We start from the raw sequence: 67069 nt of genomic DNA, 5'->3' as shown, positions 1-67069 counted from the left end.
CATGGCATTTTAAAAGCACATGAAAATCATTCAATGCTGCTTGTGCAATAATCACCTTAAAAAGTCTAGTCACTACAGTTATAATACAGCTTAACGTAAAAAATAAATAAAAAAAATTTCAACTTTTGTCCTGAGGTTAAGGGCAATTTCATATTTAGCTCTGATTCACTTCCCGACAAAGACAGGAATCCGTTTAGCTCTAGTACAACAAAATGAAAAACGGTGTACTAGCCAATTACAAACAAACTTTGTACATTCACAGAAATCATAGGGATACACCGAAAATTCTGGGCCGAAACCAACAATTCTGGACACAGCAAAAAAAAAAAAACATATAATAACAATAATTATTAAAACAAGTAACTGATTCTTTATTACATTTTTTACCTCAATTTTACATGATACTGAACCGGTCAATAAAATAGCACATTAAATAACACTAGCATATATTTTCGGCCGTTTTTCTCTTTGGGACAAAAACGAAAATGTAATAAATTTTCGGTGGCCAAAATTTCCGTGCATCCCTACTAACTTGAATTGAAAATTGGCCAATCTGTAGAATGTATTTAAACGCGTTAATGTAAAAAAATACTCCAACCTAATATAAAAATTAATTTCAATCATTAAGATGTTTTGACAAATATTGGCAACCAAACAACACTGGAGCTCACTTACTACTACACTGGCGTTAAATAAGATCTACACGTCTTCCCTGGCCAAATTATGCTGTGCGATGCACTCAAGACTGAAAAAACACTGGAGAAAATGTTTCATTCTGATGTCTGACTAAACACGATTTACAGCAAAACGGAACAAATCTGAAACCAATCTTCGTTTCATTTACAAGTTATGACCTTTCATAAACAACGACCAGTCAAATTTGAAAACACCCCAAAATAGTCTAGCTGAGCCGTTTAGTTCTCAGGTATGTGAGGGAGGCTGGAGAAGACAGCCAGGGAGCCATTACCAAACATGACAAGCGACGAACACAATGACGGATCCAGCCGTTCCCACAAGCCTCCAAGGTTAGAGAATAGATTAGCAGCAGAAAACACATGTTGGGAGCAAAGTTTCCCACCCTTTGAATCCACTCTCAAGGGAAGACAAAAGCACTCTGGATGAAACATTTCTGACCGGAGCTCTGCATCGAAGTCCCAGTTGGCAAAGAAAAGTCATCATTTTAATATTAAATTTCAACTGGAGGGAGGTCATTTTAACCTGTATTTATGGTAGGCCATACGGTCCAAGAGGTTTTGCTAAGTGAACCTGATCAAGCATTCAATTGCACAATTTTCACAATAACCATTGCACAATTTTTCTAACAGTGGAGGGAGATGCACATTCGGGCCAGGGTTTGTTAAATTACAAACTTCTAATGATTCTGTGGATCTCAGATGGTAAATTGATCCAACAAGAACTCAGTGGAAATAAATCTCTGTAGGAAAAGGGATAAAGCCTGTTTTCCAATACAACAAGCTTGCATAGCATTATCCATTTCAACATCACCTTCCCACTAAATTAACCCAGGAAATGTGCTTATGCCCTTTTCAAGACCGTTTAGAAACTCGCATCAAAATAAAGCTGCATATTAAATGAGAACGTACTAGACTTCTACAATACTGCTAGATGATCTAAACATTAAAAATAGCTGTGGTGTATATTTTTCTGCATTGACATTTCAAATTTTAAGTGCATTTAATGTCTGTACAGGCCAAAATATGGATGCTCTAAGGGACTTTACGAAAAAAAAAGTTAAAGTTAATATGTTTAATGAATTTAACAATGAGCAATTTATTTGTTAGTATATTTATTATTTAAAAAAAAATACAGTCATTCATTGTTGTGTATGTACATCACATTAAAAGATGCAGCTTTTTATAGATTTTGTTAAAATCTAAATTAACAAATGAAACATGATTTTTCATTGTTAGCACGTTAACAAATGTAGTCAACTAATGTTAATAAATGGGACTTTATTATAAGGGTTACTAAAAATCTATTTTGAAATTCAGGCTCAATATATAATCAAGCTCAATCATTATTACAATAAAAAAAGGTACTTTTTTTAAGCTCCTACTGTACATCTGTACATCAATACTTCTGTAAATGCTTTAAAGCAATTCCATTGCAAATAAATGTATTTCTCTCAAATATCACCAAACGGCTGACAAACAGATTGAATGTATTAGACATATCAGCCAGCCCTTGTGTATCTGTACTATACTGGTTTCAATCTATTGATATGTTGTGGCTCGGGCACACGAGCCATCATCCATCATCCTCTCCTCTTAGCATCTCCCTAAAATAGCAGCGCTGATACTCCACCATTTGTCATGAGAAATGGAATAAAAGCAGCCTGATGGTTGATATCGCAGACATTCATACAGCATGAGAAGCCTCTGTGAGCTCTGAATGGAGGTGATGTGAAGCTGCACAGAATGACCTTAACTCAAGTCAAGACAGATGGAGCAGAAATCACTTAAAGAAACAAAGGGAAGTAATGCTGATATTTGGCAACGGTAGACGCAACTCAGCGTCATGCCTTCACCTTCACTCACGGAGCAACACACGCAATGATACGGCTAAGGTCACTTCGAAAATCAAATAAAAGCCTTTCGGATTCTATAGAGGACTTGCTTTATAATTAGATTAAGACTTAAATGAACAAAAAGTCCATTAGCTTACAATTCTACACATCTTAAAGGAAGTCAATACTTACTCATCCTCGTGTTTTTCTAAAGTAAAAACACGTTATTAAAAAAAAAAAAAAAATATATATATATATATATATATATATATATATATATATATATATATATATATATATATATATATATATATATATATAATAAAGCAAAAGCACATGTATAATTGTAGAAATTAAATGTATTTACATGACATCTACTAACCAGTGTTAGCGGTAACATTACAATTAATTGCGAGTTACATAATATTACATTTTAAGTAACTAGTAAAGTAACATTCCTTTTACATTTCCAAGTTACTTTTTCAAATAAGTTACTTTGTTTTCCAATTTATTCACTAATACAGAGGCACTTCCTTTGTTTGGTCTGAAGCTTATTAATTTCACTTTGGTTAGAAAGTTGCCAAAAATGTAACATTTGGTTTTTTTTGTTAGTTAAAACAAATAAGCAGGGCATCCCATGAAACAAAAGGTAATGCTAAAGTAACGCAATGCAATACTTTCCATAAAAAGTTACTTTTTAATGGAGTAACGCAATATCAGAATGCATTACCCCAACACTGCAACTAAATTCTATAATTTAATCATAAAAAAAGACAAATTTTCATAGTGTAAATCATACACTTTTTGTAAAATAAAGTGATTTATTTAGATTTAGTTGATTCTGCAATTCTATTATAGTATATTTCACAATGTAACTGTTACTTGAAATATATATATATATTTTTAAAAATATGTTAATTTCAGCAAATATGACATTAACACGTCATAGCAGCAAAGTATTCAGTTTACTTTGCTCTGTGCAAGTATAATTTATTAGTCAGAACTGTTAAACAGAGACCGTAAACGAATTAAGACGGAGAACAAGAGCACCATTCACAGCAATGTCAAAATAAGAGACATATCCTCCAAACAGAAAATAAATATTGGACGATGCAGATAATTAAATGTGAACCTGGAGCACAAAAGTCGCTGGGGAATATTTGTAACAATAGTCAATATTACACTGTTTGGGTCACAATTATCAATTTTTCTTTTATGCCAAAAATCATTAGAATATTAAATAAAGATCATGTTCCATGAAGATATTTTGTACATTTCCTACCCTAAATATATAAACATTTCATTTTTGGTAAAATAATTAGCCAAGAACTAATTTGGACAATTTTATCGCCGATTTTCTCAATATTTCGATTTTTTTTTTGCACCCTCAGTTTCAAGATATTCAAATAGGTGTATCATAGATCAATGGAAAGCTTATTTATTCAGCTTGTTTAAAATGTACACTCAAAACTAGTTTTGTGGTCCAGGGTCACAAATGTCAAATTTGCAGCCTTGGCGACACATCGGTCGACCACTAATTGTTACGCAAACTCTAACAATAAACCGGATTCTCTCTTAGAGCTTATTTCTTGAACAACACAAGGATGAGTAAACAACAATTTTCATTCTTTCCCCAAAGTTTTTGATTTCAATGTGTTAGACTGACAAATGTAAGAGGACGCTGATCTGAAAGCAGGACAGCAGTGATCTTTTGGTGTTGGCGTACCTGGGAATGGTGACACACTTGGTGTTGCAGTTCTGTGTGGTGATGGCTTTCTCCAGCTCGTCCAGCTGGCCCGTCTTCTTCAGCTTCTTCACCAGGCTTTTAACCGCCTTCTCGCACCATTTCTCCTCCTGGCCGTTCTGCTCTCCGCTCGAACCACTGGCCGACTTCTTCCAGCCCAGCAGACGCTTCACCACGGGCGGAGTAAAAGGCAAGATGGAGGACATGTTTTTGGGGAGTCCAATAAGCGGTCAGCCCCCTACTGGGCAGGTGGAGTTAGAGAGACAGATGGAGGCTGGGAAAATGGGGAGGAACAGACCCAACGTTCCTAACTGGTCTTTAGGAAGAGGGTCTCTGGGCGGATTATGAGGGGCAGGGGACAGAGGAGCTTAGCAAACAGAAGAGGAATGGGGGGGCGAGGAGTTACCTGATTGGAGAGAAGCAGAAATCAAGACGAGCCAATGACAGACTTGGTCAAATACAAACTACATCCTGTTTATTGTTGACTCTTTCATTCATCTTTGTAGTATTTTTTAAATCTATTGTACAACTGGGCTGGCAACTTTTTTCTTTATTATTTATTAGTAGTTTTGTTGTTGTTGTTGTTGTTTTTTTTGGGGGGGGGGCTTTTGGGGTTGCATATTTGGATGCTTTATTATCTAATAATTTCTTGAAAATTCTGAACCACTGTTTGATTATTAATATTTTTTTTAGTTTTGATGTGTTTTTATATAAAGTTTGGGATTGGTATAATATGGACTAATATTTTAAAATGTAATTTATTCCTGAATTCTCATCATTACTCCAGTCGTCAGTCAACATGATCTTCAAAAATCATTCTAATATGATGATGTGCTGCTTAAGAAACATTTCTGATTATTAGTAATGTTGAGGAACAAAAAGTTGTTTAAAAAAAGTGTGATTCTTAATATTTTTGTGAAAACAGCAACATTTCAAAAGCTTGAATAAAAAGTTTGGAACATCTCTAACCTTTTTACCGTCGCATTTGATTAATTGAAAGCACATTTTCTGAATAAAAGTATTAATTTCTTTCAATAATAATATCATACTGACCCTAAACTTTTAACCAGTAGTGTAAATACTTATTTTAGTTATATACCAAGACAAAGACTTCATTTCTAGTGACCTGACATAGCAAAATTAGTGTAACCAATGCTGTAAGTTTGAGTCAGGAATGTCTGTTTGTTGACCAATGACAGAGGGGCAAGTCTTTGGGAAACAAGTTTTAAAACATCCTTATTTTTGTAATTTGTTCTGGTAACAATAGTAGAGCAGAAATCAGATTTCAGCTTTAAATAAAGGATAGTAAAGATAGGTATAAATTACTTTTCTTGTTTACCAAGAACTGCTTCTCTGGTATTGGTCTCAGTCACTCAGATATTGGTAGTGACTCAAACCTATTCACCAAACGAGGGATTTCTCTGAAATGATCATTTTATACAGAAGGAAAAGGTAATACCACAGAAGGCCATCTTTCATTTAAAAGGATTTATAATTTCATTTAAAAAGAGGTTTCACAAAACAACAAAACCCATTCAGAGAAACCAGTCGAATATTGCCATGTTGTGAGCATAAGAAAAGTGGAAGTAAAACATCTTGATCACTTTGGTCAGGCTTACAACATACTCGGAGTGCCATTTTTACAAAGAAATCGATGGGCCATGAGAAAAGATTGTTGTAAATACTTAGAAATGCTACTTCAAGTAATTCACTTAAGTTGAGGATAAAATGAAGATGTTTGACAGCATGATCATGACAATTTTCTCTTAAAACAGACCAAAAGATGCGTTGCAGATGGATGACATAAGGAAAGATTTAATGGGCTCAGCGTCCTGAATTTTGAGCTGTGAGAGTTTCTTACCAGCCAGAGCAGAGAGAAAAAAAAAATTAAGAGAAAAAAAAAAGAAAGAGAAAAAAAAGTGTTTTATATGTTGACCTATCAGAGGAAGTTCTGCTTTTGTGTGTAGCCTGTTCATACATATAAAATAAAATAAAAAATAAAATAAAAAGGGGTGACCATTCGATATTGCCATCTCTGATTTTAAGAATGCAGAACTTGAATAAATAAATAAAAAACGGATCCCAGTGACCTCTCAACCTTGACAGCAATTCGGACATCACATGCCAGTTTGAACAATTTACATTGTTTATTGCATATTAGAAGCACATTTGGAACATTCAGATTTAATATTAGCAGATTTCAAGAGCATCGCATTTGGAAGATTCAAAACAAATGATCAAAGCATTTTAGAGTAAATGGAACACTGGAATCATTTCGGTCCTGAACGGTTATTTGAACGGTTGACTTCAAATCATTTCGGGTGGGTGAAAGGCCTGTATTATTGGAACGTTTAAAGTTCCGTGGCATCATAAACCCTTACAGAACGTTTAAATCCAGATGTGGATTCTGGAACACCCCAAGCGTTTCCGGGTATCTTGGAACGTTCACAGAATTTAAACACCACATGCGTTTTTGAAAGGTTTAAAATGAACAATGTTTCGCCCATAATCGCCGTATTGGAATGTTCGACTGTGGCAGCACTTATGAACGCGACTCTGATGCCCGAGAATACGGTCTAGGTAGGCAGCTCTCAAAGTTTTGACACACAGCCAGAGACTGAATTGAGAAACACATAGAAGCCAATGAGGCAGGTGTGAGATATATCCCAATATTCTCTCAGCAAAACAATTTTATATTTAGCAAACTAAATGGGCAAAACAAATAATCACCATATTTAACCGCTGGTATCATTCTAATAATATATATAAATCAACCTTGCTTACCCTAACCATCATCTGATCTGTAACTTAAGCTTACAATGATTGTCAAATGATTAATGAACGCATTGTTACCTTCTCCAGCAGTCTGATGGTGTATCGCGGGCTCGTTATGGCTGCATGGGCCGCTAACCGACTCTCTTTCCCGTTCTGCCTACAATACAACAAACCCTAAGATCAATACATTCACATTCGTCGCTGCATTACAAACTCTTTCATCGGTGCATGAACGAAAAGCCGAGATCTGGCCGCTTGTGCGCGGTGTGTGAGTGTGTGTGAGCATTGATTTTGTGTAAACCGCTACGTTAGCAGCCTGCGCTACTTTCTTTGACAGAAAAATAAACAGCTTTCAAACGTGTTTACGAGCCGTTATCTTCTCGTTTACCCATCAACTCACCCTTTCAGCGAGCCGCTTTCTCTGTAAGGAAGGAGTAGCGTAAAATCCGAGCGAAACGGATTCTTCGCGAGTAGTTAAAAGTCGATTTTAAACAATATTTTCCTTCCCACTCTACCCGAATTACAGCAGCAGTCGACGGCCTCCAGCGCGCGCGCAACCTAACATTAATGCACGTAACGCGATACGGGCTCTGCATAAGCCCCGCCTTCTAGCTTTCTATTGGTCAAATGAGAAGCCAGTCATGAATAATCTTCCCGTCGATTGGCTTATAAAACAACCGATCTCGATCAAAATTGAATATGCAAACTACAATTGATTTTTATTGGCTAATCAGACGGTGTCTTCTAATCAGTGATGTTTAGGTTCTGGTAGGAGGCAGTGGTTTGTCAATACTGCTGTCAATCTATTGACATAATAGACTGGAATCGAGCGGGGAGGGACTCAGCGAGCGAGTTACTGCCTCTACATAGCATTACTATCAGATTGTGGAGTTTGTGTGTGTTCATCCGCCATTCAGCACGTAAAAATAAGACTACCGCATAAACACCTGTGCTTATTTGCAGTAATACAGCAGCTATAAAAAAATATTAAGCTTGCACACAGAAATGTTTTACAATTTAGTGTGTTTATGCCTTCAACAGGCAAAAAGAGTAAGAAGTGTGCATGACAGGTTATGGAAAATTACGTCAAGTGTTTGTGCTACATATATTTTCACGATGGCGAATTAATGTAATATGTATTTGATGGTGAAACAAAGCCCGGTCATATTCCAGGGATAACATGAAGCAGGCGAAGCAGTACCAACTGAAGACACTAGATGGCACTATTGTCCGACAATTAATCACTGTCAATGGACGAGTACAGTATGTTTCAGGCTTTTCTGTTTTGCTATTTATTAAAAAGACATACAAAAGGTGTTATGCACTTTCATGTTATTATGACATATATAGGCTACATAAAAAAGACATTGGAAAAATAGGCCAAACTCTGGTCATATTGTTCACAATTTAAACACGATAAATATTATTTAGTTAATTAAACGAAAATATTGTGTGAAAATTGTATGACATTGTCAGCAATTTTATATTAGGAAAGTTTTTTTATGCAAAAGTTATTAAACGAAACTATTTGTAAAACAATGACAGCAGTTTGTGATGTTGTCCATGAATGACTCATTTTAAGCGGATCATTTCCTTTTTAAATTGCAGTGATGATGTAATGATAGACGATATGCACAGATTCGGTATTTATTTACTTACTGTCCCAAGAAAATAATTTTGTCAAATGGTATGTTAATATTGAAATGGAGGCTTTTATTCAGCAATGAAGCGTTACATTATTTAAAACTGTCAGTAAAACATAATGTTACAAAACACAAATAAATGCTTTTATTTTTAACTTTTTTTGTTCATCAAAGAATCATTAAAATGCATATTTATCACAATTTCCTAAAAAAAAAAAAAAAACATTAAGCAGCAAAAGCTTTTTTCATCAATAATAATAAGACCATTATTAATAGGTCAAATGAGCACCAATAATAATTGATGATAATGGAACATCAAATTAGCATATTAAAATGATTTCTGAAGCTGAAAATTCATCTTTACAATCACATTAATGAAGTACATTTTAAATAGAAAGAAGTTAAATTCACAATATTAGGCCTACTCTTTTTTTACTGTAGCCTATTTTGAGCAAATAAGCGTGTTAAAAAAATTATATATATATATATATATATATATATATATATATATATATATACATATATATATATATATATATATATATATATATATATATATTATTATTATTATTATTATTATTATTATTACAAACGTTTGATCGATGTATATTTACTTACATGTTTACAAACGTTTTCATGACGTCATGACTGAGCAGGTCTCGCGCAGCGGGATCTTATAAAGGATTGTGATTGGTCCGCAGACGCGCGTGGCTCAAACAGGTGTGTGATGGACCTGCGGCGTTTAATCTCCTGCGCGGCGTTGTTTGTCTTACTGTCAGGTAATTTTCTTTTATAAGCTTTTATTGAAGCTGGCGGACGGTGATATTTATGCGCCTTAAAAGGTCCGTCCGATTCTTAAAATAAATGAATAAAATAACCGTAATAGTAGGCTGCTAATAAATAAAGGAGAACATGGGGCTAGTTGTCACAAAGCTACAGCAAAGTTTTGAGCGAAAGGTCCAGTTTCAAAATCGTGTGTGTGTGGTTCTGTTGATTGGTTTCGTATGTCTTACGAAAACTATAATACTTTATGAATTATTCCCTTTAAGCTGAAATTCTAATATGACATTTTCCTTATAGCATATTAATATCAGGTAAACTTTACATCATACAACCATGTAGTCTATCGTTCAGAAGAAACAATGACGCTCCAGAGTTTGATTTTCAATGATCAACCTTTCCACAAGTATATGAAACCAGCACAACTGTTTTCAACATTAACAATAATAATCAGAAATGTTTCTTGAGCATCAAATCAGTATATTATAATGATTTCTGAAGATCACGTGGCTCTGAAGACTGCATGTTTTCTATTTTAACTTTTATTAACTACAATATTTATTGGATAAAGTTGTTTCATAATTGTTTACTGGTTAAATCAAAGACTGGTTGTTCAAAGACAGCATGTGTTACATTTTTATACCTCCTTCGAGACCATGCCTTTCACAGCCTTGGAAATGACTCCAGTTTTCCCTCAATTCAGAAGTCAGCGATGAATCGTTAAATATCATAATTGCAGGAAGAAAACTATTTAATGGGCCACAAATAATTAAAATCTTTATATTGTGTTAGTTCATTTAAATTTTTTCCCGTTTTCAGTTGGCTCCTCCAGATTGTATAAAGAGTGCTCATATAATGCACGTGTGTGAGAAGCCTGTGCAGTGAGTGAACGCTGTGGCTCTTTCAGGTGTTGAAGGAGGCTGCAGCAGAAATCAGTGGCAGTGTGATGATGGAGTGTGTGTGTCGCACAGATGGCGCTGTGACGGTGTCAGTGACTGCCAGGATGGGTCCGATGAGATGGACTGTGGTATGTATCCGACACCACCTGCTCCTGAAAACCTGTCTGTCTTTATGCTCACTTGTTGAATTGATCTGATTGCATCTGGTTGTTTCTATGTAAGTAGAACACAAATAAACGATCATATTTTATGCCGTTAGTATGTCAGCCTGGAGATTTGCAGTGTGCGGATGGCTCCGGGTGTGTGATCGGGTCGGGTGTTTGTGACGGGCATCCACAGTGTCCCGACGCTTCAGATGAGTGGGACTGCAGCAGGCGTTTAGGGTGTCTGGCAGGTGACTGGAAGTGCAAGAACAACATTTGCATCCCACAAGAGCTTCTCTGCAATGACGTCAACGACTGCGGTGACAACTCTGATGAAGAAACCTGTGGTGAGATGCTCTAGCCCTCATTAAACAATGTATGACTGGCACTGGCATAAACCTGTGACTTTTTGTAGGAGCAGTTTTTAAAATAAATGCAAGAGGCATGACCTCTAATTATCTGGGCTCTACCAAAAGGGAAAGCGGGCAAAAATGCAAAAAAGGAAAGATTCAGATAAATGTATAAAAATGTCACATTTTTACACATTGCATTATGATTGTGCATGTAAATGAACAGTTTTATTGTCCTGGTTCCATGTATAGCAAACTCTAGGAAGTCTCCTAGTTGATATTAAAAAACATTTTAAACCTAAACAAAGTTTAAAAAATAAAACACAAAGTTGGGCTAACCTTGTCACACTCCCATTACAGCTTCCATTACAAAACTCGATTCACACAAAATGTTCATCAGCACCTTGTACACACACACCGTATTTCTGTTGATATTTAGAATATCACATAGCCTTTTATTGATGATGTCTGAGAGTCATGTTGTATTTGCCTGATCATGTTTTCTAGCTTCCTGTGGGAAGATGAACCTCCGCTGTCCTGATGGCACGTGTCTAACCCCGAGACAGAGGTGTGACGGAGTTGCTCAGTGTTCAGATAAGAGAGATGAGCCTCTTACATGTGGTACATAAACACCCTAGTTTTTATTTTAATTATTATTTTTTTTTGCTGTAGACAACAGGGGGCTGTTCATAAAACAAGTTTACCCAATAAGCCAGTCTAATTTCAGGTAGTCTAACTTCTTTTAAACCAAATTGACTGAGAATACTTGTCAGACTAACTCAAATAAACCTGGCTTATTTGGTAAAGGTTGTTTTATAAAACCGGCGCGAGGTTAGCTTGATTGATTTATTTTTGTTTCATCCTTGTGTGTCCTAGGTAAAAGTTGTCTTAATGGGAACGGTGGCTGTAGTCATGCTTGCATTGACCAGGTTTGGGGAGCTTTGTGCACTTGTCCCACTGGGATGACCCTTTCTGCAAATGGACTTGATTGTGAAGGTACAGTAGCTGCACTTTTGCCAAGCACTTTTGCCAATTCTCCAAGCAGAATATTTTGTGAATATTGTGAATATTTTTGTTTTGTTTTTTTTGATTTTTTGTTGAAAATGTAAAAACCCCATATTCTGTCCTAATTATGATTGTGCATCGTTGCATTTGGTGTATTGCTACTTAATCATTACTTTTAAAAGTGTATAATTGTAATGTTAAGCAGGGACACTATTAGTTCTAAATATACTCTAATATTAATGTTATTTTCCCAGTTGATATGAATGGTAGTCCAAATATAGTGCAGTGTTTTCAGTTTGACTTAAGTGTTTTTGCTCATTTTATTATTCTAGATGTCAATGAGTGTGCCCAGTCTTTCGGACCTTGCATGCACTTGTGCACAAACACACCCGGCTCTTTTCGGTGTCTGTGCCAGAATGGTTTCAAAGCTCTTGGAAACGGCTCTTGTGAACCTCAAGGTAACTTATGGCATGTTTTTTGAGATTTTACTATTAATATCAAGTATACACACGTCCAGTAACATCAAACTGTTTTTACTAGGAGCCATGACGAAGATCTTGACCTCCAGGAAGGGGCTGATTGGGTTAGTGAATGTGAAGACCAGAGTCTATGAACCGCTCTTTGCAATTGAGAGCGAACCTATAGCCATGACCTACGATATCCAGAGAAACTTCATCTACTGGGCTGATAAAGATGGGAATATCTACCAGGCTTTGAACCGGAAGAGCATGATTCTCTATAAAGGTCAGTTGTGCGCTACATGCATGCATAACTGTCTAAAAATGTTGGCCTACATCTAAACCATATGCATTTTTATTTCTCCCCTTACTAGGGCAGTCTGGTTTGCACAGTCTAGCCGTCGACTGGTTTACTGGACAGCTGTACTGGACGAGTGTTACCCAGAAAGCCATCCTCACCGGTGCAGCTGATGGCAGTGCTGTAGGGACGGTCATGTCCAAAGAAATGGACCCGAGAGAGATGGTTCTCAGCCCAACTGAGAGGTACAAACTGATTTTTACTGTAGAAGCACAGATTTGAGGAGCACAGTTATATGTCTGATTGTTGTTCCCCCTGTAGTTTCATATTTTGGATTAATAAAGGAACGAATGACGAGCTGACCATCGAGAGGGCGGAGATGGACAGTCTGAACCGGACTACACTGGTTTTCATCACTGCACAGCTCCCGAGGAGTCTTACGATGGATGTGGCGGCGCGCCGGCTGTATTGGATCAGTGTTTACAAAGCGGTGTGTTTCGTCAAAAACCTCAGTTTATTGATTGTGTGTTTTATATTTAGTGTTTTTTTTATTATTATTATTATTGGTATTCCAGTCAATTGAGAGCATCGGGACAGATGGCACTGGACGGTTCACCTTCTGGGATTTCTTTCAAGGACGTCCTGCTCAGACCCTGGCTGTGTTTAACGGCTGGTTTTACTTGGCTGATGAGAAAAAACTCTGGCAGGCTCCTCAAAATAGATCTTCTGACACACTAAATGGCTTCATCTTAAAAGCCTCGCTTCCTGTCTTGAACATCTACCATATTCTTCAGCAGCCCAGAGGTGAATTATTTTTTGTGAACTTGGTCGTAGTGGTTACACCCACATCACTGGCTCCAAGCTTTGTGTTTTGTGATGTAGGTTTTGCTCCGTGTAAAGACTCGGGCTGCCAGCTGTGTTTGCCGTCCAAGAAAACTCCCGCTGGTTTCACCTGTCTGTGTCCTGAGGGAGCGCTGCCCATGTCTTGGGGAGCTTGTGAAAGTGTGTCGTTTGTTTAGCATCCAATATTTAGCATTTTAGTTCAAAATGAGCTGCCTCTAGATGATGAGTTCATCTCTTCTCATTGTCAGATTTTAAGGTCGCCTATGCAACAGCCACAGCTGTATACAGTTTGGAGTTTGCAGGAGAGACTCCTGTGAAAACTGAACTCTTTACTTCAGATGAAGACATCCAGTCGTTTGACATGTACTGGAGGAGAGGATGTGTGGTGTGGTCTAATGGGACGGGCCACGTGAAGACTAACATACAGTCTCAGGACTTGTCTGAGTACATCCTGACTTTAAAACCTGGTATGATGTTACGATTTCAACTAAAACCTTGAAACATACTCCATACAAGTACAGTCTTTTTTTTTTTTTTTTTTTTTTTTTGCTGGTAAATTAATTACAAAGAATCAGCTAGTGAATTAATAATGAAATTCTGATTGTTTACGTAAACCATACTTTTACATGTAGCCTATTCTTGTTCTGTAGTCTTTCTTTTAATTAAGCTAAAAATATGCTTTTTTTTTTTTTGTAAAAGTGCATATGTATTTACTAATGGGGAAAATGCCTTATTAAAAGAATTAAATTCTCAAAGTAGTTTGTCGCAATTGTTACGGTTTTCTAAGAGAAGAAAGTGTAACAATGATTTCATTCTCAAGCACTTAAAGAAATTATATATGACATTTTCTTTGACATTGCAAGGTTAGCACCAGATTGTATAATGTAATTTGATCTTTGTAAAAGCATTTATTTACCTTAAAAATATATTAAATGTGTGAAAACTGATTTGTATACTCGGATGTGTAGATGTAAGGAAAAATGTATTACTTTCGCCTGATCATTACACTGCATTTGTATTTTTTGGTATTTTATTTATTTTGTCATGTACTGAGAGAACATGGGCTCATGAGGGATTGGCTAATCTTTGGTGTTTGTGTACTTGTGGGGAAAAAAAATCAGCTTCTGGCTTGGAGTTTGATTTGAGTTTACACTTTGCTTCAGTGCATTGTGGATGGATTTGTTTTGAATACTTCATGGAGATGGCCTAGACTGAGACTATAAACCTTTCTTGGCTTGTGTCCCTTCCTCTAGCCTGCATCGTAAGAGTTGACCAGAGGACTGGGAATCTGTATTGGCTGGCCTGTGATGAACTTAGCATTGGCGTTTCTACCATTGGCCCCCTCGACCAGAGTATCTCCAGACAGCTGTATCAAACCAGAACTGCAATCCTAGACCTCTTTGTGGACTGGCAGAGAGGAAAGCTGTACTGGCTGGAGGGAAAGCAGGTCATGAGGATGAAACTGGGTCTGATTGGTGGAAATGTCGAAACTGCCTTCAGCTTCGAGGAGGATGGAGTCGACCACGTTGTGTTTGATCATAAAGCGAATGGCTTCCTTTGGAGCATGGAGTCTTGTTAGTGGCTTTTCCTTCTGAGTTAACTGCTAGTCTGCACGTTACAGGTTTTCATTGATGCTGTTTGCTTCAGACTTGCAGGTTATGAGTCTACTGAAGATGAGAAGGTACTCTGCTGGTAAAGACTGGGTCGTTCCTGGCTCCATCATGGCTGCTTATGAACCCTACACGGTGACCTTGTTCAATAACGTCCTGACCGTGTGGAATCGCAAAGATCGAGCTCGTGTCTCTGGAGTGTCGGTAGAGAATGGAGTTGTTAGCTTATCTGTAGCCCTTAGGGAAGTCCAACAAGGTTTGTAATGTTCAACTGGGATTTATTTTGTGTCTTTACACTTTATTTATTTTTAGTTTTGTATGCTTTTTAGATACAACAGCGGAAGATGTGCGTCCTACCGAGGTGACTTGCAAAAGTCCCCTAGTCATTTGTCAAGGATCAGCTGTTTGTATCAGCCGATCTCAGCGGTGTGATGGGAACAGAGACTGTCCGGATGGATCTGATGAGGCCTCGTGTGTGCACATGTGTGCAAAGCCAGGTATACTTTGACATGCATGCATGCATGGTTCACTCAAATCCTTTAGTAAAAGTCATTTGTTAACCTTCATGTTGTTTGAATCCTCGATGACTTTCCTTTCAAGTTTTCTAAATGCTTGAGACGTGTTCCTTCAGGTGACTTCCTGTGTGCGGACAGGAGGAAGTGTGTGGCGAGGGATCTGGTGTGTGACGGTCGCTCTCACTGCACTGACGGCTCAGATGAGACGGGATGTCCCACCACTGCTCCTGAAACCGTCTCCACAGCATTAAAGTGTCGTGTGGGCTCTAAACCCTGTGAGGACGGCCGTGAGTGTGTGCTGTACAGTCATGTGTGTGATGGAGAGATGGACTGTAAAGATGGATCAGATGAACACGGCTGTGAATATCGCTGTAAAGCAGGTAAAGCTCATGAAGTGAACACATAACTGTCTGGTGTAACTCAGGCGAGTGTCACTGACGATGTTTCCTCGTAGATCAGTTCCAGTGCGCTCATGGGAGGATGTGTATCGACAGAAAGCAGGTGTGTGACGGCACACCTCAGTGTCAGGATCGCTCTGATGAACTGGACTGTTTCAGTCGCTCACACGAATGCAAACATCAGTGTGATAATAAAACTCGCTGCATCCCAGAGAGCTTCCTCTGTGACGGAGAGAAAGACTGCGTGGACGCCACTGATGAACACAACTGCTGTGAGTTTTTGAAGATATGAGTTTTTTTTTATTTTTAATGAGTTTTGAGGTTTTTGCCTAATCTATGATTATAGATTCTATTTGAATCTATCGTTTTTCCAAACACCTTTTGATGAGTGAGTTTTCCTCTTTCTGTGGGATTTGTCAGTCCTGATTGCACTAAGGTACAGATTGTTACGTGTTACACGACATGCAGGTGTAAGGATCCACCCGCCAGTCTCTTATGATCAAACTCGCCAGTCTGATGCTAGTCAGAGGATGTTGCTAGACTAATACGTTTTGCTTGCTGCCTACTGCTTGCTTATGACAAAAGTGTAGTTTATTTAGTCTTTTCCCATACAGCTTGCTAACATCAGCGACAGACAGAAATCAGAAGGTCTCCGATGACGTGCCTTCTGCTCCTATCATTCTCCAGCCTTCAGTTTGATCTATCCTAGCCATAAATCTGTGGTAACAAAAGGCTCCTCACAGTTTACTAGTCATAATGATTTCAGACAGATAATTTATTATTAGTGAGGTAAAATTGTATCGCATCAATTACATAACGAAACGATTAGAAGCCGATTTAGAAAGGATAGTGCAATTGTGAATCCCTTTGTAACCGCGTGGTAACCTTGCTCCTGCACAGACACTGTAACCATACGGGAACGACCAGGTGATCCACGCAGGAGACAAACAAATCTAACATAGTCACACATGTAACAGTTATTCTGATTTAAGACACATGGTCTAAAACGTATAGCAAAGCACTCAGGTGTTTTAGAGAATAAACTTAACTAGTCGGTGTGCACAGGTAGTAGCACAAACAACTATACAGTGTGCTCTTATGGGCACAATGTGTTCAACGCAATTACGTTTTTAAATAAATACTAATATACCTGACTTCAGAAAGACACAATATGTAGCATATGAGATACACTCCACACTATGGGCTGATCTGACTACAGAATCGCCCCTTACTGTTGTCACTTCCCTTAAATACTCAGACCAGACAACAGAAATCTTCAAAGCAGTTGTAAAAACATAAGTCCTTTTGGTTTCTTTAGGTTCCCGTGATCACATCAGGGTCAAACCGGGCTGGAGTTAAACCTTCTCAAAGACACACCCCCCTCTCAGCAGAACACAATCCTACTAAAGTTCTCAATCTTACTGTGAAATTGAGACCATTTTAACAATCGCACAGAGGCCTTTTAAAATGATACTAAACATGAAGTGGAAAAAAACATTTTCACAAGATATAACATGGCTTATGGATATTCTTGATTTTGGGGGAGAAGAGTGAGAGTGTGAGGCAGTGATGGGAGGGGAGAGGAGAGGGAGGGGGTCAGAAATGAGCATAGAGATGCGTGTTTACGCTCCTTAAAGATCTTTTCCAGATCAGTTTTATTGCATGCCAGCATGGTATCTGTTTTCTGTGAGTTCCTGAGGTTTGGCTTGAGAAGTAAATTTCATAAAGAAATAATTTCACTCCTTTCACAGGTAAACACAATTTCATTATTTTTCATGTAATAAAAGATGCATTTTATTTCATAAATTTTATTTTAATTTTACACCTTTATAAATTATTTTCTGCACATGTTTTTATAAACAACAATTTCCAGGTTTTTCTTACCAAGTGAGTGCTGTTTTATGTTGACTTTAAACTGATGGTTTTGTTGCTCTAGTGATTTATGCCTATTTTTGCTAATGTCTAATGCCAACACTGTATTCACTTGTTACATTAACATTTACTGATCAATGCTCTCTGTCTTTTCTCTGCACAGTGAAGACTAACAGAGGGGGAGTAAATGTGTTTCCAGTGAACAAAGCAAGCTCAGGTTTTGTGGCGTCTCTGCCTCCGGTCTGTACAGCTCCATCTATCATGTGTCCTGGAGCGTCGTTGTGCATTTCCCAGACTCAGCTGTGTGACGGGAGGAGAGACTGTCCTGATGGATCTGATGAAGGCTCATGCATTGACACTTGTGTAAAACCTGGTAAACTACTTTAACTTTGGTGTAAATGGATTTTATTTTTGCTGTTGCAAACACAAGGTAACTAGCTGACATCTTTAGCATCTAAACCTGTGCTTCACTAGGTGACTTCCTGTGTGCGGACAGGAGGAAGTGTGTGGCGAGGGATCTGGTGTGTGACGGTCGCTCTCACTGCACTGACGGCTCAGATGAGACGGGATGTCCCACCACTGCTCCTGAAACCGTCTCCACAGCATTAAAGTGTCGTGTGGGCTCTAAACCCTGTGAGGACGGCCGTGAGTGTGTGCTGTACAGTCATGTGTGTGATGGAGAGATGGACTGTAAAGATGGATCCGATGAACATGGCTGTGAATATCGGTGTAAAGCAGGTAAAGCTCATGAAGTGAACACATAACTGTCTGGTGTAACTCAGGCGAGTGTCACTGACGATGTTTCCTCGTAGATCAGTTCCAGTGCGCTCATGGGAGGATGTGTATCGACAGAAAGCAGGTGTGTGACGGCACACCTCAGTGTCAGGATCGCTCTGATGAACTGGACTGTTTCAGTCGCTCACACGAATGCAGACATCAGTGTGATAATAAAACTCGCTGCATCCCAGAGAGCTTCCTCTGTGACGGAGAGAAAGACTGCGTGGACGCCACTGATGAACACAACTGCTGTGAGTTTTTTTTATTTTTATTATTATTGTGCAGCAGTGTTACTGTGAAAATCATCCTAGAAATAACTTACATTGTTTCCTACGGTATTTTTCTGGAATATGTGAAACGGGGCTTAAAGTTCTCCGGCACAAAAAAAAAATCCTACATCTAAAAACAAAAAACGTATTTTTCCCTTTCGAGTCCATGAGTTCACCTACCAATGATATGAGAGGAGCACAGCTTTCACTCTCAACCAAACTAATATTACTAGCCAATCAGAATGGTTAAATTATTATAATGTTTTCTAATATGAGTGGTTCAGGGAGGATTTCGCGGGAAATTCGAGCATGGCACTGCATCATTGCATCATGTCTATAAACATGAAGTTGCCCCGTCTACAAGGTTATCACATTTGAGGATCCTGCAGGTGGAGCATCGTTTAAGTATAGGCTATCCCCACAGCAGCTGGGATAATTAAATGTAAAAAAAAAAATTTGATGGCGGATTGTAATGGAGAAAGATTACATGAAACGCAGGTAAATTAGATTTATATTCCAGTTTTAAATATGCTTCTGATTACAGATAGACTGGGTTTACACAATTTCGATGGGAGCATTTTTTTCCCAGTTTGCTTTCTGGGTTATAATTTCTTAATGAAATTCAAATGATGGGACAATTAGAGATTAGACTGTACAGAAATGTAAATCTACACGCTAATATACACTATACTCGGTCACTCAATGCTGATGTAGTTAACATTAATAAATTGAGAAAGTAGAACAATGATAATAACTTGCAGGGTTTGATGTGATAGGAGCTAATCGATCATAAGAGTAAATCACTATTGGTATATCATGCATGTAATATAATTCTGCAAAGAACTGTATTTCCAGATTTTCAAACATAGATGGCGACAAAGTGGCAACTTACGGACTGCAGCTTTAAAATTTCAAAATACAACCGCATTGTTTTACTTTTTGTAATTTAAGACAAATATTTTGTCATTAATTTCTTATAGTATTAAATACTGTAACGTTCTAGTAACCCAAGTATCTGTCAACACCTGGTGAAAGTATCATCAAAAAAATTACAGGTGTACCTTTAAAAGTGGCCATGTCCTTTCACCTGAAGTCCAGTAATAATGTTTTAATGAGGTTTATTCTGCTTAAAAAAAAAAAAAAAGCCTTTTTTTTTTTTTTAATAGGTCATTTGAATGCCGGTCTTAAAAATATACTCCGTTATGACTGACCTCTTTACATGCAGGATGAGTAGCACAGTCTTATTTATGGTTCTGTGTTTAACCTTTATTTAATCGTGCCTGATCTATTTGTGTTCACAGCTGAGATTAAAAGAGGGGATATAAATTTGGTGACACTGAAAGGCAAAAAGGAACAAAGTTTGCAACCTCCTCCTCCAGTCTGTAGAAGTCCATCCATGATGTGTCCGGGAACATCACTGTGCATTTCCCACACTCGATTGTGTGATGGAAAGATAGATTGTCCGGATGGTTCTGATGAAGTTTCATGTGTAGACACTTGTTCAAAACCTGGTAAATCTTTGCTTTTATCTTCAGTGTTAATTATATTTTAGTCCAAAGAAAAAGCAAAGCCCTGACATCTGTAATGTTGTGCCAGGTGACTTCCTGTGTAAGGACCGAAGGAAGTGTGTTGATGGGAATCTGGTGTGTGACGGCCGCTCTCACTGCCTTGACGGCTCCGATGAATTAGCATGTTACTTGGTGGCTAGAAGTTCAAAACCGGCACCATTAAAGTGTCGTGTGGGCTCTAAACCCTGTGAGGACGGCCGTGAGTGTGTGCTGTACAGTCATGTGTGTGATGGAGAGATGGACTGTAAAGATGGATCAGATGAACGCGGCTGTGAATATCGGTGTAAAGCAGGTAAAGCTCATGAAGTGAACACATAACTGTCTGGTGTAACTCAGGCGAGTGTCACTGACGATGTTTCCTCGTAGATCAGTTCCAGTGCGCTCATGGGAGGATGTGTATCGACAGAAAGCAGGTGTGTGACGGCACACCTCAGTGTCAGGATCGCTCTGATGAACTGGACTGTTTCAGTCGCTCACACGAATGCAGACATCAGTGTGATAATAAAACTCGCTGCATCCCAGAGAGCTTCCTCTGTGACGGAGAGAAAGACTGTGTGGACGCCACTGATGAACACAACTGCTGTGAGTTAACAAAAAAATCAATTTTTATCATGTTAAGTGCATTTTCATATTTATCCCAGTCAGTGAGTATTTAAAGGAGAAATAATCGCCAACATCACCAGCAGAATTACAAACAGGTCTCCCAATAAGTTTCCCCAAGAATTCCACATTTCATTAGTTTCAAACTCACATCTCTGGTTAGGTCTTTTTTTTTTTTTTTTTTTCTTCTTCAATTTTCAATCCGTTCACTCATGTGAACAATTTACCTACAAATGCTTTACTGTTTCGATATAAAGCTGGGATGGGTAAAATAATTCTCACTTCGATCCTCGCTCTCTCTCTCTCTCTCTCTCTCTCTCTCTCTCTCCCTCGCTCGATCGCCCTCTCGCTCTCTCTCATGCTGCACAGCTGAGCTGTTTATCATGTGTGTGTCAGTGCTGCTGCACAGCAGTGACTTTTTTTTTTTCGTCTCCTATTAAAACTTGATGCGATCACAAAACAATAAGGAAAAAGGGCATTTACATGCAAATGTTTAAGTTGTATGCGCAAATACATAGGCCTAGTTGCAAGTGACAACCTCAGCAAAAACTTCACTCACAATGTAATTTGTTTGCAAATGAGACCATTTTAGTTGCAGTTTGGAGCCCTGATTAAGTTTTATTTGTTTCTTGTAAAATAATTGACCTATCGTTAAGCCCCGCCCCCTTAATTACTGTTGCTGACTCAGATAAACAGAGTTGCCAACTGTTTTACAATGACAGCTGTCACTCTGAAAACCTTGTCCCAGGATGTTTTTGATAAATATAGGTCATGCGACCACCTCTCATCAAAAAGCATTCAAGTGGGACTAAAATATGCCGAGGGGAGAGAGAGACACCAATGATCTTCTCAACTGCTCTAACTATGCGTTGCAGAGTCTTTCGGCAGGACGCGTCGCAGGCGCCATACCACACAATGATGCAGCTCAAAAGGATGCTCTCTGTAGAAGGTGTACATGATAGGGCGTGGGGCTCTGGCTCTCCTCAGTTTGCGGAGGAAGTAGATGCTGATTTGATTTCTTGGCCAGTGCTGCTGTGTTTTTAGTCCAGGAGAGGTCCTCTGTGATGTGCACACCCAGGAACTTGGTGCTGCTCACTCTCTCCACAGTTGCACCATTGATGGTCAGAGGAAAGTGCAGAGTGTGTGCTCTCCTGAAGTCTATAACAATCTCCTTCATCTGCTCCACGTTCAGAGAGAGAGTGATGTCACTGCACCACCCGGCCAGGTGGCTCACCTCGCTCCTGTAGTTTGTCTCCTCTTTGTTGCTAATGAGACCCACCACAGTCATGTCATCTGCAAACTTAATAAAAAGGTTGGAGTTGTGTGAAGGTATGCAGTCATGGGTCAGCAGAGTGAAGAGGAGGGGGCTCAGCACACATCCTTGGGGGTCCCCAGTGTTCAGTGTGATGGTGCTGGATGTGTTGCTGCCGACCCATTCTGCCTGAGGTCTTCCCGTCAGAAAGTCCAACAGCCGGTTGCTCAGCGAAGTGTTGAGCCCCAGTTGGATCAGTTTGTAAATAAAATCCTGAACTAAAGTCAATGAACGGCATTCTGACGTTTGATTCCTTTTGTCCAGATGTGTGAGTGCTGAGTGGAGGGTAGTGGAGATCATCATTGGTCGAGCGGTTGGACCGATACGCAAACTGGAAGGGGTCCAGGGAGGGGGGAGGGCAGACTTGATGTGGTGCATGACTAGCCGTTCAAAGCATTTCATGAGGATTGGGGTAAGTGCAACAGGACGGTAGTCATTGAAGCAGGATGGAGATGGCTTCTTCGGGACTGAGATGATGGTGGTAGTTTTAAAACATGTGGGAACAACAGCCCGACTCAGTGAGATGTTGAAAATGTTTGAAGACATCAGTGAGTTCAGTCTCTCAGTACACGACCAGGGATGTTGTCAGGACCCGGAGCTTTGCGTGCATTGATCCTGCTGAAGGATCTCCTCACGCTGTCTGGGGTCAGCATCATCACCTGGTCGCTGGGAGGAGGTGGAGTCTTCTGTGCAGTGGTGCTGTTTTTTCGTTGCTCAAAGCGAGCGAAGAAGGTGTTCAGCTCATTTAGCAGAGTGATGTTGTTGTCACAGGTCCGTGTTGGGGGCTTGTAGTCCGTAATGGTCTGTATCCCCTGCCACAGGTTCCTAGTGTCTCTGCTGTCGCTGAATTGGTGAGCAATCCTCCTGGAGTGCTGTCTCTTAGCCTCTCTGATGCCGTGGGACAGGTTGGGCCTGGCTGTCCTCAGGGCCACCTCATCTCCAGCTCTGAAGGCAATGTTCCGTGTCTGTATGCAGGCATTCGCATGACAGTGAAGTGGTCTGAGGCTCCGAGGTGGGGGAGGGCTTTGTAAGCTCGTCTGTGTGTGTGGTGTAAACAAAGTCCAAAATGTTATTACCTCATGTTGGAAAGTTAATGTGTTGGTGTATTTTTGGAAACACACTCTAAGACAGCATGGTGGAAATCCCCAGCTATAATGAGAAAAGCATTGGGGTGTGCTGTCTGCTGCTCACTGATGTGCTGGTACAGTTCATTTAGTGCGTCGTTGCTGTTGCTGATGATGTTGAACGGGGGAATGTACACCAAAATGGGCAGTATATTTCCTCGGCAGATAGAACAGGCACTTAATAATCATAAACTCCACCAGGGGTGAGCAGTGTTTTCTGATCACAACAGTATCGCGGCACCACGTGTCATTGATGTAAACATGAAGCCCTCTGGCGAGGGTTTTTCCTCCCGCGACGAGAGCCTGGTCCGCTAGATAGCACGTCAGCTGTCGAGCGGAATAGCGCAGTCTGGAACGCTGTTGCTGAGCCATGTTTCCGTGAACACAAACACAACAGTCTCTTACAGTCCTCTCAGTTGAGCGCAAGTAAACGAATGTAGTCCAGTTTATTGTCCAACGAGCGTACGTTAGCCAGTATGATGGTGGGGATAGATGGCTTGTGTGGGTTAGCCGTTAGCCTAGCCCGGATACCTCCGCGCTTACCCCTCTTCAGCTTCCTCTCGCACTGCTTGTTGCATCTTAGTAGGAAGATGTACAGCAGAGTGAGATTAAATTAATTTACATTGAACCAATTTAATATGGAGGCACTGAAATGTAGACCTTCATTTGTGTTTTTGACGTCCACTGTACTTGACGAGAGAACAGTTAGCTATAGGTTTGTATGTTAGCATGGACTCCCTAACTTTAATGTTAGCCAGAGACACCTTGTTGAAGCACAAGATGACATTAACATTCAGTTGTAGCAGATGAAAATATTAACTATCCAAGTTAAATAATGACATGTCTTTTGAAACAAAAAAGCACTAACTGAAAAATAATGCATTACATTAACAGTACTTGCATTTTAATGCCTTGTATTTACAGGGCTTGCATTTTTAGGTCCTGAAATTTTAACATTTGTTTGTTTAAGCTGTGAATATTTCAATTAAAAATATCTCTCACCTTTTCATAATTAAAAAATAAATTCATATTCATGTTCCAGAATTCACTTCCAAAATATCCAATCGGTTTAAAAATATGATGTATAATATTCGACAGGCAAATTTCGGTCCATTTTATTTCACTTTCCAAATTAGCTTCCACAAATTCAGTGGTTAAAATTCGGCAGATAATTCGCCCTTTCACATCCGGGAGCTCTAGGAATAGCAGTAGAGCACAGAGGCATGATTTCCATCTGCTGTCAGTCGCTCACCAGCAGGTGGTGTAAGTGGCTGCTGATTAAGAACAAAGCAACCATAGATTAAGTAATACAGTCACAAAAACTGATCTGCAGAAATGGAGCAGATGCTAAACAGAAGTTTGATTATCGGGGCATGTGGAAAAGCTGATTGTGTGAATATTTGTTTCAACATCTTTGCCATTACCATAGACTGTATAAAGGCTCCTAAAACAGCCCTGTGCCATTGGCTAATCTGCGTTTAAGGGCATGAGTTTACTGATTGGTCAATTGCAACTTCTGTTTTGCTGCTATACCTTTAGGATCTTTAGGATCTGTTATGATTAGGTTACCAATTGCATGATCTTTACATCTGGAATGAGTAGAACGTTTTTTTTTTTTTTGTGTGTGGTTCTGTGTTTAACCTTTATTTAATCATGCCTGATCTATTTGTGTTCACAGCTGAGATTAAAAGAGGGGATATAAATTTGGTGACACTGAAAGGCAAAAAGGAACAAAGTTTGCAACCTCCTCCTCCAGTCTGTAGAAGTCCATCCATGATGTGTCCGGGAACATCACTGTGCATTTCCCACACTCGATTGTGTGATGGAAAGATAGATTGTCCGGATGGTTCTGATGAAGTTTCATGTGTAGACACTTGTTCAAAACCTGGTAAATCTTTGCTTTTATCTTCAGTGTTAATTATATTTTTATTCCAAAGAAAAAGCAAAGCACTGACATCTGTAATGTTGTGCCAGGTGACTTCCTGTGTAAGGACCGAAGGAAGTGTGTTGATGGGAATCTGGTGTGTGACGGCCGCTCTCACTGCCTTGACGGCTCTGATGAAGTAGCATGTTACTTGGTGGCTAGAAGTTCAAAACCGGCACCATTAAAGTGTCGTGTGGGGTCTAAACCCTGTGAGCACGGCCGTGAGTGTGTGCTGTACAGTCATGTGTGTGATGGAGAGATGGACTGTAAAGATGGATCAGATGAACGCGACTGTGGTCGTCAGTGCCAACCTGGTTAGACAAATCCCAGTACTCTAACCTTCATATCAACATTCTGGCCATTATATCCAAGTCATTGACCTCACTGTGTCCTTGTTCCTCCATCGCAGGGCAGTTCCAGTGCACTTCTGGTGGGAGGTGTATTGAAATCAATCAGGTGTGTGATGGCACTCCTCAGTGTCTGGATAAGTCAGATGAAGCCGGATGCTGGAAACCCTCAAGTAGCTGCAGCATGCGCTGTGACCGGGACACTCACTGTATTCCTGAAGTCCTCATCTGCAATGGGATCAGGGACTGTCTAGATGGCACTGATGAAGCAAACTGTGGTAAGCCAACAGCTCTCCTGATCATGCAGAATGCTTAGTTCATCTAAGAATATGTCATGAATAGGTGTAAATGGTTGAAAAACTGCCAGAGAGGGTCAAAATTGGCAATATAAAGGAACCGAGGGCTTGTGGTCTTTTTCATATTTTGACAAACATCCAACATTGTATGCGTACACCTACTGATTCTTCTCGGCACGTGTCCAGTGACGTTCCTGAAATCTCTGGGCGTTTCAGGTCTTTTAAACATCATGCACCTTGCTCAAGGTGACCCCAGTTTGTGTCTAGATGGAGAGAAACGTAATGCCCTCAATGCCACTTCATTAGTACTGCAGATGTCTCTCTTGCAATACCCAAATTCTGAAGGCTCTGACTAACAAATGGGATGCAAATCCTTTGTCCCACCTCAACTAGGAGACCCTTAGTCCTCAATCCAGCCTGCTAACAATCGCTGGCCTGTCCTGTTTGTTTGGAGAACTTCCTCTCTAAACAATCTTCCCACAGGACTGTCAGCTTCATCAACACAACCTGCTTCGTAGATTCGGACACAGAAGCAATGTTAAATTCCAGGGTAGTGGCTGCAACATCTTGAGGGATCTTCAGCTGCTGTTTGAGATCCACCAACAACTACCTGTTCCCTGCAGAAGTCTGGATAAAGAAAGAAGGTAGTCTTTGGATGTGTGGGCCAGTTCATGCTTTCTCCTGTTACTTTCAACACCCCTGTGGACTCCTCGGCCCAATTTCACCTGCCTCCTGTTTCACAGCCCACCTCTATCCCGTCTTCCCTTGGATCCTTGATTTAGCCACCTTTGGATCTTTGGTCTGAACCAGAATTGACTACAGTGGGATTGGACCAAACTTCAAAAAGTGTGACTTTATTAGTCAATCACTAGTTGCTCGTTACTTTCCAGCATTTGCTCAATATAAGTGTTATACTCCACTTTCCAAATACATAGTCTGGTGGAAGAATGAAATATTACCCAAAGCTGTAAATAACCTTGTACGGTTCCACCTGCTCCATGTTTTGTTGACAGCTGTTTCCAGACCAGCTCAGACCAGCTGTGAGAGTCCCTCGGTCCTGTGTCCGGGGACGTCAGTGTGTGTGTCTCCGGCTCAGATGTGTGACGGCACAAGAGACTGTCTCGATGGATCTGATGAAGCTTCTTGTATAGACGCATGTGCTGCTCCAGGTAAAAGAAGTCAACTTCTCTCAGCTAGAAAAGCAATACTGCTTTTGTGGTTTAAGCCTTGGTTGGTTTAGTCTGGTTTAGTTCATCTCTCACCCTGAATAGCCCAAAACCTTTCTAAAACTATCAAACTAATTTTGCGCAAACCACCTTTCTCCTTCTCCTTTTCTTCCTCTTCCTTTCACCCTAACCTTATACATTTTGGGCTTTTCTTTTTTTTTTCAACCCTTATTATTCTATTCTTCGTTGTTTATCTACTCTTTCTTCTCCTCTTCTTCTTCCTTGATCTTTCCCTCCTCCTTAGGTTTGTTCTTCCCTTTCTCCTGCTCCTACTTTACCTTCTTTGTCCTTCTCGATCCTCTAGTTCTCCTTCAACCATTGTTCTTCTCCTACTTGTTCCTCCTCTTTACCCTCTCCTGTTAGTTCTCCTCCAGCAGGTCATTATACCAAAGAGATATGTCATGACTTGTGCCTAATATACTGTGCTGTGTTCATACAGGTGACTTTCTGTGTGAGGACAGGAGGAAGTGTATTGAGGGATCTCTAGTCTGTGACGGTCGTTCTCACTGCCTTGATGGTTCTGATGAGATGGGATGTTCTACCATAGCAGATAAAACCACCACCACTGCACCCTTCAAGTGTCGTGTGGGGACTAAACCCTGTGCGGACGGCCGTGAGTGTGTGCTGTACAGTCATGTGTGTGATGGAGAGATGGACTGTAAAGATGGATCAGATGAAGAACAATGTGAACTTCAGTGCAATCCAGGTGCAATCATGCTTTCCCAATCTCAACTCTGAACCATTTTCAAACAATTTTGACTAAAAGCTTGAATACACTAACTTTTGCCCAGATTTTTGCACCTATTTACAATCTGGCCAAATAGACGCCAGCTTCCAAACCTTAGACCCAATCTCCAGATTTCATGTAAAGTCACAGTGTATGATAGTCACAGATTCTTTTGCTTTTTAATTAAATGTTTTTTTTTTTTTTTTTTTAAATAAACTTAAGGATAATTCCATCGAGTTGGAAAATATCCAAATACCAACAATTTTAGAATGTCATTCAGAATGTTAGTATTTTATGAATATCACTAAATAATACATATATGATGTTTAAAGAGTCTTGACTTACACTTATCTGTTTCCAGGGATGTTTCAGTGTGTTCAGGGGAAGAAGTGTATTGACTTCCGGCAGGTGTGTGATGGTACTCCTCAGTGTCCTGATCATTCGGATGAAGCGGGCTGCTGGAAGCCCACCAAGAGCTGCAGCATCCGCTGCGATGGGAACAGCCGCTGTATCCCAGAGGTGTTCGTCTGTAACGGGATGAGGGACTGCTGGGATGGCTCAGATGAGGCAGACTGTGGTGAGTTTGCTCTAGAAGCATCAGAAATTACACATTTGCTTTTACATATAGGATAAAAAAAAATGATTAGAAGGTTAATTTGAAGTTAAATTTTTTTTTTTTTTTTTTTTTTTTTTTTTTTTTTAGCTATGCCCACTCCACCATCACCTTGTAAAAGCCCATACGTGGCTTGTCAAGGGACATCTCTGTGCATCCTGCAGCGATATCTCTGCGATGGGAGAAAAGACTGTCCTGATGGCTCTGATGAGAGACCGTGTCTTCGCAACTGCCCATATCGCAGTAATGAACACCGTTTTTTTTTTTACTGGTAACATTCTTTGCTTGGGATGAGGTTCTTGCTGTCTTACAGCTTCGCAATTACGTTTTCTTCCAGGTGATTTCATGTGTAAAGACAGGAGGAAGTGTGTGGCGAGGGATCTGGTGTGTGACGGTCGTTCTCACTGCCTTGACCGTTCGGATGAGATGGGATGTCCCACTACAGCACCTAAAACATCAACCACAGTGCTGTTAAAGTGTCGTGTGGGCTCTAAACCCTGTGCGGACGGCCGTGAGTGTGTGCTGTACAGTCATGTGTGTGATGGAGAGATGGACTGTAAAGATGGATCAGACGAACGCGACTGCGATTTTAATTGTAAAGCAGGTAGTTTAACCAGAGATCATTTTATACAGACAAACAAACCCGTTATAATCAAAAGGATAATTTATGTTTAAGTTAATAATAGTGTTAGTTGTTTGAGCAGTTTTTTTATTTGTACTTATTTCTGTATTTTCATATGTATTTGTCTTTATGTATGTATGTGTATATATGTACGTGTAGATAGTGTATGTTTTTATATATATATATTTGTTTTCGAACTGTTAATGTTTATTATTTATTTATTAATTTACAATAGTTGTATCACAGTGGCAGAGAAGTTATACCTTTCATATGATATTTTTGAAGAGAGACTTGGTAAAAACTGTGTCCTGATTATTACGGATTTCAAATCTCTGGCTTGGTGGTGGTGGTGTTCCTCAGGGGAATTTCAGTGTGCCCATGGGAGGAAATGCATAGACTCAAAACTAGTGTGCGATGGCAAACCGCAGTGTCAGGATTTTTCAGATGAGAGGGACTGCTTCATTCGCAGCAAGAGCTGCAGCCATCGCTGTGACAATAAAACCCGCTGCATCCCAGAAAACTTTCTCTGTGACGGAGAGAAAGACTGTGTGGACGGCACGGATGAATCTGACTGCGGTGGGAATCGTTCCTTCTGTGCTACATGTGATTTTTGATTTTACACATTTAATGAAATTAATCAATTTTACTGGTTTGGTCTTCAGGGTACCCCACAAAGGTGGTGAAGTGTGAGAGTCCTGCGGTGTTGTGTCGTGACGGGTCACTGTGCATCCCTCACACCAGTCTCTGTGATGGGAAGAGAGACTGTCCTGATGGATATGATGAAACCTTTTGCTTTGACCATTGTCCAAATGCAGGTACTCAGTTCAATTCCTTAATTGTTCAAAATATGGCTATATTAAAGCATGTGTAGACACAATTCTATTTTTTTTTTTCTTATAGGTGACTTCCTGTGTGCGGACAGGAGGAAGTGTGTGGCGAGGGATCTGGTGTGTGACGGTCGCTCTCACTGCACTGACGGCTCAGATGAGACGGGATGTCCCACCACTGCTCCTGAAACCGTCTCCACAGCATTAAAGTGTCGTGTGGGCTCTAAACCCTGTGAGGACGGCCGTGAGTGTGTGCTGTACAGTCATGTGTGTGATGGAGAGATGGACTGTAAAGATGGATCAGATGAACGCGGCTGTGAATATCGGTGTAAAGCAGGTAAAGCTCATGAAGTGAACACATAACTGTCTGGTGTAACTCAGGCGAGTGTCACTGACGATGTTTCCTCGTAGATCAGTTCCAGTGCGCTCATGGGAGGATGTGTATCGACAGAAAGCAGGTGTGTGACGGCACACCTCAGTGTCAGGATCGCTCTGATGAACTGGACTGTTTCAGTCGCTCACACGAATGCAGACATCAGTGTGATAATAAAACTCGCTGCATCCCAGAGAGCTTCCTCTGTGACGGAGAGAAAGACTGCGTGGACGCCACTGACGAAGACAACTGTGGTAAGTGTTTTAACTTCTTGGTTATGGAAATTAAATGCAAAGCTTAAGTTTTAAACTTTTCTGTTTAAGAAAATAAAAATAAAATTTACAATATTTTATATATATATATATATATATAATAAAACTTAACTGTACTCACTCAATGATTTGTTTTGTAGCTCCCATCACTGGCCCATCCGTCACTGAGCAGCCAGTCTGCTTGAGCCCTTCTGTATTTTGTCATGAAACCTCAAAATGCATCTCACAGTCCCAGCTGTGTGATGGAAAGACGGACTGTCCCAGTGGAGCCGATGAGCAGTCTTGTATATATTCATGTCCAGATCTAGGTAACATATGGAATCTGTCCTTTTCTTAAATGTTATATTTATAAGTAAAATCTGAATTGATGAAATGATGACACTGTACTCCAATCAGGCCAGTTTCTGTGCAAGGACAGACGGAAGTGTGTCGAGAGCGCTCTGGTGTGTGACGGTCATCCACACTGTGCTGACGGCTCAGATGAGAAACAGTGCCCCACCTGTGCTTTGCTTTGTGACCAGAAGAGTGTTTGCCTGACGAGTCAGCAGATCTGTGACCGAAAACCAGACTGTAGAGACGGTTCAGATGAGAACATCTGCTGTAAGTGCCTGTGCATGCATAAATATCTTTTAGTATTATTATTATTATAACTTTTTTTTAGTGAGTGACATGAGATGAGTTGTATGATTACAATTTTTGGTGAACTATATAGGTTTAATTGCAACTTTCCAATCTTTTTTTTCTTCAGACACAAGTCGTGTGGCTGCGAGTGCTGCATTACCGCTGAAATGTCCCTTGGGATCCAAACCTTGTAGTGATGGGAAAGAGTGTGTCCTGTACAGCCATGTGTGTGATGGAGAGAAAGATTGCAAAGATGGGTCTGATGAGAGGAACTGTGAGCGTAAATGTAAAAAAGGTACAGTAGAAATACAATTTATCCTTATTCGATGAGGAATTAAACTGGACTTTTTTTAGATATATTATTTATTCAACCTTCTAGGCCAGTTCCAATGCGCTCACGGCAAGAAGTGTATAGACATGAAGCTTGTGTGTGACGGCACACCTCAGTGTCAGGACCGATCAGATGAAATCAACTGCATGAAGCTCTCCGAGGAGTGCAGGCACCCGTGTGACAATAAAACCCGCTGCGTTCCTGAGACCTTCCTCTGTGACGGAGAGAGAGACTGTGCGGATGGCACTGATGAAGACAACTGTGGTAGGTCAACGGCAGGAAGTGTTTATAGTAGCACATTAATGGATCCGGATCAGGGTTCAGTCTCAAAGACCCCAGAGTTGATGAGTATTAGATCACAGGGCTGCGGAAAAAACATTTGACTCAGTCTCTCAACCAGACTAACATAACTAGCCATTCAGAATGTTTTGCTCTTATAAACATGAGATGTGCATAATAGTATCCAATTGCAGCCCCGATGAATGATCCTGTTCACACATGAACTTTACCAATGAAGACTGTATGTGTGAAAGGGGCTAAACTCTTCCTCTGTATATGCTGTGAATTTGAATTAACGTTTATCTGGAAAAACGGTGTGCATTAACTCACTAGATTCGTAATGTAAAACATTTATAAACCTTTGCCAACACAAGATAATATATCAACCCATGTCTAAATATGCGATGAATTGTACATCACAATTTCAAAATAAGTTTCTGCATGTGGCCAAATATTGAAACTAGATGGATGTAAATATATTTTGTTTAATCGTGCTGTAAAGTGAAACGTCACCAGGCCGTTGGCGCCCTCTGCAGATGTTTTAATGCATAATGTACTTAAAGGGTACATAACATAGTTTCACCTAATCTTGTGTTAATCTTGAGTACCTATAGAGTAGTACTGCATCCTTCATATATTCAAAAAGTCTTTAGTTTTATCATATTTGTAAAAGAAAAATACAGCTTTTCGTTTCTTTCTGGAAAAAGCCGAGCTCCTGGAGGCATGCGGTGGGCGGAGCTATAACACTGATGTTTGGTGTTGTTCCCATTAACATATATTCACTTATGTGCTGATTTCCAACAAAAGACAAAAATCTGATGCAATTGTACTTACACAGGGACGGCTCCATGTTTTAATAGCAAACGATGTGCAAATCCAGCGTTGACTTTGGCCTTGTTTATAAAACATTTGTCACTCAAATGACCAGAACACACAAACGCACATGATGCGCTCAGTGGATGCAGTTTGTTTTTCCGGGCAGCAGTGGTTCATGTATCAGGTTCTTTGGGAAGCTGAAAACGGTAAACTTTCCCTCACATCCAAAAATGCACTTATTTGGAGGCATTCTCGAACAAATCCCATGCAGCGCTGCTGACGATTTTGAAGCGCGTTGATGTGCGCAGTATCACTCTCCTCTGGTTAACGTGTGGGCAGGCGTGCTTTTCTGGGAGAAATGCTCATATAAGGACTGTTCTCGTCTACGTCATTAGATCCACGATCGAAAAAAAAAACTGCCGAAACTTGTACCAACCCTGAAGTAAGATTCTCAGTACAGAAATTGTCATTCTTCGAAATTATTTTTTTAGCATATAACTGTTTAGCATGAGAATCCATCTCTTTAACACTGTGAACAACTCTGAATACACGAAACACCATTGTACCCTCCCTTTAAGTTGTTTGTTCATATTTTATTTATTTATTATATATATATATGCGCGCAAATAACATAATGTATTTTAAGTGTTCAGTGCAATCATGTAATTTCTTGGTTTTGATATTTTCAGTCAGTCATTGTTAGTTTATATATAAATAGTTATACTGAAGCCTGGTTTCACTTTTTTTTGTTACAGAAAAAGACCTGATTACTCAGTCGTCAAAATAATCAGTAGATTACTGGATTACCAAAATAATCATTGTACAGCCCTAGATATAAATAAATATTTCTAAATACAACTGCATTGTTTTACTTTTTGTAATTAAGAGACAAATATTGTCATTTAAACGGTTATGTCATGTTCTAGTGAACCAAGTATCTGTATTTTGTCTCCTCTCGTGAGCCAAGTGTATTGTCAAACCCTAGTGTCGATTAACGAAGATATATCTCATGATTTTCCAATTGTATGACACCGCTTTCATTCTTCAGATGAACCATATATTCATGAAAAAGAAAAATCAGTTTGAATAAAGAAAGCAATAGCTTTGTCATAGTATCCTTTCAAATGTTATAGTTGTTAGTCATTGCAGTCAGTGGTGTTGGCTCTGATAAAAGGCTTGTTGTTGGTGGTGGTGATGAGCTAGTTAAAGTGTACCTTTTTAAATTGAAATCATCTGGTTCGAATCAATAGATCGGACATTGTCATCTTTTTAATACTTAGTTCAGCTTGGACTGTTGTACTCACACATGGGCTTTGTTCGTCCTGCAGTTGTAGAGCCCTGTTCTGGAGAGCGGTTCCAGTGCAGTAACGGTCAGTGTGTGGCGCTGGCTCTCCGCTGTGATGGGCACGCTGACTGTCGTGATCACTCGGATGAGAAGGGCTGTCCTCAGCCCCCACACTGTCCCATGGAGCAGCGCTGCCCCCACACACACGAGTGTCTGCTGAAAGAATGGCTCTGTGATGGAGACCAGGACTGCAGTGATGGGTTTGATGAGAGGGTGAGGAACCACACTGATCCATCTACGAGAACCTACTGCTTTTGTTGTTGTTGTTTTTTTTGCCATTGTTTCATATGTGAGATTTGTGTTTTAGTGTTTCTTTTTTTGGGTTGTGTTTGTGGTGTTTTTGTATATTGTTTTTGCAGTGTAATGGTTTGTTTGTGGTATTTTTGTTTGGTGTTTGTGGTTCGTTATTGGTGTTTTGCTTGGTGCCTGTGGAGTATTGTTTGGTGGTGTTTGTGTTAATTAGTAGCGTTTTTTTTTTTTTTAATGCAGTTTCTCTAAAACAAGTGTATTTCAAACAAAGTAGTCCTAAGAAGACATGTTTTCCGAAGGTTACACATGATTGCAAGGTATCCGTCTGCCCCATACACCCTCTTCTCTCCCTGTGTAGAACTGCGAGGTGACTGCACTGAAGTGTGGAGAGTTCCAGTGGTCGTGTGCATCTAAAACTCAATGCATTGCGATGACATGGAGGTGTGACGGCGTAAAGGACTGTAAAGATGAGAGTGATGAATCTGGATGTGAGTGGGGCATCTGAAATCCGCTCTAAAACTCCGTATTAGAATCTGTTCAATAATACTAATGTGCTTGTTTTGTAGGTGGTCAAGTGAAATGCCCGACACACTTGTTCCAGTGTGGAAGTGGGGAGTGTGTGGAGCCAGATCTGGTGTGTAATGGGGCGTCTGACTGTGCAGACGGCTCTGATGAGGGTGTGGGGTGTCTGAAGAACAACTGCTCCAGTCCCAGCCGCCCATCATGCCAGCACTACTGCATCAACACTCCACACGGAGCAGTTAAACATTCACTTATTGCTTTATTATAACCTTAATTTGCAAGATTTAGTGGAACGCAAAAAACTGTGTGTTAAAACATCCTCTTGTGTTTCCAGAGATGTGGCTGTAAGACTGGTTTCAGGCTTCAGTCTGACGGTTTAACCTGCGATGACATAGATGAATGTAAAGAGATTCAGCCTGCTGCCTGCAGTCACAAGTGCCTCAACACACTGGGCTCCTACCTGTGCCAGTGCCACCCTGAGTTTATACTGGAGCCGGACGGGCGCAGCTGCAAGACTGCAGGTATCGGTCTAAAGCAGCTAGCTAGCCTAGCATAGCCAAACTTTTGATTATCACTGCAATATCTGATTCACTTTGCTGCTGTGTCCTGTCAAGTATTACCAGGAAGTACAGTAACTTTCTTTTCTTTTTTTGAAAGTGATCAACCACAATTACACTTGCTTGCCTTTTTTAAGGGATGGTCTCACCTGAAATGTTACAATAATATATTTAAAATGAATTAAAATAACTGCACACATGGGTGATGCACACAGGAGATGCTGAAAATGTACATAAACCGTATCTACTTGCAATCCAATAGTATTTATATTCTGACTATTATTCTTCTCTCTTAATATTATTGTTCTTATGATTTAAGTCATGTTTTCTGTGTGCAGAGGAACCCAGTCTTTTGATCTCTGAACAGTATGAGCTGTTAAATGTGGGTCTGCGAAGCTCCAGTATTCAAGCCCTCATCGCACCGGGACGGATGGCCATCTTCTCTCTGGACTACGACCGGAGAGAGCAGAGGGTGTACTGGGTCAGTCTGGAGGACCAGAGCATCAAATACGCCTTTCACAGAGAAAAGGACAACACTGGAACGATCGTCAAAGGTAAAAATACATAAAGAAATAAACGTAGATACAATTATTTTATATTACGCTGTGTGTGTGTGTGTGTGTGTGTGGGGTTTTTTTTTTTTTTTTTTTATTAGTGTAAAGGTGCTTTATTGTGGAGTGAAGTATGGCCTCAATTAGAAGTAACATTTGCTTGATGTTAAATGCATTTTGGAAGTTGTTTGGAATATAGGTTAAAAATAAAAATGCTAATTATGGAAATATATTTTAGAAAGCCTTCGGCTTACCAGAAAAAAAGGTTTGGAAATCCCTGCTCTAACCAAATGTTGCACGTTCAGGAGTGAAGTCAGACTCCATTGCGGTCGACTGGATGGGAAGGAACCTTTACTGGGTGGACGGTGTTGCTGGGCAGATTCTAGCTGTGAGATTGACCAGCAGTATTGTAAAGGCGCAAAACTACGTAATCGTTGTGGAAGAGGATTTGCATCAGCCTCGCTCGCTTGTGCTGCTGCCTCAGAAGGGGTAAGAAGCCCCTTTTACAGGAGTTTAGAGTCTCGGAGTACGGATGCAGATGAATGTTTCCTGATGCTGTCTGCAGGGTAATGTTCTGGTCCGAGATCGGAGGTCAGGCACAGATCGAGCGCTCGGGCATGGACGGCTCCGACAGGAAGGTGGTGGTCAGCCGCGGTCTGGAGCGGCCGGTCAGCGTGACGGTGGACATACTGACTGACAGACTATACTGGACTGACGAGAAGCTCCGGTGTATAGGCTCGGCGACGCTGGATGGAGAAAACATAAAGGTAATACAGAATGCTACAAGAGGGCACAAACAATAAATAGATCAATTTACGTTTTTGAATCATTTTTGTGTTTTCAGTTGCTGCAGCTGTCGGAGATGCCCAGTCTGTTCTCTGTGGCGGTGTTTAATGACATGGTCTACTGGTCCGACACGCACAGACGATCTGTTCAAGGGGCCAATAAACTGACGGGCAAGAACCGCAAAGTTCTTCTCAAGAGACCCGGACAGCCCTTCGACCTCAAAGTGAGGACACATGCTGTACACGTTACTGAATGTCGTCGCAGTCGTCTTCTACATCTGCCGTTCCTGATCGTTTCCCCGTCCCGTCCTGTTCTAGGTTGTGCACGCGCTCTTGCAGCCCAATGTGTCCGGCCCGTGTGAGACGCTCCGGTGCTCTCACGTGTGTTTGCTGGCTCCGGGGCCCAGGGCGGTCTGTCGCTGTCCGGCGGGGCTTCTCTTAGCCTCGGACGGCTTCACCTGCACCACACCTGTGGACTCCTCCTCCTCTTTCCTTATGCTGCTGTCTCCAACCATGATTACACAGGTGCTCCACTCCAGAACTAACATTTAATGGCTTTTCCTGATTACAGAGTAAAACCTTTGGCATCACACTGCATTATATTCTTAAGTATTTGATGGTTTTAAATTCAACATGAAATCTAAATTGACCTTATTTACTTGTATGCACATTCCTAGTCTTGCTGTGCATAATTAATCAATAATGTGGAATATTTAATTCATTTTGTTTTTCCATCCTTTCTGGCTGACATTACCTAGTTAACCAAAAGCCAAAATTGTTTATTTATAAATTGGCAACTAACAAATGAACTATGATGTAATTAAATTATAATTCAGTTTATTACATTTTAATTACATAAATGTGTAATTTGAATTATTTTGAATTGCAAATGTAATCATTTTGTTTATAAAGGTATGTATGATTAATGTTAGAATTAAATTAAACAATGTCTTAATCGTATTAATTTAAATCTAATTACATTTATTCATAGTCAAATGTAATTATTTGTAATGGTATATCATTTAATATTTTCTTTTCTGTTTAAATGTCATTTATAATTGTATTGTGTGTGTGTGTGTGTGTGTGTGTGTGTGTGTGTTATCTGTGTGTGTGTGTGTGTGTATATATATATAACTACTTCTAAATTATGTATAATATTGTTATTAAATCAAATTAAATTATATTGAGAAAAAAAACATTCAACTTTTTTCTCATTGAATAAATTTCTAAAATAAAATGGTAAATAGATTTAAAAATGATTTTAAAAAGTGCAAAGTGGAGTTCTAATTTATACATGATTTTTAGTTTATTTGTAAAAAATAAGAAAAATTAAATGGGTTACATTAAGTCACCTGGAATGGAAGTTTGGCCAATCTGTAAAAATGTATAATGTGCGAACAATTATTCTAAACCATTATTTTATAATAAATTAAGAATTTTATTTAATTTTTTTTCCAAAATGCCATCGATTAAGCTTCAGTTTTCCTAACCCCTCAATGATAAGCCGTTGTCCCCCGCTCAGATCTTCACTAAGAGCCTCCAGGCAGGATTGGGGCTGAAGACGTGGCCGGAGCACCGTGCTCTGACTCTGCCGGCCGTGAATCAAGCTTCAGACTTCGATCTGCTCCTCAAGGACCGCACCGTCTCTGTAGCTGACGCCGGACGAGGATCTGTAGCTCAGCTCAAACTCAGCAGCTCTGGGTTTACACCCATCGGTCACGTGCTTCAGCTCAAAGGAGACCTGCTGACCGCTCTGGCTGTGGACTGGGTCACCCGAAACCTCTACTGGAGCAGCGTCAAGAGCCCCCAGCTGTACGTCACGTCCCCAGGTGGGAAATACACCAGCCTGGTGCTGCAAGCTGAGCTGGAGGGAACGGTCTCCATCGCCCTGCACCCTCCCACGGGCCGCCTGTGCTTCACCGCAGTGAGACGGAGGGCAGCCCAAACTCTGCCTCAGGTGGACTGCGCTCACATGGACGGGAACAATCGCACGCTGCTGTGGAGCAAAGCAAAGATGCCCGCTTCACTCGCCTTTTCTGAGAAGGGAACAACGCTGTATTGGGCAGATGTTGGTGCGTTAAAAAACAAACATTTAATTACACTTTCCACATTTGGGTACAGATTGATGTCCCAATATTAAAACAAAAATATATAATTTTATACACTTTAAGAAAACAAGAACACTTATTAGTACTAGTATAATCTATATTATATATGAGATAAAAATTTAAAACACTAGTGTGTGTGTATGTATGTGTGTGTGTGTGTGTGTGTGTGTGTGTGCATATATATATATATATATATATATATATATATATATATATATATATATATATATATATATATATATATATATATATATATATATATATATATATATATATATATATATATATATATATATATATATATATATATATATATATATATATATATATATATATATATATATATATAAATAAATGTCTGTTTGTTTGGGAGATAGTCTTCTATATTTGTTGTATTTATATATTATTTATAATTTGTATTTATATTATAAAGTTTATTTATATTATTATTCTTATTATAAAATAAAATTTTATTTATTTGGAATAATAATAATTCTTATAAAAGCACTAATACATTTTATGTTATATTTTGTACATTTATTCATTTATTTGGGGAAATACACTTGTAGTAGTATTTTTACTTATTGTACAAAATGCATTTAATTTGAAAAATAAAAATGTATTATTATTATTATTATTATTATTATTATTATTATTATTAGGAAAACGTTTTTTGTTTCTTGAAAAATACACATTTATGAATATTATCATTAATATTAAAAACACTAATACGGTTTATTGTCATCTGAGAAAGTTGATCTAGGACTACAAACTAATATTTGGTCTTTAGCTAGCTTTGTTAAATCAGGCTAACTCTTACTTGTAAACTAATCGTTTTGCTTTTTTTTTTGATAGTTTTTGTGTTGAACATCTAATGTCTTATCTAATGTTGTGAAAATGATCTCTTCCAAACCAATCAATAATGCTAACTGATTTTATTTTTATTTTATCCAAGGGAATGAAATGATTAGCTCTATTAACATGGACGGCTCTGATTATAAGGAGTACAGCACCGGATCCCCCTTCATTCTGTCTTTTGCTCGTGTTGAGAACATCTTCTTCTGGATCACTCTGGACAACGGTAACCATCTCAGACCTCCAGAAAGCTAGTTTCCACTGAATGATGTTTTGTGTAGAACCGCTAGATGGCATGAAGCCATCGACTTCCTGTCTTTCAACCTTAAAATATTCTATCAGTTAAAACTTGATCTTCGTCTTTTTTAGGTACTGCTCAAGTGTGGTACACGGATGGTTTCCAGCCCAAACACATGTGGTTTGAGGTGAAGGCTAATGTCATTGAGCTGAAGGCCTACAGCAGGTCCAGTCAGAAAGGTGTGTGTGTGTTTGTGTGTGTGGAGGGAAGCCGTGCAGCACGGACTCACTCGCCGCTCCTCAGCTTGACTCTTACTGCTCTGTTTTGTACAGTATGTACCGTATTTTTCGGAATATAAGTCGCACTGGACTATAAGTCCAAGAGAAAACATTACCGTCTCCCGCCGCTAGAGGGCGCTCTGTTTTCAGTGTAGACTACAGGAGCAGTGAGCAGCATAGAGCGCCCTCTCACGGCTGGAGACGGTAATGTTTTCTCTTGGTTCATTTCTCTCCGTTCATGTAAAATTTGCACCTGACAATAAGTCACAGGACCAGCCAAACTATGAAAAAAGAAAAATGTGACTTATAGTCCGGAAAATACGGTAGTATGCATGTTGTTTTTGGTGCATGAATGTCCTGTATATTTGAAATGCCCAAATCACCGAATACATTTACCAAAATGCACCCTACACAAAGTACACTGCACCTAGTACTGTTTCCCACTGTGTGTTTGATTTGGCCTTACCTTTCCAGTCTGATGAATAAACCAAAGTGATTGCAGAATTATTATTATTACTATTAACAAATTCATTGGTCTGACTTTTGGTATAGGTACATAATTGAATTAAAATATTTAAATGTTAATCTGATTATTATATATTTTTTTACTTGTTTCTTTTATCTTTAAATAAAAATAAAAATAATTCTATGTAAATTTTCTATATTAATTTTTTTTGTTGTTGTTTTATCTCTCTCACTTTTATGTATTGTATTTTTATAGTTTATTCCTTTTTTGTAGGTTTTGTTTATCTATATCATTCATTTGATCTTATTTTAATCTTTTGTATTTGGTTATTTTTTTTTATAAAATATATACATTTTTTATTTAATATACAGTATTTGTTTTTTGTTTCTCTCAACCTTTTTATTTCAACCTTTTAGTCATTTGTTTGTAACTATTTTCTTTTACTTGTAATTTGATCTAATTTAACTATGCATGCGTTTATTTTTATCATATTCTATTACTTATTTTTGTATGCATGTTTTTTTATTATTTCTATTTAACTTATTTTATATTTATGAATAAGATAAAAAAATTAATAAAATAACAAGCAAATATTATTTGTTTATATATTTCATATATATTCATTCAGTATGATATAAAATTTTAAAAAAAGAAAAAAAAATTCCCCATGTTTCACAGTGTGTTAGTCTGAAGACCGGTTGCATCTCTGTGACAGAGTGAACTGAACAAGGGAGAATAACAGTGGTTTTCTCTTCCTGACCAGGGACCAATGTCTGTTCTGAAAACAACGGGGGCTGCAGTCACCTGTGTCTGGCGTATCCAGGTGGACGCTCGTGTCGCTGCGCACAGGACTACCTCTCTGTCAACAAAACCAAATGTGTTTCCAACCTCAAGTGTCCCATGGGCAGTAAAGCATGCAGAGACGGCCTCAAGTGCATCGCTCTGGCCAAGTTCTGTGACCAGATCCCAGACTGTCTGGACGGCTCGGATGAGGAGTGTGAGTGATTCTTCATTCTTCTGCACGACTGTCGTTCTCAGATTTCTATTTTGCAATATTATAGATTAGTTTAAAGACTCACTGCAACAGTGTTAATGTGTCCTGAGTAACTGCTAGGCAGTTGTTAGTACATAGCCAGTAAGCGATGCTTGAGCGTTCTTATTGGTTGCAAAGGTGTTCTAGATGGTTTCTTGGGCATTGCTAGGAGAAAGGAGAATTTTTTTTTTTTTAATGTTATCTGACCAGCAGATCCTTTTGTGTCTTAAAGGAACAGTTCACCAAAAAAATAAAGAAAATGCTGAAAACGTACTTCACTCTCAGGTCATCCAAGATGTAGAGGAGTTTGTTTCTTCATCAAATCTGGAGAAATGTACATGGCATTACATGTCTTGCTCACCAATAGATCCTCTGCTGTGAATGGGTGCCGTCAGAATGAGCATCTGAACATCTGATAAAAACATCACCATAATCCACATACAATCCAAAGCACTCCAGTCCATCAACGACTTCTGAAGCAAAAAGTGATTGTAAAAAAAACAAAACAAATCCATCATTATGCCAAGATGTTATATCAGGTCCCCCAGAATCCCTCACTGCTCTGGACTGAATAACTTCTGTAGATTTAACACATTTCTTCCTAGGATTCTGCTTTTATATGCTGTAGCCTTTTTTTTTCTGCTAATACAGCAGTGTCTGTTAACAGTTGGGGGCGGGGCTTGTAAAATGTGATGTCATTTTTACAGATTGCAGGTTTGTACACGGCTAACACATGTATGTTCAAACAAAATGTAAAAGTACATACAACAACGCTTCCTTCAGTGGAAAACTCCATCCCCTGTTGTCCTTCCACATATCGGTTTAGAGCGGTTTAGGAATGTTTTGGCTTGTAAACTGTGCATATTCCTCACCTGTTTGAGACCAGATGAATTTCTCACCGGAGGAAGTATATTGGATGGGGATTTGAAGTCGATTATTGTGGTGTTTTTCTCGGCTGTTTGAACTCCTCCGTAACGTGCTGCTTGTTGACAGGTGGCAGTGTGAGAATCAAACCTGGAGCGGCCCGTCTGCCTGCTCTGGACTCTGCTGTTGGCAGTGAGTCGTGTGAGGCGGAGCGCTGCAGCGGTCACGGGACGTGTGTGAGTGTGGAGGGTGAGGCGGTGTGTGAGTGTGAGGAGGGATACAGCGGGGATCTGTGTCAGAACGCCTCCTCCAGCAGCACCGCGCTCGCCATCACACTCACCTTTCTCTTCGGAGGGGCTCTGATAGCCGCCGTCATCCTCAAGAGGAGGTGCATCATTTCTTAATTATAATAGATCTGGATTTTTATTAAGCACATACTTGTATGTATGTATGTATGTATGTATGTATGTATATGTATATATGTATATGTATATGTGTGTGTGTATATATATATATATGTATGTATGTATATATATGTATATGTGTAATGCACTACTCACTGCACATTGTTCAAGCTATTACACTGTAAACGGTCTAAAGCACAGTACATTATTTCTATAAAAATATAATTGCACTACTGTTATTTTGCATAGAATATTGTTTAACAATACTATTGTACACTCAACCAACTGTATTTATTACCACTGTCTTACGCTGCTGCAGTTCATAATGGATATGTAATCCTACATTGTATTTCTATTTAAATTCTGTACATACTCTGCTTAATACTGTATACAGCAACTCCACTGTTCATTCTGTAAATCATAGCTTCACTTACTCTGCACTTAAGGGTAGATGCTAACTGCATTTCACCCCCCCCCCCCCATTATATTTGCAGAAGGGCACAAGCATCGAGGGAAGAGGCCACAGAAAAACAAACACTTGTGACTGAAGTGGAAGAGTGCACAACCTACTCTCAAAACTTTGCTAATGAGTTGTACGATCCTGATGAGGTATGATTAGGTTCCTATAATCTTATACTAGTAACGTGAGTGTATATTTATATGTATGACATTCTTTTGGAGAACCGAAAGAGAATGTTTACACGGCTGTTTTGCATAAAGTGCAATGACAGTAAATTGTATGGGATTAGAATGGTTTTCTTTTTATGTTGTTTAATTCCTGATAAATAGATTTTGCTCCACAAATAAATGAGAAATGTACAAAAGAAATAAACATTCACAAAAAAATAGGGTAAGATTTGCGAGTTAAATTTGTAAATATACATTTTTTGATCTCTTTTTCCAAAAAAAAAAAAAAAAATTAAAAAAAAATATATATATACAGTATTGTTCAAAATAATAGCAGTACAATGTGACTAACCAGAATAATCAAGGTTTTTCGTATATTTTTTATTGCTACGTGGCAAACAAGTTACCAGTAGGTTCAGTAGATTGTCAGAAAACAAACAAGACCCAGCATTCATGATATGCACGCTCTTAAGGCTGTGCAATTGGGCAATTAGTTGAAAGGGGTGTGTTCAAAAAAATAGCAGTGTCTACCTTTGACTGTACAAACTCAAAACTATTTTGTACAAACATTTTTTTTTTTTTCTGGGATTTAGCAATCCTGTGAATCACTAAACTAATATTTAGTTGTATGACCACAGTTTTTTAAAACTGCTTGACATCTGTGTGGCATGGAGTCAACCAACTTGTGGCACCTCTCAGCTGTTATTCCACTCCATGATTCTTTAACAACATTCCACAATTCATTCACATTTCTTGGTTTTGCTTCAGAAACAGCATTTTTGATATCACCCCACAAGTTCTCAATTGGATTAAGGTCTGGAGATTGGGCTGGCCACTCCATAACATTAATTTTGTTGGTTTGGAACCAAGACTTTGCCCGTTTACTAGTGTGTTTTGGGTCATTGTCTTGTTGAAACAACCATTTCAAGGGCATGTCCTCTTCAGCATAGGGCAACATGACCTCTTCAAGTATTTTAACATATGCAAACTGATCCATGATCCCTGGTATGCGATAAATAGGCCCAACACCATAGTAGGAGAAACATGCCCATATCATGATGCTTGCACCTCCATGCTTCACTGTCTTCACTGTGTACTGTGGCTTGAATTCAGAGTTTGGGGGTCGTCTCACAAACTGCCTGTGGCCCTTGGACCCAAAAAGAACAATTTTACTCTCATCAGTCCACAAAATGTTCCTCCATTTCTCTTTAGGCCAGTTGATGTGTTCTTTGGCAAATTGTAACCTCTTCTGCACATGCCTTTTTTTTAACAGAGGGACTTTGCGGGGGATTCTTGAAAATAGATTAGCTTCACACAGACGTCTTCTAACTGTCACAGTACTTACAGGTAACTCCAGACTGTCTTTGATCATCCTGGAGGTGATCATTGGCTGAGCCTTTGCCATTCTGGTTATTCTTCTATCCATTTTGATGGTTGTCTTCCGTTTTCTTCCACATCTCTCTGGTTTTGCTCTCCATTTTAAGGCATTGGAGATCATTTTAGCTGAACAGCCTATCATTTTTTGCACCTCTTTATAGGTTTTCCCCTCTCTAATCAACTTTTTAATCAAAGTACGCTGTTCTTCTGAACAATGTCTTGAACGACCCATTTTCCTCAGCTTTCAAATGCATGTTCAACAAGTGTTGGCTTCATCCTTAAATAGGGGCCACCTGATTCACACCTGTTTCTTCACAAAATTGATGACCTCAGTGATTGAATGCCACACTGCTATTTTTTTGAACACACCCCTTTCAACTAATTCAACTAATTTCCCAATTGCACAGCCTTAAGAGCGTGCATATCATGAATGCTGGGTCTCATTTGTTTTCTGAGAATCTACTGAACCTACTGGTAACTTGTTTGCCACGTAGCAATAAAAAAAATATACGAAAAACCTTGATTATTCTGGTTAGTCACATTGTACTGCTATTATTTTGAACAATACTGTATATATATAATTTTTTTTTTTTTTTTTTTTACATCTATAATAGCCTAATCCATTTATCCAAAAATGTGGAACATTTATCTTTTTAGTTTCCTACAAATTTCATTGTATGGAAAGGAGCAGCCTGGACATTCTGCTAAACCTCTCCTTTTGTGTTCCACATGGAAAATATGGTCATAGATCTTGGGAATGATGATAAAATCATTTTGTAAAGAATTAAGAATTTTTTCTTACATTAATTCATAATTTAATTTTATGACTCTCTTTCTCTTTCCTGTAGGCTCCGATTACTCCAGCCATTACCACTACTGTTATCAGCTAATGCATTTTTATTTATTTATTTGGTCTAATAAAACACATTATTTGCAATAAATATGGTGTGCTTCACTTTTATTTCAGTAAAAATGATTGTAAAACGAATCTACCATTTCATGTTATTTTTTAACATGCAAAGTCCAATGTCAAGAAAAGAGCTTGTTGCATATAAACTTGCCAAAGATGTCGAAACAGCAGGTACTTTCTCAAGAAATATTTACACAGCATTTCACTAAAGAAGCCGCAGGGTTAATGCCAGAACAGAGATCTAATGGGATTGTGAAACCAAAGAGAGTCTCGTTTGTATTGGAAGTCTTCGAGTAATTATAATAAATTATAGCCTGAAACTACTTGTACTTTCACATGCAAGAAGCAGATCTGCGGTCTTGTGTCCTATTCTTGTGCAAGGCATGTTGTTCTATCACACACTTACAAATGTAATTCTACAGTCTTTCTCGTTTTGTAGTTGTGTGTTTCCTATAACTCTTAAGTTCACTTGGTTTATATCGCTCTATTGTGTCTACAGATATGAGAAGGATCCAAGCCTAAAGAACAAGTGGATCGTTAATTTATAATCATCCCAGATCGTGTCAGAAGCTTGATCGGAGCATTTTGTTTTTGTAAACAAGGCACGGTGTCAAGGAGAGTTCACAAAGAAACATTTGTTTTAAGATGCAGCGGTATTAGATCTGACTGCAGCTGTTTCAAAACCGTAAGGCAATGATTTCATATTAATGCTTCGTCTGGAAAGACAATTTTGTTTTATATCACGCTGTGTACACTGAAAACGCTCAGATGCAGTATGGAGGGGGCGTTGAAACTGTGTCCCATGCGATGATGTTGGCCAATCATAACAGTGGCTGATTACTGACACGCCCCTTAAAGCAGGTCCCTTTAGACAGGGTCAGTATGAGGGGTGAAAATAATTTTTTGGAGCCAAAAAAAAAAACACTCTTTACATTTATAATTAAACCTCTAGGAACATATTAAAATAATAAATCCAAGTCGTGACCCTTTTAAAAATAATAATCATAAGATAGGAATGTTAACATTTACAACTGCATAAAGCAGAGTAGAATCCAATTTATATAGTAAAACATGTTTCTATCCAAATAATCTTAAGGCCAAAAAGGATCTTGCAACTTAATCAAATTTTCATTGTACATGTTGCCTCTTGGTAATATTATTAGAAAACACGGGATTAGTTTCCACAGTTATGCTGATGATACTCAGCTATATATCTCAACGAGACCAGATGAAACTTCCCAATTATCTAAGCTAACAGAGTGTGTTAAAAATGTAAAAGATTGGATGACCAATAATTTTCTCCTATTAAATTCAGATAAGACTGAGATATTAATTATTGGACACAGAATCTAGTAGACTACAGTTTGCAACTAGACTGATGTACTGTAACTTCCTCTACAGTCAATCTGGGTGTTATATTAGACAACAACTTGTCTTTTGAAAATCATATTTCCCATGTTACAACAACTGCATTCTTCCATCTTAGAAACATTGCCAAGCTACGAAACATGTTATCTGTTTCTGATGCAGAAAAGCTAGTTCATGCATTCATGACCTCTAGACTGGACTATTGTAATGCACTTCTAGGTGGTTGCCCTGCATCTTGTTCTATAAAAAAGCTACAGGTAGTCCAAAATGCAGCAGCTAGAGTCTTTACCAGGTCAAGAAAATATGATCATATTACCCCAATTCTACAGTCTCTGCACTGGCTACCTATTAAGTTCTGTATCAGTTACAAATTATCATTACTTACCTATAAGGCCCTAAATGGTTTAGCTCCTGCGTACCTAACTAGCCTTCTACCACACTCAAAAAATGACTCTTTGGCTGAACATGATTCTTTCATGGACAGTGGTTCCACATGTTTGTACCATGTTATTTGGACATGAATAAATCAAGTTATAAGGGCATGTCTACTTTAAGTTGAGTTTACTCAGTTTGCTTTAGTTCATCCTTCATGAAATATCTGAGTAGAGATAATATTTTACATCATTTAGAACCACTGTCCATGCAAGTTTAGTCAAAGTGTTATAAAAACATTAGCAAGTACATCATGCACTATCGCTCTCATTAAAGTTGCTTTTTATTATTATTAATTATTTTAGACTTTCTTTTGACCAGGTCCTCAACCTAACCACAAGCTCCACACTTCACCACAATGGTAACTCACACAAAATGCACCAATATGAAGTCTTTTAAAATGCCCACATAATAGAGCATTAGACATGAAAAAGTCTCCTTATCACATTTTACTAAAAACTGCATAAAATAACACTATTTCAACATTTTCTCTCCCCATATCCAGTCCTGTGCAAAGCATGATGGGAAGTGTAAAACTTATTTTGAGGGACTTGATTGAAACATGTTCTTTCAAAATGAAAACATTGTTAAACCAACGAGTGACAGTTTTAAGTCAGTTTAACATGACACAATCATGTTGAAATGGAAAAATAGCCAAAATGGCATTAATTCAACATGAATTGTTCAGGTAAAGTGAACAAAAGGGAAAAATAATTTTTTTGAGTGGATCCATCACGCTCCCTAAGGTCACAAAACGCTAGACTTTTGGTAGTTACTAGGATAGCAAAGTCCACTACAGGAGGTAGAGCTTTCTCACATTTGGCTCACAAACTCTGGAATAGCCTTACATTTATTTACATTTATTCATTTAGCAGACGCTTTTATCCAAAGCGACTTGCAGATGAAGACAGTGGAAGCAATCAAAAAGAGCAATGATATATAAGTGCTATAAAAAGTCTTAGTTAGGTTAACACAGTGCACGTAGCATGGGATTTTAAATAATATAATAAATAAAAAGAAAACGGATAGAATAAAAAAAAAGAATAGAGCAAGCTAGTTAGAGGTCTTTACACATATACACACATTATATATATATATATATATATATATAATTGCATACTAAACGAAAAGAAAAATAGAATACAAAAAGATTAGAAAGGTAGTTGGATTTTTTTAAGAATAGAATTAGAATTATCTTTGGGGATCAGACACACTCTCTCTGTTTAAATCTAGATTAAAAACACATCTCTTTCGCCAAGCATTCGAATAATGCATATCTTAAATTGTGACTGCAGTTGTATCTGATCAAATGTGCATTCTTATTCTTTAACTTGGGTTAAATTAATATTACTTTGTTGGAACAGCAGCTATGCTAATGATGTCTTTATTTGTTTCTCTGTTTTGCCACGGGATTTACACAAGCTCCAGTCTGGATCCAGAACACCTGAGAAGAGATGATGCTGACCCCTCAGAGGACCTCAGATGATGCTAACCCTGAATCAACAAACAGAAACTAACAAAAAGTGTGATTGCGTCAAATAATAATTGCTGTTAATAATGTTCATCGTCTGGCTGACTACGTCTTGTATTAATTTTTTCTGAAAAATCCTGTCATATCCTGACAGTCACACTTATAAGCTACTACTAAATATTGTAGAAACGTAATTTTCTGTAAAGTTGCTTTGGAATGATTTGTATCGTAAAAAGTGCTAATAAACCTATTGATGCAAAAAATTAGAGACTTCAATCCTGGTCAGACGGTGGGGTGGTATTTAGTATGCAAATTTATTCAAAGAATATAGGAAATGAGAATACAACTCATAACTTGCAAACAGATTAGTAAGTATTAAAATCAGCTTCAAATATAGAAAATACAAATCCCAAAATTAATATAGTTTTAAAAGCAATCCATGTATGATGGATGTTGCCCAATTAAAAGTAATACAAAATGCATTATAATATTCAAAAGTAATCAAGATGTTAAAAATAATAATAATACAAAGTATACAACAAGCATATAAAATACCTGCATTTCAAAATAGCAACAATAAAGACAATGTATCTGATATGAATAAAAACCTGTAAGATGATCAAAGAGTTCAAGTGAGCCCCGGAATATAAGAAGGAAAAAGGTAAGAAAAGACGAAGTCCAGCTAGAAGGGTCTAGTCTGAACTCAGTCTGAGAGAAAGAGAGAGAGGTAAAAAGGAGAGGTGAGTTGCCTTCTTATAGTCCTGCAAGTCTGTACCAAACTCATGCCACATCTATGCAGTCATGTCTCAGACAGCTATTAAAACATTCGTCATCTTCTCCGAAAATACATATAAGCCCTTGCAAGGTAATTTCGGTTCTCTATTTCCGCAGATCAGCAGATTGATTGTCCAGAGTCTAACTGCCTTACCCAAAAGGTCAACCGTCTCGTTCTTCTCTGATTAGAAACCCACAAAGGGAGTTAATAACTTCAAATAGCAGGCGAGATAAGATATAATCACCTCTGCGTCATGCAGTTTTGAAAATACAATCCTTTCATGGAAATCTCTATTTCTAGCTTCTCTTGTTTCCATATAGGTATAACAGTCTTCTAAGTCTAAAGTTCAGCTGAGGCCTTCAGCACAGGTTGTCCTGTACTTTTAAGCACGTAGCAAATGTAAGTCAAAATTTGGGTTACATCACCTATTAAACAAATAAACTTGAATTGAAATTGAATTGAATGAATCGTTCACGAGTCGAACATTACTTGACACTTGCTGAGTAAGATCCAAGACCACATTTTACATTAAAATTATAGTATTTTTAAGGAGTAGCTTAACACTTTTGAGATAGTTGTAGTTCTTAACATCCACTCACCTGATGATACATAGCCTACGGTGTATGTAGGGCCAAAAGTGCCAGTTAAAAATAAAATTAAGAATCAATTTATTGATTTAGTAATTCAAACATAAAAATGTGTATTAATAAACCACTTTTTAAATTGACAATTTAATATTTAAAGATGTTTATTTAATTCATGTTTTATATGTTGTTGAATAAAACAATACAACAATTCATTTATAAATATTTTTTAATGTATAAAAAAATACTAATTTAATTCATGTTTTAAAACGTGGATTAATAAAACAACATTTTAAATTGCTTTTTAAAAATGCATTTGCCAAATGCTTTTCTTTATCCATTTGTCAATCGAGAAAAAAATGCCATTGGAAAGTACACACATGGGAGCAACCAATCAACTTCGGCCTCGATTTGAAGAGCCAACCCCTCTCTCGCAAGTAAATGTAACATGCACTGTCATTGGACAGTGAGAAGAGCTATGCATAATTACAGTGGGAGTATGAAGACGGATTCAAGCGTAGTATTCAACCACTTTATATCGACATTACAAAAAAAATATTCAAAACTGCCTTCATGTATTGTAGCAGTAAATTTAAACTGGAGAATGTTTAAAAAAAAACGCTATCACAGCGCTCGATGGGTAAGGGGCCAAATAACAATTCCACCACATGGGTTATCCAAATAACATTCCGTCCGATGTGTTTTAAATAAAATTTTTGTACTTTTAAAATTAAAGTTTAACACATTGAAAAACCATAAAGCTTGTATATCTACTGATTTTATTATAGCTTTGCATTGCAAACATTAATTAGAGTGAATTATTGAACTTCGTTTTGTACTGTGAAAATTTGCAGACGGTTCCTAAATCAGCCTGGACGATTATGCAGCGAATCAAGTCTGCTTTATTGTCGATTCTTCCACATGTAGGCCTACAGTACATACATACAGAGAACTAAAATTGCGTTACTCTCAGACCCTGGGTGCATACACATAACATTAACAGTAGAACATTAAATACAGATAAAATATAAAATACAAATAGGCAGAGATGGGACCAAGTCACACATGTGCAAGTCTCAAGTAAGTCTCAAGTCTTAACCTTCAAGTCTCAAGTAAGTCCCAAGTATTTTTTTCTTGGGCAAGTCAAGTCAAGTCAAGTCACAAGCTATGTCAAGTCAAGTCCAAGTCAAGTCACCTTAATATTGTTATTTTACCTGCAGAATCTGATCTTAATAAAGTTAAAAGACAATATATAGGTAACTGTCAGTAAATTAAAATAATTTGGATTTGCATTGTAAATACTCATGTTCAGTAAAATACATCATGGAATCAAACAAAATTGTAACTTCCTAAAATTATTTATTTTTCACTTCTGCCAACAGTGTTTGAAATGTCTTACATTTTCAACATTGAGTCCCTAAAAAACTAAACATCCAACAGACTCCTCTCTGAACACCTCTCTCTCTCTCTCTCTCTCTCTCTCTCTCAAACACAGTTTACATACATTAAACTTTGTTACATTTCTCCTCTCTCTCTCTCTCTCTCTCTCTCTCTCACACACACACACACACACACTCACTTTCTCTCTCTCTCTCTCTCACACACACACTCTATCTCTCTCTCTCTCTCTCTCTCAGAGTATAGAATATAAATATGACGTATTTTCAGTTGTTTCATACTTTTTTGTTATGTACAGTACAGACCAAAAGTTTGGACACACCTTCTCATTCAAAGAGTTTTCTTTATTTTCATGACTATGAAAATTGTAGATTCACACTGAAGGCATCAAAACTATGAATTAACACATGTTGAATTATATATGGAATTATATTAATAACAAAAAAGTGTGAAACAACTGAAAATATGTCATATTCTTGGTTCTTCAAAGTAGCCACTTTTTGCTTTGATTACTGCTTTGCTCACTCTTGGCCTTCTCTTGATGAGCTTCAAGAGGTAGTCACCTGAAATGGTCTTCCAACAGTCTTGAAGGGGTTCCCCGAGAGATGCTTAGCACTTGTTGGCCCTTTTGCCTTCTGTCTGTGGTCCAGCTCACCCCTAAACCATCTCGATTGGCTTCAGGTCCGGTGACTGTGGAGGCCAGGTCATCTGGCGCAGCACCCCATCACTCTCCTTCTTGGTCAAATAGCCCTTGATGCCTTCAGTGTGACTCTACAATTTTCATAGTCATGAAAATAAAGAAAACTCTTTGAATGAGAAGGTGTGTCCAAACTTTTGGTCTGTACTGTACATAACAAAAAAGTATGAAACAACTTAAAATACGTCATATTTATATTATGCACTGTATATATATATATATATATATATATATATATATATATATATATATATATATATATATATATATATATATATATATATATATATATATATATATGTAATATGCACTTCTCATGATTGGGTAATCGCGGCAGCTACATTTGTTTTTCTGATTAATTGTTTTGCTCTATAAGAAAGACTAGGTAACAAAATATTCGGGGCTTATGCCCCCTTAGCCCAGCCCTAGCGCCGCCCCTGGAATGCGTTTTTTTGACGGCCTGCTAGCGGATCATTAGGGGCCGTTCACATCACGTCTTTTGCGAGCGCAAGTTAGTTATTTCCAATGTAGGCGCGCGGTATGCGCGCTCATAATGGAAGCAACGCGCTCACGACGCGCACCGCATCGAGTTAAAAACATCTACACTTTTCAGAATGCCGCAAGCGCACCCCAGTTCATGTGACAATAACTAACCAATCAGCTTCAACCTTTCCCGTATCAACGTTGAAAGCTCAGCTAAGATGAAGGAACAGCTGATCATAGCTGTATATGGATTGCCATTTTGAAATGAATTTAGTAGCAGAGCTACTGCGAGCGATTTTTAGTGCTGCAAATCCATTTATCCTTTGCTGAAATTTCCGCGTCTTCATTGAGAGAGAGCGTGTCATGGATGCTTAGCAACGACAGACGCCCCAGGAGCACTTCTGTCCGAGCGCTTTGGAAACAAGGAGAAAGCGGCGCACCCAGCGTTTTCCACGCGCTTTTAGGCGCGAACTATTGAAGACAAAAGCGATGACCCTCGGTACCTCTCAGGCTGACATGTTGATGTGATGTGATATCTGATTTAAGTGGGCGTGGTGTGTGTAAGGTAGAGAGGACATGACTGATGGTGTTCTGATCCAGTCACGACGCTATTCTCAGCCTGCGCTCCAGCTGAGTAATCAACTTTATTTTAAAAAATAATTTATATATTTTATATTCAAACTGAAAACATGATGTGATTAACACTCAAGTCATTCAAGTCATCGTGTCTCAAGTCAAGTCAAGTCCCGAGTCTTTAACTTCCAAGTCCGAGTCAAGTCTCAAGTCCTAAAAATAGCGACTCGAGTCGACTGGAGTCCAAGTCACCAAGTCACAAGTCCCCATGTCTGCAAATAGGTCATGTAAAAAGAATATAAGTAAAGCAGCAGAAGGCACATGGCAGATAGAGTGCAAACCAGTGAAGTAAACAAACAGTGCATATATGATTGTAGTGCAGAGAGCTTATTCAGTCTGTTTATGGTGTCAAACATTTCAGAGAGCAGTTCTTTATTTAAACTGAGAAGAGGTAGTGGAATGAGGTAGTGAGCAGACCAGTGCTGCACAAAGTGTCTGGTGCAGGTCCCAGTGTCTAAGTGTCAGAGTTCAGTGGTGCATGGGTAAAAGGGGGAGTGGGGGTGGGCAAGGTCAGGAGGGAGTTGATGAATGAAGCTGTCCCTCAGTCTGCTGGTCCTGGTGCCCGTTTCACAAAGGAGGTTAATTGAAAACTCTGAGTATGTTAACCCTGAAATGAGAGAAACTCTAGGTTTTCTGTTTCAGAATGGGAGGTTTGTCAAACCCGAGAAAGCAGGGTAAGTCAAGCCCATTTCTGAAAGAGAGGTAACTTATACTCAGAGTCAGTTATGGTAACTTACTCTATGAACCTAACCTAGTCAGGAGCAAGTTTTCTTCGGTAAACCCAGAGTTTCTTTCAGTCTCCTTCCCCTTTTTAAACACTTCATTAATGCACGCTGGAAAAATGCTCTCCTTACTAAGTGTTTTTTTTTCTTCTTTTTTTTTTTTAAAGTACAAAATATAAAAAAAGATTGATTTTCTATATAAGAAAATGTTATAAGATACTTTTTTCCTTGGGGGATCTAAATTAAGGGCATTTTACTTAAGTAAAATTATATGCCAGTGTGGTAATAAAAATAATCTTAATGTAAATGGAAAACAAGATTATTCTGAGTGTCTATTACTAAATGCAAATCTACTGTTGCCCAGCCCTCCATCGACACATAAGGTTAAATACAACACATGTGAATAGGGGCTTCAGTGGTGTAGGCAGTAATGTTTTGGGCACGGAAAACTAGCTTGTAATGCGATTGATTGGGTTAGAGTCTGGCTTTTGCCAAGGTCGTTCTTCTCACTTCTCCCATCACATGTCACATTAGAATTTATTTTCAATAAAAATAATGAGTTTTTAATAATGATACAAGTATTTATAATTGTAATAAATATAATCATTTACAATCTGTTATTATTGGATCCTTTTAATGTATAACAATACTGAGGTGCAAATGTATCTGCCAGTATAAAGTATAAATAGCATCTGATTATTATTTACACTTAGCCTGTTGCAAAAAAACTGCTACTTTTAGATGGTAAATAGAATATATTACAATTTTCACTGTACATTTTTTCTGTAAATAGCATCTAGAGCTACTTGCACTTAGCCTACTGTAAAGAGGATCTATCGCTTAGAAAGTATGTTGATTCCACTTAGTGTAAATAGCCACTGCCATATTTTTTTCTCTATTGGCAGATCATTTGTAAAATAAGAAAAATGCACTTACAATATTAATAATATTATTATTGTATATATATATATATTTTTTTTTTTTTGCCTATGAGATACCATAAAATTATTAGCTATTAGTTAATTAACCGAACTTTTCAGCCAGTTTTTACCTGTGATATCATAACACTGAAAAGAATTACATTTGTATTGAGTCTGAAGTATGCAGACGGCTTTTTTAGCGGAAGCTGTTGCCATGGTGAATCGTAATATCGGCGCTCCATTGGTAATGGCTTTTTATAGTTGTGGTGCATGCGCTAAACTCCAAGTAAGTGAATTTAGGGTTGATTAAACCAACTAATTTTTGCTGTTGTGTAACCGAAAACTCAGAGTTTCCCATCTCAGGGTAAGTCAACTCAGAGTTCAAGTTTAAGGAGACTGAAGAAGCTGTGTGACAGGTGAGTGGGATCACCTACGATCAAACATAAACTGACTTTATTAACAAACTTCATAATAAATGCAAACAAATGACAGTCCTGTTGTACATAATGGACAAATGTCAGGACAAATGACAGTCCAGTGGTTGAAATGTAGTTTTTAAAATAAAATAGCAAAAAAAGTATTATATCAAATTATGTAATTGGCCAGCGAAGAAAGTCCGTACTGCTGAAGATACTGCCGGAAGTGTCGCTGCGAGATGCCAATGCCCCTGATAACTGAGAGTTAGTTAGTTAGTTTTATTTAGAGTTTGACAAGGCAGGATATTGAAGAACAAAACCCTGAAATGTATCAAACAGAACACATACTCGAAACAACCTTATATACAATTAATTAATAAATTAAACAAAACAGGCTTCTTACAAAAAACAAAACAAACTGTAAATTATTTATAAAACGGTTTAAGAGCACATGGAATAAAAGAAAGTTCATGTCTTTTTGATTCACTCCTGGGCACAACAAACTCCCTATGCTGCCGTTATAGGTAAGTAGGTTTTGGAGCCACAGACAGGAAACAATGCAGAGGTGATGAACTGTCCTTGAGTAGTTTTGTAAAAGTACGTATAGTGGCCTCGTCGCGCCTCCGACTCAGTAATGGGACAGTAGAAGTTGGAACACCTATTATCCGGCAGCAACGTTTTTGGACCCTCTCTAGCTCATCAGAGACCTTTAGGTAATCCACCCCATACCGGGCTAGCATACTCAAGGGCTGGCCGTATAAATGTCAGATATACTTTCATTAAAACATCACTAGGGAGGACCAGCGTTTTTAGCAACACAGAGATAGTGTATTCTAGGACGCACCTTCAAAATCATGTACTTAACGTGGGCATCCCATGACAGATCAGAAGAAATTTGGACTCCAAGCAGTTTAAAGGTGGAAACTCTGCCAATTGCATATCCTGATATTATGGGAGAGGGAGGGCAGGGAATGTTTTCATCTTTCCTGGTGCTAATGATCATGTCCACAGTCTTACCTTTGTTCATTGCCAATGAAAATTCCTGTCCCCAATCCGCCACTGAGTCCAAGGCCTACTGAGTTAATCCTGGTAGGGATCCCATAAAAAATTCAGTAATTGTTAAATCATCAGCATATTTGACCGGAATTACTGAGGGAGGCAGAAAGGAATCCAAGCTGTTTATGGCGATGACAAAAAGCAGAGGGGATAGAAGACCCCCCTGAGGGACACCAGCTGCAATTGGATAGGAGTTAGACACACAGGAGCCCCACTTTACCTTTTGCTCTCTGTTACTCAGATAGCTCCTTACACTGAGCCAGAGCGGTCGTCTGACATTCATCTCAGCTAAGGCATAGAGCAGTTGACAATGATCAATTGTGTCAAAAGCTCGAGTAAAATCAACAAAAGCAGCATGGGTGTCGATTTTAGGATTGGTGTTAAGTGCGTCATGCCAGGATTGCAAAATTTGAATCAGAGCAGTGTCAGTTGATCTGTTCACCATGAAGCCGTGTTGTGATGGTTGAATTTTAGCAACTGTATCCTCCAGAATTGCGTCTCTGAGGATTCCTTCATACACTTTTCCAACACAGCTGAGTAATGAAATCTGCCGATAGTCTACTGGAAAAATGGGCTTTGTTTTTTTGGGAACAGCCTTGACCACAGCATCTTTCCATTGTTTTGGGGAAATGTTATTTTGCATGCACGTGTTAAAAATATCACATAGTACCGGTGCCAGTTCCTCGTGAAATGTCTTTAATATCCAAGGAGGAATGTCGTCAGGACCAGCACCCTTTGCTGCCTTCACTTTGCGGAGTCTGACCTTAACTTGTCCAATACTCAAAAGAGGTATACTACAACTGGATAACTTGCAGGCAACCTCTTCCTCAGACGGAGAAATATGACTTGCATAATCCCACACAGAAGCAAAGTGCTTTGCCAAGTTGTCACATTCATATTGCATGATGTTATGATCCTGAGACACCACATCACTCTTATCACTTTCCATCCCCGTTAAAGCCTTCACAGACTTAAACCATTGCTTAGGCTTGATGTTTTGCAGTTTCTCGACCTCATGTTTATAATATTGTTTCTTTGCGTTCTTAATTTTTTTGGCAATAGTTGTTTTTAGTTTACTGTAGGATGTTTTATTGCCAGAACAAAAGGCACGCTGTCTTTCTTTTAGTAAAACTTTGATTTGTATGGTCATCCAAGGTTTATCATTATTTGTGATAGAGATTTTCTTAAATGGAATTGTTTTATCTAAGATAGACTAAGAGAGTTTATTTAGAGGGAATCGGCTAAAGCTAACAAATCAACCCAAAGTCCTTTTAGGCAAGTCGTGCCACTCGGCCGCCATCTTGGCAACGCCTCTGGGCAACTATTTCAGACTAACAAGACCAGGCTCCTATCTAAATGAATAGGCAGAGAGTCAGAACTGCACTTTCACTGGTCACCGGGACATAACAACTGCATGTATAGAAACAGCAGTAAAATATGATAAAAATCGCTGAAAAAGTTTGATGACTTTGCCCCAAAATAAGGTTTAAAATAGCCTTTCCCCCATAGGTTATACTTTTACTATGCGCAAGAGTTCTTCAACTGTGCATATACGTCAGTGGAACCAGACGATAGGCTCAAATGTTTTCCGCCTTGACTGTTAAATGCAGATGATTAGCTTTCCAGCGGGAGGGGCGGGACATGTGCATGCAACCGCCATCTTTGTCGTTACGGGTTTTCCTTATATAGTTATATTGAGGATTGAGGAAGTGGCATGTCTCTTATAAATTGTCTCTGATCATCCCCAAAACCACTCCGAACATGTTCAGAATCCCCTGACATCCTGTGTCGCTTGAATCAGTCTTCATACTCCCGCTGTAATGACGTACAGCTCTTCCCACTGTCCAATGACTGTGTGCGTCACATTTACAAGCGAGAGAGGGGTTGGCTCTTCAAATCAAGGCATAAGTTGATTGGTTGCCCCCACTTTTATACTGTCAAATGGCATTTTTTAAATCGAATCAGTGTTGCCAGATCTGAAATGTCCAAGTATCGTACCAGAACCTCAAAATTATCGTATTTGGAAGAAAATTATCGTACACAAGTCAAACGGAGAGTATACAGCTATTATCTAGACAAACAATGTTTTGACACAACTTTCAAATTACAACAATAGATAAAAAATTGGCGTACCTTAGTGGGAAGGTTCAAACTCTACCTCCGAGTCGCTGCAATCAGATGCCTGCGTGTTGCCAGATGTTGAGGGACTCCTTTTGTGGTACAAATTGGATGCAGCCATGGACCGCAACATAGTGCTGGTTGGCTTGAAAGCAGTACACCCTCCCGAAATGTTAACACACTCTGAGGTGTGCACGAGCCCATTCAAAGTATCTGTAATGAGCCGATTTCGTGGCTTTGTTTTGATGAGATTGACTTTGGAAAAAACACGTTCACATGACGCATTTGAACGGGGAAACACAAGAACATCAAGGGCAAACTTTCCCAATTCACCGAACACGGTTGCTCCCTCGAAATCCTGTAAAGTGGAAATATGGTACAACAATTCATCCACATCCATTGCCTTTGTATCTTCGCTTAATGTCACTAGTGGCAATCGCCTCCACTGGTCATCAATGGCTTGAAGACGGTCTGTGTCGGTCTTGTCAATCAACTGTGGCACTTGTTGCATTAGGGGAAGCAGAGATGGATACTCTGCGTGTGACTTGGCATCAGTCGCGGTGGCATGGGTCAAGAGGGCATCATCAAAGTCAAATCATTTCTTGATTTCTCCGGCAAGCAACCCGGAGAAAATTCTGACAGCACACATGAAAATCTGTCAGGGTGGCTGCTGAAATCTTAGCATGCTGGACATGCTGCATCACTTTTACACCCAAGTACAGTGTGTTCAATCTGAGCTTTGGCCTGTCATTTATGTCGATCTGATTCAAAGGAGTGAGCACAACATAGTCTCTATCCATGAAGGTGAGAAGGAGATCTTTGTAGGTTTCACAGACCTTGTTCTTCAATGAAGTAATCACCACCTTTTCACTTTGAAAATACTGATTAAGGTCTGTGAATTTAGGCAGCGCCCACTCTAGGAAATAATAGTACAGACGAAGAGACTCATCATTAAGAGAGTGAAAAATATTCTCTGCAGCGGTCAATCTGTCCTCGAGCCACTGGTCAGTGAAAAAAAGACGGAGGGCATTCCACTGGGCGGACACGATTCACAACTTCGCTCAATGACAGCCATCTGGTCTGGGAGGGCTTCAGTAGTTTGTGGGGCTCAATATGGCAAAAGTCTTGAAATTCTCGGAGCTGTGCAACACGTTTGGCGCTGTTTTTGAAATGTATCTTCTTAAATCCTTGCACCTGCGAGGGAGCTGTGTACATGCTTCACTTGCACAGAGGTGCAACGAGTGGCACACGCACCACTGCACTGTGATGCCTGGCAAATCATTTCTATGGCAGCTGGAGACTGGAGAATTATTTTTTCCCATCATTGTATTGCAGCCATTCGACCCAAACCCCACTATGTTTTCAATCGGTACATCTGCATCGGTGAATGACTTCATCATCTCGTTGTCAAGTCTTTCTGCAGTGGCCCCCTCAGTGGCAAACTGTGTGTCTTGGTTTGAATAGATCTGTACCAGTTTCAAGAAACGGGTCTGAATCCTATTTATGCCTTCATTGAAAAAAACGAACAACGACACAAAACGTTTTCACATTCCCGATGTCTGTTGACTAGTCAATCAACACACTGAATTTTTTCCTTTTCAGGATTCAGGAATCTCAAAGTAACAGTCGCCAATAACATGCTTGGTTATAGCCGTTGTCTTTGTGCGACCAAGGCACATGTGCTGAGCGGTTTTCGAATCTTTAAATATATCTTTCAAGACCTCAACCAAATGGTCTGAGGTTCTTAATGCTATGTTGTGTTCTGCCATGAACCCTGTTAGTTTTATCTCTGCATTTGTCACAGCTGTATCTAACTCACTCTCCGACGGTTTCTGCAACAACCGGGTTATGGACCTTTGAGCTGTGGCTAGATTTTTCTTTTTGTCCTGATGTTTCTTTGACTTTTCGTGATTTTTTAAAACCGTGATCTAAGCCACCATGTGCACATTACAACACCGGTAGAAGGCTTTGGTGTCATTGCCTGAAACAGGTCTTAGCCATCCTGCAAAACTGGGGTCCTTTTCCCACTCAGTTCTGTATGTTTGCTTACGGTGCTTACTTTAGGCTGCTCCATAAACTCAGCCTTCCTCTTCGCCTCTCCCCTGTCTTCACCTTCCTTTTCAGCACTCTTTTTTTTTTACTTTATTGCTTAAACTATCGAACTCCAATTGGAAACAACTGACTGACCTAAGCGCGGCCACGACAGGAACGTTAACTTGTGCACGTGAGAGAGAAAGAGTCATTCTCCACGTTGATTGGCTGAGAAGACGTAACGCGAGACATGATAGAAAATGTGCGTAAACACCACGTTCTCCTCACAGACAGTAGGAATGATGCACGGCTAGATCAATAAGATGGAAATCATTAGAAGTGCCATAATATTCTGAAACTATCGTATATAGTAGGATTTTTTTCATTATTGATCGTACAGAGGTCAAAATTATCGTACAAATACGATAAATTATCGTACGTCTGGCAACACTAACTCAAATGGATAAAGAAATGCAATTGGCAAATGCATTTTTAAAAAGCGATTTAAAATGTGCATTTAAAAAGATTTATCAATGTACTTTTTTATTGTTTTATTAATCCACGTTTTAAATTTAAAACCTGAATTAAACATTTTTACATTTGTCTATTTATTTATACATTAAAATATTGTTTTATTAAACAACATTTTTTTTAAATAATTAAATAAACATCTTTAAATGTGTAGTAAATTGTCAATTTAAAAAGTAATTTCTTAATATACATTTTTATGTTTGAATTATCAAATCAATAAATTGATTCTTCGTTTTATTTTTTAAGTGACACTCTTGGCCCTCCATAACTTTTATGGTTGTTAAAATCAATTAACCCATGTCTGTACATTTTAGGCTACTCCGTAAAAACAAATACATTTTAAACACGTTTTGAGAAGTTTGTGCCATATTATTGCAGTATAGTGTTAAAAACTCGGCATAAAAATCGAGTTAACTAGCTCTTTCTTTTCAATCTAGATCTCGCTAACAAACATTGCTTGAATGATTCGTGAGGAACGAGGTGATCCAGTCGCAGTCGAACGATTAAGAGAGTATAAGGCCGTCTCTTTCTCAAAGGTAGACTTCATTTAGTTTAACTATAAAACATACCGCCATTAAAATAAATATGTTTTAAGGATTACATAAAGTAACCGCATCCTACTCATCGGTTTATCGAGGGTGGAGAACGTGTTTCGGGAAGCTCGCGGAACTGGTTGTTTATCGGGCGTCACGGCACACTTTTGCACATCTTACTGATTTAAATGTCGTAAAACTGTTACTCTGGCGCTCATCTGGCCTTATTCTTCCTGTAAACTGAGAGAGTACACTCCTCCTTCGCCATGTGTTACCTGACAGGAGTTAGTTTCACCGTGTGTTGTGCTCAGTGGGTGTGTCTCTTTTCTGCTTGGGAACTGCTTTATTCTTTCTTTCTCAATGCATTCATCTGTCTTAAGCCGTCTCTGTCGCCATCTTTTCCTCATTTGAACACAGGTAAACCCTACAGCTTTGCATTCCAGCCATAGTTCTGAATGTATGTTTGCCAGTTTTCACGTGGAAAACGGTGAGTAGCCTAGATATAAACGTGTACTGCGCTATTTCAGTTGTCTTTTTGCCTTGGGGAGGTATTTGTCTTGGTATTTTAAGGGTGCACCTTAAGGCTGGAAGCTGGCATCAAACTCACATGGTGTATGAACGCTTTCAGTGCCAGTTAGGCTAACTGTTTTGTTGGGGCATGTTTATTTCAGATGTCTTCATGTGTTAGTTTTACCGTACATTCATTTGCTTGAAGAACATGTTTACACAAATATACATTTGCCTGTGTTAAGTGATAAAGTTTGTTCTTCTTAGTATTTATAATGAATTCGTTTGCATTTCATTGTTTGTTTGCTTGTTTGTTTAAATAATTTGTTGCATTTCATTTTATGAGAGATATTTATGAGAGATTTTCATTTGGTAAACTGTCCATTGAAATCAGGCTATATTTGTGGTCCATCAGTCAAACTGTTTGAATGTGAAAGTGGCACATTTTTATGCTAAAAACTGGTGAATGAAATAAGATTTTTAGAATTTATTTACATCTAAAATTGTGTAAACAATATACTTTATGCATACAGTGCATTCTTTTATGGTCACAAAGATTTTTCAAACGAAAGATTTTTCTAAAATAACACATTATATCACAGAAATACTAGATTAATTCACAATATTTCTGTTTTTATTCTGTTTTATCAGAAGTCTTTTGGAAACATGAAAAACCCTATAAGTGATTGTAAATCATTAATGTCTATTAATTCAGTTTATGCATTACCTCTAAACTGAGGAATGTTGCCACTGCACCAAAAGTATTATTTCTACAGACTTACAATATTTCTGCTTTCTTCTAATTTTATTTTGACCCAGATTTGGTAAGAGTGGCACATCTTACCCCACTCTCCACAACCTTGTTGCCTGATTTGCTCAGGTTCTCTGTTCTTCCAACAGCGCTTGTTTATGTAGTTTGCGTGTGTTTTCTTGTACTCCAGAGCTTCAGCATGTCTGCTCCTGCCAGTGATGATGGTGCTGTGTCTCGCCATCTAATGGCCTGTGCTGATATTATATGCAAATATGGTAGATGTGTGCTGATGGATGGGAAGCCCACCTGTGAGTGTATGCTGGGCTACATCGGAGACACCTGTAATGAAACAATTAATAACTCTCTGTCTGTGCCGCTCACCCTCGGTTTCCTGGCTTCCATCATTGGCTTTATCATCATGTTCTTTGGGATGGCTTTTTTCCGGCAAAGGCAAAAGGCGAAGAAGAGGTGAGACTGAGATCTTTTTTTTTTTTTTCATTTAATTCAGGATTGCATTAAAAATGCTGTACATGCATACTGTGGAATGAATACACCTGATGTTTTTAGTTTGTTGAGTGATCGTTCAACCAAAAATGAAAATTATGTCAGTAATAACTCACCCTCATGTCGTTCCAAACCCGTATGACCTCTGTTCATCTTCTGCACAGTTTAAGATATTTTAGATTTAGTCCGAGAGCTCTCAATCCCTCCATTGAAGCTGTGTGTACGGTATACTGTCCACGTCCAGAAAGGTAAGAAAAACATCATCAAAGTAGTCCATGTAACATCAGAGGATCATTTAGAATTTGTTGAAGCATCGAAAATACATTTTGGTCCAAAAATAGCAAAAACTACGACTTTATTCAACATTGTCTTCTCTTCCGTGTCTCTTGTGAGAGAGAGTTCAAAACAAAGCAGTTTGTTATATCCGGTTCGCGAACGAATCATTGGATGTAACCGGATCTTTTTGAAACAGTTCACCAAAACAAACTGAATCGTTTTAAACGGTTCTCGTCTCCAATATGCATTAATCCACAAATTACTTAAGTTGTTAACTTTTTTTAATGTGGCTGACACTCCCTCTTAGTAAAACAAGCCAATATCCCGGAGTAATTCATTTACTCAAACAGTGACTGACTGAACTGCTGTGAAGAGAGAACTGAAGATGAACACCGAGCTGAGCCAGATAATGACCAATAGACTGACTCTTTCTCAAGTCAAGAACCGTTTCTGTCAGACGCGTCCGATTCGTGAACCGAAGAGCTGATGATACTGCGCATGTGTGATTCAGCGTGAAACAGACCGACACACAAAGCGTCTGAACTGAACTGATTCTTTTGGTGATTGATTCTGAACTGATTCTCTGCTAATGTTATGAACGCGGGTAAACCGAAGGCTTGAATCAAGGGCAATCATCACCAATGACTTCATTACGTTGAGCGCAAAAGAACCGTTGAACCGTTTTCTTCAACCGGTTTATTGAATCGAACTGTCTGAAAGAACCTGTTCACGGAAAAGAACCAAACTTCCCATCACAACTGGTGATCCAAAACTGATGCAACCGGATCTTGACTCGAGAACGAATCAGTCTGTTGTTCGTTATCTGGCTCGGCTCGGTGTTCATCTTCAGTTCTCTCTTCACAGCAGTTCAGTCAGTGTACTGTTTGAGTCAATGAATTACTCCGGGATATTGGTTTGTTTGAACTCCGAGGGAGTGTCAGCCACATTAAACAAGTTAACAGTTTAAGTCATTTGTGGATTAATGCGTATTGGAGATGCAAACTGTTTCAAACGATTCAGTTCGATTTGTTGAACTGGTTCAAGATTCGGTTAAGTCGAATTATTCGTTCGCAAACCGGATATCACTAAACTGCAGTGCTGTGAACGTGCTCACAACAGATCTGAAGAGAAGACAATGCTGAATAAAGTCGTAGTTTTTGATATTTTTGGACCAAAATGTATTCCCAATGCTTCAAAAAATTCTAACTGACCCTCTGATGTCACATGGACTACTTTGATGATGTTTTTCTTACCTTTCTGGACATGGACAGTAGACCGTACACACAGCTTCAATGGAGGGACAGAGAGCTCTCGGACTAAATCTAAAATATCTTAAACTGTGTTCCCAAGATGAACGGAGGTCTCACAGGTTTGGATCAACATGAGGGTGAGTTATTAATGACATAATTTTAATATTTGGGTGAACTAACCCTTTTAAGGAAATTAATAGCATGATTTCAGTGTTACATGATTTGCAGTGATGGAATAGTCTGTAAACCAAATTTGTCATTTTGTCAACAGAGAAAAGGCAGCTGAAGAAGCCCTGTTAAGAAACGGAGCACATCTTTAACATGTTTTAATGCCAAAAAATAGGTTCGTGGTTCTACAACACAATGTCTCAAATGAACTCTATTATGATGGTAACTCTTTTCTCTCTCTCTTTGTGTGTCTTTTTAAACTGTATCTTTTAAATACAATTCATATATATATATTCACACATAATACATATATTAATCTCATGTTATACTGGTGTACATATGTCTTGACGTAGCACTGAATGCACTCAGCATTAACTGAAAATTCTTGTATATGGAAAACGTGAAGTCCGCAGCACATTTGAATGATTGTAGAACATGACTTGGGTTGGTGTATACCTGCAAGGCAGATGAATGTGAATAATGTTAAACATGCATTGACTGGTTTCTGAAACATGCCCGGTATTTCAGTGCTGTTTTTCTGCTGTTATATTTAGCTCAGTCCTGAAAGCAGACTAGTTTCATGAACTGATAACCCACAGACAAGTATCTTTCATGGAGAACAGTCACGCCATTTTTGTATGGGTTTTGGTTGTGTTTACTTTTACTTTTGGAGTTTCACAACAACTCTGCATTCAGCCTTTTTAATTTAGTTTAGTTGAGGCCTCATTCAACTGTTAACATGACTGTCTGTACAGGTTTCTTTCTTGTTCTTTTTTGAATAAAGATCTTTGTTTTGTTTGTTTTTGTCTGCTTCTATTTCTCAGTCTGAATATCTGATTCAGTGCACTTCAACAATATTTGCTATATGTGATTCTGGAGCAAAAAAACAGTCTGATGTTTCTGGAGTATATTTGTAGCAATGGCCAAAAAAAAAAACATTGTATGGCTCAAAATTATCAATCTTTCTATTATGCCAAAAATCATTATGACTTTGAGTAAAGATCATGTTCCATGAAGATATTATGTACATTTCTTAGCATTAATATAACAACACTTCATTTTTTATTAGTAATATGCATTTCTAAGAAATTCTTTGGACAACTTTAAAGGCGATTTTCTCAATATTTAGTTTTTTTTTGCACCCTCAGTTTCCAGATTTTCAAATAGTTGTATCTCAGCCAAATATTGTCTGATCCTAACAAACCATACATCAATGGAAGGCTGATTTATTTCCTAAATATCTTTATCCATGTAAATTAATTAATGTCACATTAGTTTGCTATATACTTTTATTTTAATGCCCCTGGTTTTTATTATAATCAATGCACATGTACAACAGTGTTTGCTTTTAATAAATAGTACTTTAATACACAAACCTTGACCCCAATGGGAAATTACAGTCAAATAAAGTCATTATAATCTGATTTACCCCCATCTTTCTTTATCTGGATGCATGGCGTAAGACCATTCTACCTCATTTGCACTGCTGCAC

At 38.7% G+C, this 67069-nt stretch overlaps 2 protein-coding genes and 2 long non-coding RNA genes across 6 annotated transcripts; 3 read left to right on the top strand and 1 right to left on the bottom strand.

Annotated features, from left to right (window-relative positions):
• Positions 1-4493: 4493 nt before the first annotated feature.
• Positions 4494-7614, bottom strand: LOC113079527 (uncharacterized). Its single transcript, XR_003281722.1, has 3 exons — positions 7447-7614; positions 7125-7203; positions 4494-4677 (listed from the first exon to the last, which is right to left on the bottom strand). It is a non-coding gene; the product is annotated as an uncharacterized LOC113079527 (long non-coding RNA).
• Positions 7615-9406: 1792 nt separating this feature from the next.
• On the top strand, positions 9407-12666 carry LOC113079525 (low-density lipoprotein receptor-like). Its single transcript, XM_026251758.1, has 7 exons — positions 9407-9468; positions 10377-10496; positions 10628-10858; positions 11369-11482; positions 11738-11857; positions 12199-12324; positions 12407-12666. Exons 1-7 carry the CDS (start codon positions 9417-9419, stop codon positions 12664-12666), a joined length of 1023 nt encoding a protein of 340 aa, XP_026107543.1. The 5' UTR covers positions 9407-9416.
• Positions 12667-12679: 13 nt separating this feature from the next.
• Positions 12680-45967, top strand: LOC113079526 (low-density lipoprotein receptor-related protein 2-like). Of its 3 annotated transcripts, XM_026251759.1 has the most exons (48): positions 12680-12867; positions 12944-13112; positions 13198-13426; positions 13505-13624; positions 13714-13932; positions 14719-15039; positions 15113-15331; positions 15405-15572; positions 15707-15970; positions 16045-16260; positions 18024-18233; positions 18335-18598; positions 18673-18888; positions 20208-20417; positions 20503-20766; positions 20841-21056; positions 25189-25398; positions 25485-25748; positions 25844-26059; positions 27091-27246; positions 27743-28009; positions 28392-28607; positions 28734-28886; positions 28981-29247; positions 29626-29841; positions 29928-30080; positions 30166-30429; positions 30504-30719; positions 30878-31045; positions 31134-31337; positions 31486-31653; positions 31738-31953; positions 34113-34342; positions 34737-34866; positions 34945-35138; positions 35235-35421; positions 35796-36011; positions 36314-36497; positions 36574-36775; positions 36853-37017; positions 37112-37318; positions 38316-38865; positions 39857-39982; positions 40126-40233; positions 41502-41735; positions 42765-43023; positions 43534-43648; positions 45892-45967. In XM_026251759.1, exons 1-48 carry the CDS (start codon positions 12818-12820, stop codon positions 45931-45933), a joined length of 9858 nt encoding a protein of 3285 aa, XP_026107544.1. In that variant the 5' UTR covers positions 12680-12817; the 3' UTR covers positions 45934-45967. The 3 variants fall into 3 exon arrangements, with proteins under 3 accessions (XP_026107544.1, XP_026107546.1, XP_026107547.1); XM_026251761.1 differs by lacking the exons at positions 18024-18233; positions 18335-18598; positions 18673-18888; XM_026251762.1 differs by lacking the exons at positions 16045-16260; positions 18024-18233; positions 18335-18598; positions 18673-18888; positions 20208-20417 and having other exon boundaries at positions 15707-15870; positions 20667-20766.
• Positions 45968-62374: 16407 nt separating this feature from the next.
• LOC113079528 (uncharacterized) lies at positions 62375-65849 on the top strand. Its single transcript, XR_003281723.1, has 3 exons — positions 62375-62538; positions 63570-63847; positions 65681-65849. It is a non-coding gene; the product is annotated as an uncharacterized LOC113079528 (long non-coding RNA).
• The last annotated feature ends 1220 nt before the right edge of the window (positions 65850-67069 follow it).

The sequence above is a fragment of the Carassius auratus genome, unplaced genomic scaffold (genome assembly GCF_003368295.1).
Source record: "Carassius auratus strain Wakin unplaced genomic scaffold, ASM336829v1 scaf_tig00028483, whole genome shotgun sequence".
In the NCBI taxonomy this organism is placed as follows: Eukaryota; Metazoa; Chordata; class Actinopteri; order Cypriniformes; family Cyprinidae; genus Carassius; species Carassius auratus.
The sequence above is the reverse complement of the archived record's forward strand: the minus strand, read 5'-3'. Positions and strand labels throughout refer to the sequence as shown.

What these genes read in the sequence shown, in the direction of transcription:
- LOC113079526 (XM_026251759.1), top strand. Translation starts at nt 12,818, where the DNA reads ATGTCCAAAGAAATGGACCCGAGAGAGATGGTTCTCAGCCCAACTGAG. An exon ending in CACTGGAACGATCGTCAAAG is followed by an intron (nt 36,012 to 36,313) that starts GTAAAAATACAT and finishes TTGCACGTTCAG; the next exon opens with GAGTGAAGTCAGACTCCATT. An exon ending in CTGGATCACTCTGGACAACG is followed by an intron (nt 39,983 to 40,125) that starts GTAACCATCTCA and finishes CGTCTTTTTTAG; the next exon opens with GTACTGCTCAAGTGTGGTAC.
- LOC113079525 (XM_026251758.1), top strand. Translation starts at nt 9,417, where the DNA reads ATGGACCTGCGGCGTTTAATCTCCTGCGCGGCGTTGTTTGTCTTACTG. An exon ending in GTCCGATGAGATGGACTGTG is followed by an intron (nt 10,497 to 10,627) that starts GTATGTATCCGA and finishes TTATGCCGTTAG; the next exon opens with TATGTCAGCCTGGAGATTTG. An exon ending in CTCTGATGAAGAAACCTGTG is followed by an intron (nt 10,859 to 11,368) that starts GTGAGATGCTCT and finishes CATGTTTTCTAG; the next exon opens with CTTCCTGTGGGAAGATGAAC.